We start from the raw sequence: 72,089 nt of genomic DNA on the forward strand, positions 1-72,089 counted from the left end.
CGGCAACTGGTGTTGGTAATACGCAGCACTATTACTGTCGGCAAATGGTGTGGGCATTATGTATAAACAGCGCTCCTACTGTCGGGAACTGGTGTGGGCTTTATGTATAAGCAGCACTTCTATTGTTGGGACCTGGTGTAGGCATTATGTATAAGCAGCGCTACTACTGATGGCAACAGTGGGCATTATGTACAAGCAACGCTACTACTGTGGCCGACAGTGGGCATTATGCGTAAGCGTTGCCACTACTGTGGACATTATGTGTAAGGGTTCTAATACTGTGGGCATTATATATATATATATATATATATATATATATATATATATATATATGACGTCCATACGGCGGCACTCACCCAAAAGAATCAAACACAGGCAGTGTTTTTCAACGTTTCGAACCTTTTAATGGCGGTTCTTCATCAGGATGTACAATTTACAACAGCAATAAAACAGTATTTATACATACCCTAGTGATCTCCACACCAATAGGGTCAGGCTCGAGTTTGGCGCCACTGAACCAGCTCCCCGCCTATGCATGACGCACACAACGTGCGCATCACTGCGTCAGCACTGGAAGCCCGACAGTGCGCCCAACCCCGCCCCTGTTTCTATGGTGATCAACCAAACATCAGTCCTCGGCACCAATATCGAGTAAGTAGGGAGACCAATGGCGGTTAGCAGCGTCAGCGTACTCCATAATGTCATCCCGCCGAACACTGCTGCCGTCCCTGGTCCATCCCCACCGCATCAGGTTACCAAGGAAACTGCTGTAAACAAATAACAGACATAGAAAAAAATCGTCAGCACGCAGGCTGACACAATCAAACAACATGTAATATAATGCAGATCAATCAGTGTCCCATACACCTAAGCCCAAGAGCAAGTAATATACCAAGAAAAATAGACAAAAAGAAAACAAGTGATATATTGTCGACATAAAAAAGTGTCGACACATACAAAAAAACATATATAGAAAACATGAAAAAATGGCAGCAAAAAACTAATAAAAAATGTATAATAAATATAAACAGGTATAGAGCATGGAAATGCAATCATGAACCTTACACATAAGATGGCATGATAATCTACATCAGCAATCCCACAATTTATATTAAAATTGTACTAAGTATACAAACAATAAGTAATGGAAGTGCAAGTTACAAAAAACAGTGCAAGCCTCTGAATTCGTTAAGGCCTCTCGGGGCCAATGTACCCAGTCGTTGAATCCATTGGGCTTCACACTGTAATAACTTTAATGATCGATTACCTCTACGTATCGATTCGGGGATATGATCAATGATCATAAACCGCAACATTGGAATAGTGTGGTGCGCCTCAAGAAAGTGACGCGCCACCGGCTGGTCACTTACACCCTTTTCAAGGGCCGTCTTGATAGAGTGTCTGTGACCAGCCATGCGTTCCCTCAATGTACGTTCGGTTTTCACAATGTAACTGAGGGAACATGGACAGGTGATCATGTACACAATGTACCGAGTAGTACATGTCACTCTGTGCCTAATTCCATACCTCCTGCCACTGGAAGGATGACAAAATGAGTCCCCAGTTATAAGAGATCTGCAAGTAATGCAATTCAGGCATTTGAAACAGCCTGGTCTGGCTCTCAAAAACGATTCACTGCTGCCCTGTTGTAATTTGCCGATATCAGTTTTGACGACTATGTCCCTCATACTCCTGCCACGAGTGTAGCTGGGCATAATCGTCGTATCAGCTAGGTTGAGAGTCTGATCCATTTGGACCAAAGGCCATAACCTCTTAGCACATTTTTTTACATAACCACTGTTAGTATTAAAATGGTTAACCCAAGGGAATCGTTTTCCATTATCTGTTTTATCCCTATAGGTCAATAGTGATTCCCTGGTCTTAGAGAGGGCCTTGATCTTGGCATCTTGCAGTAGAGCATCATTATAGCCCCTTTCCTTAAACTTCAAAACCATGCTATCAATTTGATTTTCAGCTGTTGCATCGGTACTACAAATACGCCTAGCACGTAGAAATTGGGAATAGGGGAGACTATATTTGGTAGAATTCGGGTGACAACTAGTGGCATGGAGAAGTGTGTTGCGGTCGGTGGGTTTGGTGAAGAGTGAAGTCTCCACCAAACCACCGATGGCAATCAGGGAAACATCCAAAAAATTATTTTTTTCAGTATCGATGGAATATGTTAATTTCACAGGACTAGAAGACCTATTATGACCATCGATAAGACAAACAAAATCCTCCCGTGTCCCTGTCCAAATCATAAACAAATCATCGATGTGTAGCGTATAGTAGAAAACATTACGCGATACATCGGATGTAGAAAAAAACATGTCCCTTTCAACTACCATCATGAACGCGTTGGCGTACGATGGGGCAAAATTACTCCCCATCGCACAACCAACGCGCTGCAGGTAGAAAGTCTTGTCGTAGAGGAAATAATTATGGGTGAGCACCATTTCCAATAAGGCAATCACAAAATCAATATCAGGTCCCTGATAATTGATATTGTTAGACAACAACATATGCACCGCCTCCAACCCAGCTTGGTTGGGAATAATGGTGTAAAGGCTTGTCACGTCGATGCTGCAAAGCAGACTGTCGTGTGGAATGGGACCAAGCCTATTTTACCATTAAGGAAGGCAGTGGTATCCAAAAGATGCCCCTCTGATGCCCTGATACAGGGCTGCAAGAGGGCATCAATATAAGTAGAGATGTTCTGAAAGAGTGATCCCCGCGCAGCTATGATAGGCCTGCCAGGGGGGGCCTGAAGGCCCTTATGGATTTTTGGCAAGGTATATAACAGCGGAACCACGGGGTCAACAACTTTCAGTGCAGTAGATAGTTCAATGGAAATGGTGCCTTCTCGCACAGCTGTATCAAGCACACAGTTAAGTAGATTGCTGAATTCAACGGTAGGATCTTTGTTTAGTGGCTCATAAACTCAACTGGCGTGAGATCTCAAGTTTATAGTCCACTAAATCCTGAACCACCATGGCACCGCCTTTGTCGGCGGGCCGTATAATTACTGTACATGAGAGTAGGAACCAAGGTCATGCAGTGCGTCAAACTCCTCCCTCGTGAGATTAGACTTAGAAACATTACATTTAGATTTAGGCATAACATGATGAGAAACATTATATTCAAGTGCCTGCATAAATGTTTTAATATTCACATTCATAGAAAGGGGTTCAAACACAGAACGTGGTTGCAATTTGGCAAGTTGTCTAGGAATATCGACATAAGACGTATCAACAGTATGACTAATATCACGATTGTCTTTTTTACTGAAGTGTTCTTTCAGTTTCAAGGATCTATTCAGCTTGTACTTTTCAATCTCCCACTGCATCGTATCAAAACGGGCAGTGGGGACGAAAGACAGACCCATACTTAACACACTGTGTTCTGCGTCAGTCAATATATGGGAGGAGAGGTTAAACACTAAGCTCTCAGAGGCGGTCTGCCCCGTCTTCCTCGTCCTTTTGTGTTGACCACCTCTCCTCGTCCTGTACCGCCTGCGTGCTGTGTTAGCTGGCGGGTGCGTACCCCTAAAGGGGGAATTGGCTGTTTGCCCCTTCGACGTGGCTTGGGTGCCCCATAAGAGTCGCTGGTAGTCTGTACCTCATAGGATGACTCAGAGGTTTCATTGTTAGGGCGACCCTGCTTATTGTGAAAGCGGCCACGGTAGCGGGACCCTGCTTGGTTACCTCCGCCCTGTATCCAGGCGTAGACTCGGTTCTGCTCGTAATTAGCATTCACTTTATCGAGCATATGCTTTTTGAATTGCACCAAGTCCCAAGTTTATCAAGCCAATCAACGGATGTATCAGTAATAAAGTCAGCCTTATGAGTGTCCTCAAATTTCTTAATGCGTTCTTTAACAAGATCCAACTCTCGCCCAGACTCTTCAATCACGAGCAAGATAAGATCGAGGCTACACTTGTTTAATACTGCAATCCATCTCTTGCAAAATGCCACGTTGAACCTCCCAATAGTGGGGACATTCCGAACCCGGAATCCCCTGGGTATGCGCTTATTCTTAAAATAGTCACTGAGAGTGAGTCCATGATACAAATAATCAATCTCCTTTTGTTTCATTTTGAGCCAATCTTTATATAGGGCATCAAGGGGTTTACTCACATCAGTGTCCTCATCCTGTGCTTGTCTGGAGAGGATCCCCTCGGCCTCAGACTCCGAGAATGACAAGATGTTCCCTTGCGTCAGCAGGGCCAGATTAATGCTGTCCACGTTTTCAATGTTCACATTACCGCCCTCAGCCATAGTGAACAGAACACCGACAGTGACAAAGATATGGAAATCCTGTGATAGATAAATACTTCAAGTATCCGGGGTGCTATTGCTCCTAACCCAGTCCAGTCTGCTTACTGTATAGGGTATAACATAGTCCAGAATGGAGCAGCACTTCTTCAACGGTAGTCAATCAATGGGGTGCCATCCAAAACCCAGCTGGGTTACCATAGACGTCCATACGGCGGCACTCACCCAAAAGAATCAAACACAGGCAGTGTTTTTCAACGTTTCGAACCTTTTAATGGCGGTTCTTCATCAGGATGTACAATTTACAACAGCAATAAAACAGTATTTATACATACCCTAGTGATCTCCACACCAATAGCGTCAGGCTCGAGTTTGGCGCCACTGAACCAGCTCCCCGCCTCTGCATGACGCACACAACGTGCGCATCACCGCGTCAGCATTGGAAGCCCGACAGTGCGCCCAACCCCGCCCCTGTTTCTATAGTGATCAACCAAACATCAGTCCTCGGCACCAATATCGAGTAAGTAGGGAGACCAATGGCGGTTAGCAGTGTCAGCGTACTCCATAACGTCATCCCGCCGAACACTGCTGCCGTCCCTGGTCCATCCCCACCGCATCAGGTTACCAGTGTTACTAATGTGAACATTTTGTGTAAGGGGCATTGTGTAAGAGGTACTGCCGGTGGCATATGTGTATAAGCAGGAGTACTTGTGGCATTACGCATAGCATAGTGTGTGGCATAAAGTGTGCTGCATATTCTGTAAGGGGAAATACGGTGTGTGGTATAATGTGTAACAGGCATTACTAGTAGGCATAATGTTTAAGTGGCATTACGGCGTGTGGCATAATGTGTAATGGGCATTATGGTGTTATTGGTACTGTTATGTGGCCACGCCCCTTCCCCATGAAGCCACACCCCTACCTTTTTTGCGAGCATTCTCCCTGTTTTCACTATGGTGGTGGTGGTTCACCAACTCCCTTTCTGGCACTGTGACACCAAAATGACTAGTTACAGCACTCGTGCTGTGTAATGTGAATATGTAATGTCCCCAACAACCCTGTGTATCAACAGCAGCGCCACACAGTGCCCCACTGCTGGATGCACCCACTCCTCCTCATGCCCGCTGCCCTCCTCTCTCCCCACTGCCCCGCCTCCTGCCCATACACTAACTATAAGTCCCCGGCCATCTCCGTATATCATCAGCAGTGCCACACATAGTGCCCTTCTCCAAGTCTCCATACAGTAAATACAGTGACTCCCCCAGTCAGTCCACAGCCATCCCTGTGTATTAGTGGCAGCCGCACAGTGCCTCGCTGCTGGATGTGGACCCTGCTCTCTCCCCACTGCTGGCCACTGCCCCGCCTCCACCTTCCCACAGAGTAAATATAAGTCCCCGGCACTCCCCGTAGGGGCGTCAGTCAGGCCACACCCCTACGCATTTCGTCAGAGACTTCGTCAGTCTCTGACAAAACGCGTAGGGGGTGGCCTAACTGACGCAAATGTTCGTGGAAGCGGAGGAGAGAGCTACAATCCCAGGAGCCGTGACGCGTGGTGAATCTGTCCCTGCACACATCCAGTGTGTAGCCGGGGAACCGTGAGTGCACCGAAAGGGTCTCTCTCCAGCCGCAGTGTGGATTATATTTTATGCCAGGTGGTTTTGAAATACACCGCTGATGAATGCTGTGGTACGCTTGATGTACTTTAAAGCCTTTTAAAATAAATTTAAATAAACCAGTTGATATTGCACTATATACTATATATATTTGTCTTTTACAGATATACAGTGCCAGATTAAAGGTTCCAGAGTGCCCATGTGCATGTAACAAAGGGTATACAACAGGCATGTAGTATCTAAGACTTGGCATGTGAAGGAGACTTTGGCTTTAGGCTGCCCAGCTGGCGCTGTGGCACAATGTACAGTACATAAAGTTAAGTGTTAAATAGGTGGAAAGCTCTGCATTTTTGTTTTCTGAAAGTCTATGTGTGATTATTAATCAGCTGCATTCCATTGAAATTACATTTTTAATAATATGGTGTGTGCATGGAACAATCATGGTTAAATATATATACACAAAAATAATTTTACTGACTTGTCACACCTATAATTTCTGAAAAAATAATTGTTCTCAAAATAAGAAGTCAGGAACAAACTTTAAATATGCAAATAACAGGTAAATGACACTGACACATTTAATTAAACAATATCAGAGGAAAATTATATTGATTAGTGTAGGATTTGGAATGCTGTTACGCAATAAGTGAAGGGTATACACTGTATATAAAAAAGCATCTTCTTTCAGTGCTTAGTATCTTGGAAGTCTTTACACTTGTATATTACAGAATCTTAAGAGAGGACATCATGTCAGCAAAGGGAGGACAGCAATGCAAGGACCGTGAGTATGCCTGAATATTTATATGAATAAATCTGCATAAAATAATTTTTTATATCCGCACAAAAAGCATAATGCAAACAAAAAAGAAATGAAATAATATTAAAACACTTTTAGGGCTTACACAATTTTAAAACACTACTCTAGGGCAGGGATGGGGAACCTTCGGCCCTCCAGCTGTTGTTGAACTACACATCCCAGCATGCCCTGCAACAGTTTTAGCATGACCAAATATCAAAGCTGTAGCGGGGCATGCTGGGATGTGTAGTTCAACAACACCTGGAGGGCCGAAGGTTCCCCATCCCTACTCTAGGGAGTAAATTTACTACAGCTTCTGAAAATGAAAAGAGGTGATGTTGCCCATAGCAACCAATCAACTTCTGTCTATAATTTTCTTGGATGCAATAATGAAATAATAGACAGAATCTGATTGGCTTCTATGGACATCATCACTTCTTTTCATTTTTAGAAGCTTTAGTAAATGTACTAGCTGACCAATTTATAGTAAACCTATTGCACGTAGAAGCCCAATATTACCAGGTTATTTAGGTAGAATATTGGAAAATATAATTCTTAATGTAATTAAACTCTCATGAAAGTCTGGGCATTATGGGTGTCATGGTTAGCATTACTGCTTCACAGCACTGAGGTCATGGGTTCGATTTAACTGTGTGGAGTTTGTATATTCTTGCGTGGGTTTCCTCCGGGTACTCCAGCTTCCTCCAACAATTCAAAAATATACTGGTAGGCTAAATTGGCTCATAACAAATTAACCCTAGCATTAATGTGGTAGGGAATATAGATTTTAAGCTCCACTGGGGCAGGTACTGATGTGAATGTTCAAATATTCTCGGTAAATCGTTGCGGAATGTGTATATGCTATATAAGCAACTGTTCATAATAATAATAATTAATATTATTATTATTATTATTATTATTATTATTATTGCAATGCACCTTCTATTTTAAAAATATCTTTAGTGATCACAGAGAAGTATGCATGGTGAGGTAGCAGAAAACAGATATGACGTTGAATTAAAAATAGGAAATTTTATTTTATGACAAATTATAGCAAGAAATTAAATATATTAGAATTTGAATACCATATTGTTAAATTATGCTCTGTTATAGTGTATTTTTGTTGTTTAATTATATGTCTAAATTGCTACTGGGCAAAGATTTAATTATTCTTTACCAGGCTGCTTTTAATGTTTGTACAGTTAACAATAACCCAAGTGTGTAGTCTTTGGCCATGATAATAAATATGACGGAAGAGAAGAATGAAGCAAGGAACGTATATTCTAAATTATTAAAACATATTAGGCATCATTTACTATGTATTCTGCAAAACATCTTTTTTATGGCAGTGTTTTGTGTTATCTATGCTCAATGGTAGCCTAATACAGTCCCCATGTATGAAAATTTTATTTCCTGTTTGCACTATTTCAAAACAAACAAATAAATAGGCAACTTATTTTAATAATTGTCCCTAGCATAAACCTTCTGAAGTGGCGGACAGTACTCCCCTGAAATTCTGTATGTGCAATTTATTGTGTATCTGACGGTCTTATGGTTAATATTATGGGTGCAATGAAATATTTAGCCAGTGACAACTATCAAATAAACTACTATCTTTAAAGAACTTCTACCAATCCATCTTTTGTTGAATCCTGCACCTGAATCACAATCAATCTGTAGCTCTGATGCAGGATTCATTACCTTTTCAAAGGTGAAATAGCTGCACATGGCAAACAGTATCCCTGTTCCCTTTTATCTTATTACAAGCTACCTGCCTATCAAAATGATGGAACATCATAATATCAGCACAGATGGCTTTGTGCGCCCAAATGGACTTGAATTGTTCCATCTGGTGTCATCTAGTGGCTGCCGGTGCACACAGCACTTGAATACCCCACACAGAGACGAGGAGCAATATTAGCCTTTTATTACAGTATATAGGATTATAATAAAGCTCCACAAAATTGTCCTGTGTTGCCTCTATGGTACATTGTTGTCACCCATTTAGCACCCGGAGCTCACAAGTGTAGGTCATACTCGTACATAAGACATGTGTTGCTAAAAAGTGGTTGTGATTTAAAGGAATGGGGCACGGTTTTGTGATATGGAACATGGTTAAGCTCCACCTCTATCGAGAACAATGTTCTCGATAGAGGTGGAAACACCAAAATGTTGAACGGAGGACTAAGTAGTATTTTTTCTTGGATGTATGACGTTCTATGAATGCCATCTTTTTCACACTGCGGCATGTTGGGTTTTCTGTACCCATGAGGGCACCAGTGCTTAATCACTTGTACTGGATTGGAGTGCCGACTCTTGTACTATATATATATATATATATATATATATATAGTACATACACCCATATACATTATTGTGTCTGACAATTTTGTCATGTACTGTCTAGATTTTAGAGTTGTGTCCCAGTTCTCATTCCACAGTGGATGTTATAATGTTTCCATTTTTTTTCAGCATGTGCTCCAGTGCAGCAATGCCCACCAAACCCATGCCAAGGTAAGAAGAAGGGACATCTCCGATACCAGGGGAACTTTTTCCTCCCATTTAATGTATAAAGTACACATAGGGTTTGTTGCAGATTTGTTCACAATCACAGATGCAAATTGGCTACAAAAAAAATTACACAATTGTTAGCTTATGTAAATTGACAACTAACTTAAGATATGATCCCATTGGGACGTTTGCCCAGGATCTTTGTCAGCACATGACACTGGCATTTTTGTCCTACTTATGTCTATGTTTTAAACCATTGTTGTGCCAGAAACATATTCATGGTTATGCATTAATTAAGTTTATCAATTGTAGTACACCAGAAATAATTCTGCTTGTCATGTATGGAAAAAAGGTTTGGCTTAAACACATACAAGCATATATTGCCCAGTACTAAAATGATCAACAATCAGTGTCAGCAGCATTCGCAAATGACGAATCAATTTGCAACTGTCTCTAATCCAACAACATTGCAGCTAAACACATGTATTGTATTTCCTTATTAGATCCCTGCCAAAGTCAAGGTGGATCTGGTTCACAAGGAGGATATAACGTGCAGGGTGGATATGGTGGACAAGGTGGATTTGTTTCGCAAGGCGGATACAACGTGCAAGGTGGACAAGGTGGATTTGTTTCACAAGGAGGATATGCCGGGCCAGGAGCAAACAGTGGAAAAGGAGGATTTGGTGGCCAAGGAGGATATGGTGGCCAAGGAGGATATGGTGGCCAAGGAGGTTATGGTGGCCAAGGAGGTTATGGTGGTGGTGGAAAATGAAGCCTGTAAAAAGTCACTCCAATTTAGTAAACAGGCACCAAAGCATTGTTATTTGAAAAAAAAAAAAGGTTAACTTTTAAACAATAAACTTCAAATTTGTCCTTGAGCGCTTTTGGACATATTTTTATCCAAATTATTATTATTATTATTATATTGGTTGTTCAGTGTACACAGTTTATACATGGTAATACAAAAAAGGAACCAGTTTGTTAAAGTTATAAATTTCATTCAAGTGATGACTGCATACCCCCAATTATCTTCAAAATCTCTAACTAGATGAATGTTTAAGCAAAATGTAATTTGTAATGATCACTCATGCTGCTGATACACGGTGCAATGCGCACCGTGAATTTTGGACTAGATCGCATTGCATCTAGTTCCAAATGGATGTGGTACTGTATGCTAAAGCTGCGTGAGTTTTGAACTATATATGATCTAGTTCAAAATGTACGTTTTTTACTTTGTGATGTAATGTGCATGGAAGTGCGCTTGACATCCATGGGAGCGTGCTTCACATCTCAAGCCCACAACGTATGGGCACCTTAACAGAGTGAAGATATTAGATAGTTTAGTCATTATTCATTCGGATCAGGACTAATCAAAATTATACTATTTCAGTGAATTTACAAAGTCTGGTATGCCAGATGATCACACTAATCACACGTTCACATTAATTTATTATGATCATTTGACCCTATCACTTATGATCTTTCTATATTCAAAGGAGGGAACAGTACTAATGCCATTCTCATCTTTAATTACTACAAAAGTGCATAAACCCCAGGATTTAGTCCTACGACAATTTTCATGTTTTAGTTTTGGTAAAATCCCACTGATATGGTTTAGTTATGCAATTCATTAAAATAGTCAAAATAAGAAAAAAATATTTAATCTGGTCACACATTTGTTCCCATATTAGTTTTTACACCATTAAAACGAATTAACAGTAATCTATTTCTTCCTCAGACTATAATTGGACAAAGGTTGCAGTGAGTAGTATGGTTAAAATTACAGACAAAACAGCACAAATATATGGCAGTTTAATACAGACAATCTAATGCTTACATACTGTAGCTGCTATGGGGTTTATGATGTGCTTTGCCAAAGAATGCTTACTCCTTATCAAAGTGACTATTAATAAGTTTTTTTTTTTCTGGTACTAGCATGAGTATCAGAAGCTAAAACAAGGGAGCTGTTTGAATCTCTAGAATCAGTTTAATTTTGAAAGAAAGACATTACATATGACTTAAACATAGGATCAAGTATTGTTGGTGAAATGTTGTAATTCAATTTAAAGATGTTACAAACCCTTGGGTCCTACTGAGATGATCAATTAACTCAATCTACAGTGCCAACATATTTAGCCAAATTTCTCACTTCCAAAAGAGTTCTGTAACTCCATGCATAGGCAAACAACATACCATGTACACTAAAGACAGATACAAACAATAAAGGAAATTACATAGACACGTAATAAGAAAATGCATAATTACATAACAAAATGCATAATTACATAACAAGACATGAGCAGAGAGAGTCCTGCAAATAACAGCTTATTTTCCGAACGGATAATAGGGATACACTAAGCAAGTGTGGGGAGTAGAGAAGTGGGGTGCAACATTTGGAGAGTTATGAGAAAGCATGGTAAACTTCAATGGAAACGAAAGTTTTTGGGGCATACTCTTCTTAAATGATTAAAATATTTGGTACTTGTGTAGTTTCACGGCGCCGTGCTACTTCCGGGTTCTACGCTCGCCACAAACTATGTTAAAAAAAAGTAACTTAACTCCATAGTTCATATCCCCACTATCCATGTTGGCATGGAGTTGATTTTAAATAGTGTGGGGAGCGTAGCGAGCCACCGAGCCCCGCAAGGGGACTCAGACGCACGGCGCCATACTGGCGCCGTGAAACTACACAAGTGCCAAATATTTGTACACGTGGATTTTCTTTTCTTTTTGTTTGTCAAGCATGACAATGCAATACCAATGGTTATGAGATGGTACTTTTGGTGGCTTCCTTAACAGGTACAATCAACAACATAGATTGTAAACTAAATACATTCACAATCATTATATTTTTTGTCAGATCTACAGTTTTCCTCCCATTTGCAACTTCCAAAGTAGCATTCTCAATATACACTTCCCAACATAGGTGCCGATTTATGTTTTTGCTGGTGGGTGTCCAAGCCAAAAATATAGGGGAGTGGCTTCATGGGAAATGGGCGTGGCCACAAAATAATACTGATTTATATTACGCAGTACAGTTGTCTCCAATATTCAAATTATGGCAACAGTGCCAAATACATAAATGCCCCCACAGTGCCAAATACATAAATGCCCCCACAGTGCCAAATACATAAATGCTCACACAGTACCTGTGCCAGCGACGAGGGAAGGGGAGTGCAGTGGGACACGGGCATGTGGGCCGCTGTTGAGCGGGTGGGTGCTCATCAATTTCCGTGGGTGCTTGGGCCCTCAAGCACCCACAGAATCGGCACCTATGCTTCCCAAAAAACAAAAAGGGAACACTTAAACAACACAATGTAACTCCAAGTCAATCACACTTCTTTGAAATCAAACTGTCAACTTAGGAAACAACACTGATTGTCAATCAATTTTGCATGCTGTTGTGCAAATTGAATAGACAATAGGTGGAAATTATAGGCAATTAGCAAGACACCCACAATAGAGGAGTTGTTCTGCAGGTGGTGACCAGAGGCCACTTCCCAGCTCCTATGCTTTCTGGCTGATGTTTGAATCACTTTTGAAAGCTTGCAGTGCTTTCTCTCTAGTGGTAGCATGAGACAGAGTCTACAACCCACACAAGTGGCTCAGGTAGTGCAGCTCATCCAGGATGGCACCTTAATGCGCATTGTGGCAAGAAGGTTTGTTGTGTCTGTCAGCATAGTGTCCAGAGCATGGAGGCGCTACCAGGAGACAGGCCAGTACATCAGGAGGGGGCCGTAGGAGGGCAACAACCCATCAGCAGGACCGCTACCTCTGCCTTTGTGCAAGGAGGAAAAGGAGGAGCACTGCCAGAGCCCTGCAAAATGACCTCCAGTAGGCTAAAAATTTGCATTTGTCTACTAAAACGGTCAGAAACAAACTCCATGAGGGTGTTATGAGGGCCTGACGTCCACAGGTGGGGGTTGTGCTTACAGCCCAACACCGTGCAGGACGTTTGGCATTTTCCAGAGAACACCAAGATTGGCAAATTCACCCCTGGCAGGGCGTGCTCTTCGCAGATGAAAGCAGGTTCACACTGCGTAATGGTGGGGGGTGGCATTTCTTTGGGGGCCACACAGCCCTCCATGTGCTCACCAGAGGTAGCCTGACTGCCATTAGGTACTGAGATGAGATCCTCAGATCCATATGCTGGTGCGGTTGGCCCTGGGTTCCTCCTAATGCAAGAAAATGCTAAACCTCATGTGGCTGGAGTGTGTCAGCAGTTCCTGCAAGAAAAAGGCATTGATGCTTCCCCAGACCCATTCCCCAGACCTGAATCCAGTTGAGCACATCTGGGACATAATTTCTCTCTCCATCCATTAACGCTGCGTTGCACAACAGACTGTCCAGGAGTTGGCAGATGCTTTAGTCCAGGTCTGGGAGGAGATCCCTCAGTAGACCATCTGCCACCTCATCAGGAGCATGCCCAGCCGTTGTAGGAAGGTCATAGAGGCACATGGAGGCCACACACACTACTGAGCCTCATTTTGACTTGTTTTAAGGACATTACATCAAAGTTGGATCAGCCTGTAGTGTGTTTTTCCACAAGGAGGCACTCTGAGTCGTTGCAAAAGTGAAAAAACAACCTCTAGTGTTTAATAGGTGGACAACGTTTCGGGGCTGCGCCCCTTTCTCAAGCCTAAACAAGTGAACATACATGTGTAAAAACAGTGTTTAAATAGATTTACTTACTAACTACGCCTCTTCCTCTCCCCCTCCATGGCGCGCTCGGCGTGCTGTCAGCGTCTCCCTGCTACATCTCCGCCCGTGTTCCCGGCGTGTGTGACGCCACAGGTCTGCGCAGCACTGTCACGTCGTGTTCAGCCATGTCCGGCGGTCAGGGCGTCTGGTTGCCAAGACAACCAGTGCTCTGCAACAAAAACGGAAACAAACACACAGAATCATTGGCACATCTAGCTAAACATTTCTATTAAAACATGCGCATATATATATAAAAATACAATATGTGTTCTATAAGTGCAGTCTTCAGACCCCGTTTAATCTTCGGGATTATAGTGATTAATCAATTACTTCGGGTGGTGAATAGTTAAAAAATGTGCCTTTTGTTTATATTGGCCGTGTCATATTAAAAATCTTGTGGGTTTCCATCCCGTGATCCTGGTGCCTATTGTGCTGGGATGGGTTCTGTGTATTAACCCTTATTATAAAATTCCCCATCTCTGGGTGCTGGCAATCCTACTCTATTTATTTCACAAAAAGAAATTATTATTTACGTGGCTCACGTTAACGTTAACCCACCCGTTATAACTTCCCCATGACTTTTTAATTACAAGGATGACCCATCTAGGGTCTATACGGGTATGTTTCTAATTACCCCCACTGTCATACCTGCCATAACAACTTCCATACTGATACTGTCCCCTTGCTACTTGCACTGTGGTTGGGCCTACTCCGTGGTGGGTCTGGCATACCGCAATTTTACAGGAAACAGCCTAGCCAGAGGGATTCATTCAATCCCCTCGGCTGTACCGTGTCCATCTTGTGGATCCACCTGGCATCCAACTGCAACAGGGCTTTACCCCTGTTGCCCCCTCGTGGTGTAACGGGCACTTGGTCTATGATTTTATGGCGCATAGACGTGCAGGACGTTTGGCATTTTCCAGAGAACACCAAGATTGGCAAATTCGCCCCTGGCAGGGCGTGCTCTTCACAGATGAAAGCAGGTTCACACTGAGTAATGGTGGGGGGTGGCATTTCTTTGGGGGCCACACAGCCCTCCATGTGCTCACCAGAGGTAGCCTGACTGCCATTAGGTACTGAGATGAGATCCTCAGATCCATATGCTGGTGCGGTTGGCCCTGGGTTCCTCCTAATGCAAGAAAATGCTAAACCTCATGTGGCTGGAGTGTGTCAGCAGTTCCTGCAAGACAAAGGCATTGATACTTCCCCAGACCCGTTCCCCAGACCTGAATCCAGTTGAGCACATCTGGGAAATAATGTCTCTCTCCATCCATTAACGCTGCGTTGCACAACAGACTGTCCAGGAGTTGGCAGATGCTTTAGTCCAGGTCTGGGAGGAGATCCCTCAGGAGACCATCTGCCACCTCATCAGGAGCATGCCCAGCCGTTGTAGGAAGGTCATAGAGGCACATGGAGGACACACACACACTACTGAGCCTCATTTTGACTTGTTTTAAGGACATTACATCAAAGTTGGATCAGCCTGTAGTGTGTTTTTCCACTTTAATTTTGAGTGTGACTCCAAATCCAGACCGCCTTGGTTTATATATATATATATATATATATATAGTACATCATAACTTACTCTCATTGTCACATCTACAAATGGCTGAACTTGTGGAAGGTCGTAAATTGCACTCATGGACATTATACTCTTCTGAGGGTTCTGTGAATGCCCAGTTCCTTTAGTAGCCTCAGTAAGGGGCAATTGAGTTTCTGTTGTGGCTATTTTAGAGGTGACAGCTCAAACAGAGCTAGAAGGTCATTCATGGGAAGGTTCACAATGCTGTTGGATACTTGATTTTGAATTCTGTGTAATTGAAGTAGCAGCATGTCTACTAGTAAAGGTGTTGGGACAAAAAAGGTGTGGGGAAGAGCGCATCTCTATGTCATAAATATGTGAGAGCAGCCCAACAATGTTCTCGGTCAAGGAACACCATCTAAGGTTACCACGTTCACTGTGGATGCTCGATTATTTCGGCACGTGGATTGATTTATCAACCTATTTCTGTGTTTTTAGACGGGTATCTATAACCGGTCATACAATCTCAGCCAACCTTCCTTAAAGACACAACAACATTATTACAGACATTGAGATCTAGAAGTGACCTACCTGCAGATTGTTTACTGTGTACAATTGACATACTGTATGTGGTCTTTATACCAGCATCCCCTACACAATGGGGCTGCAGGTAATTAGAAGACTACTTGATAATAAACCTCTTTATACATTTTTTCATCACATTATTGGAATTGGTTTTAACCAAAAATAATTTTATTATGATAGTAATTTTTATTTACAGGTTGCTGGAGTAGCGATGGGGTCGAACATGGCCACGTCGTTCGCCTATGGATTTATGTTCATGATTAAAAACTATATTTTCTTTTCAGAAAGATATACACCTATTTTTGTTATATTGATGATCTATTTTGGACAGGTAAGGAGGAGGAGTTGATTTCATTGATTGATAAACATAATGCCTCACCTATCCTGGTCAAACTAACTTTTCAAATTAGTGCTAGTACAGTTAATTATCTTGATGTAACAATAATTAAGAATGGGCAAAAGTTGGATACTACTCTCTTTTCCAAAACAACGGATAGGAATAATTTACTTTTATCCTCTAGTGCACATCCAAAAGTACTCAAGGATTCATTACCATACAGTCAATTTCTTTGTGTTCTTTGGATCACGAGTGAGAAAGAAGAAACTGATAGGCAACTACAGTAAACATAATGTACAATAAGTATATTGAACGGTGCTACTGTCATATCAATTTAGACAGAATGAAACAGAAGGCACTATCAATATCTAGGGACAAACTCCTGGCCACTAAGTCGACAGAGAACTCTGTTGAAGGTAATAAGAACACATTTACTTGGGTTAGTACTTATAATCATTTATCCCCCGCATTGGACAAAAAAGCAAAGCAATTGTGGCCCCTAAGCAATACAGATCATGAATTACATCTTGTGAAACACAAATTAAGACCTTGTTATCATAGAAATATGAATTTGAGGAATATATTGGTCAAGACCGATGTGACCAATTTGGGTAAACATTGTGACACCACATTTTTGGGGACTCCTAATTTGTTTCAAATGCTCTAATTGTGTAACTTGTGGGTTTTAACAGGTGGGTTCATCCTTCCATCATCCCTTTACGGGAATAGTCTACAATATCAGGTGTCATCTGACATGTACCACAAAATGTGTGGTTTATATCATCACGTGTCCCTGTTCCCTTCAATATGTCTTCAAAACCGAGCGGCAGTTTAAGAAACGAATGGTGCTTCATCGCTCTGCCATTCGGGCAGCATTACTGAAGGCAAACAGTGACCAGCCAGTTGCTAGGCATTTTTATCAATTTATCAGCAATCAAATACAGTATCTTTAGAATAAGATTTACATATATAGTATATGAAAGAAATATTTTTCTTTCATATACTATATATGTAAATCTTATTCTAAAGATAATTTCATTAAAAGTTACGTTTTAAACATAATTCATATTACTATGCAAGATATATTTCCTGTTAATCCCCCCGATAACCACTACAAGTGTCCCAAAAAAGAGCTTTCTGTTTCTCCTTTTAAATTGATGTATTCTTCTAGCTCAGGGAGCACCACCAAGCACCACTCAAATGACATTAGGTGTATTCACACCAACCTGTGAAATAAAAAAGGTACAGTAGTTTGGCTTTAGAAAAACACACCCCAATTTCTAGCTATACCCAGGAGGGACACATCCTGTGCGGCTCCAGCAACCAATATTCTCTCTGTATTAAAACCTGCAAGCTGATTTGAGATTTTTGGCACCCAGTACACAGATTACAGCCCCATGAGTAGGGACACTTCTATAGAGGAGATGTGTGCAGACTCCATCTGGGCCCCCTCCTCTCCCGACAGCAGTGCTGTAGATTATGGGCACTAGGTCACCAGGGGACCATAACTAAGTCCAAGAGGATATTGTGCATGTGCAAAAGGGCAAGCGGACCAATTTTCTGGTGTTTTCTGCAGTGCTGCTGTTGCCGACACGCAGTGGTGTAGCTAGGTGCAATGGTGCCCGGAGCTAAGGCATGTTTCACTAACATTATAGCACACACCGTAATGCCCATTGCACATTTTAGCGAACTCTGTAATACCCATTACACATAAAACCACATGCCGTAATGCCAATTACACATAAGGCAACACACGATACTCATTACATACTAAATAACAAACCGTAATGCCCATTACATACAATATGACAAACTGTAATGCCCATTACACATATAACACATAAGTGCCACTTACCTACATGCTCATTGCCATGGGCTTCATGCTCGATGCCAAGAGGCTAATTGCTCAATGCCAAGGGAGACTGAAATTGCTCTTGCCAAGGGGGGCTAAAATTCCTTGTTGCCAACGGGGATTAAATAGCTCATTGCCAAGGGGACTCTAGCTCCCCCCCCCCCACTCTCTGCTGTGATCAGCTGAGCCTGTCAGTCGCTATTTTCAATTTAGTCTCCCGCTGGACCGCTAGCCAATAGGTGCTCGCAGTCCAGCAGCCACCAATGCTGCTTTTGATTGGCTGCTGCACCGCAAGCGCCTATTGGCTAGCAGTCCAGCGGGAGGCTTGAATTGAAAATAGCGACGGACAGTGGACACTCAGCCGGGCACAGCGGGGAGCGGGTGGGGGAGCGAGCAAGGGAGCAGGCGAGCAGGCCGGGGGGGCCAGTGGCACAGTTTGCGGTGCTCGGCTCTGGCGCTCTGTGATATTTCGGCGCCCGGAGCTCATGCTCCACCAGCTATGCCCCTGCTAACATGGGACTTCAGGAAGAAAGTGTAGACAAAATGGGCACAGGGCATGTGGTTTGGGTCCCCATTGATCTCACGGGTTGTGTGCACCGTAGACTCTGCAACAATTATAAATAAGCCAGTGCCCATGAGTTGGTTCCAAGCACTGGCATAGTAATAACCACTGCTGCCCCTGCAGGGACTTGGGGGCACAAGAGGTGCCAAAACCAGTGCTGGTGGACATATCAAATATGATGCCGGTTGTCAGCCAATTACACCATGTGGACTGGCAGCCACAGTTAGCAGTTGTTTGCTGGACTGCAAGCTCTGATTGAATCATGAGCCAGCACCATATTGAAGTATCTGCCAGACTCAGGGCCTTATTTTGGTTCATTCTTTCTGACAAAATCCTTCTTAGATGGGCAAAACCATGTGCACTGCAAGTGGGGCATGTGTTACTTGTGCAGAGAGAATTAGATTTGGGTGGGGTTTTACTTCAAAGTGAGATCTATATTGCAGTGTAAAAATAAAGCAGTCAGTATTTTCCCTGCACAGAAACAAAATTACTCACCCAAATCTAATTCTCTCTGCACATGTTACATCTGCCCCCCCTGCAGTGCACATGATTTTGTCCATCTAAGAAGGATTTTGTCAGAAAGAATGAACCAAAATAAGGCCCTCAGTGAGAGGGTAGCGGGAGCAAGATCTCCATTCTTCTCCCCTTAGACAGTTGTAGCAGAGGTGGTAGCAGCCACGGCCGTGGAGGCAGTGCTTGAGGGTGAGAAGCACTGGGGGCATTGTGTGTGGCACTTTGGGGGGAATTATGTGTAAGTGGCACTACTAGGGGCACCATGTGTAAGTGACACATTTGGGGCATTATGTGTAAGTGACACTTCACCAGGCATTTCATAAGTGGCACTACTGTTGGCTTTATGTATAATTTGCTGTTTTTTGGGGCATTGTGTATAATGGGTACTTTTCGGGCATTTGCAAGGTGCATTTTTGTGGACATTGTGTAAGTGGCACTTTTGGGGCATTATGTGTAACTGGAACTACACTACACTATAGTACAATTGTTAAGCGCAATGGAATCTGCTGCGCTATATAAGAAACTAAATAAATAATACTGGAGCCATTAAGTACTGTATATAAGCATAAGTACTGGGGGCATTACAGTGTGTGGCATTACATGTAAGTGTTATTACAGTGTGTGGTGTAATGGGCATAATGTGTATGTGCATTATTATAAGGAGGGAAAAGGATAAATAATGTAAGGGGCATGGGTGTGCCATTTGCAGAACTGGGGTATGAGATCTTTTCTCGCAGGTTGCAGTGAAGCCACACTTTTTTGGAATGCGTTCCTACTGCATGAGCACAGTTTTTATAATATCAATTGGGTGTGAGGGCACATTTTTAATGTTCACACTGGTAGTTAAATTGTCTAGGAACTTACCGATTTGTTTTAACAAAATGGCAAATGGAGATGTGGTAAGGGGCTGGCATAAGAAATATTTTTTTGCGGGGGGGGGGGGGGAAGCAAAATCTTTAGTTACACCATAGTTCCAAGCATGCCAGGCTGGATTTGTTAATAGAGCACACAAACCATAGGGAAGAGACAGAGACTAATCAGGTCACAATCCAAGCATACTGTATGCCCTTATTCAGATCTGATCGCAGTACAAATACAGGTGGGGCAGAAGTCACATGTACAGAGACAGTTAGATTTGTGTGACTTTATTTTGTTTCTATACAGGGTAAATTATTTTTTAAACTGCATTTTATATTTCAGGTTCAATACATCCCACCCAAATGTAACTCTCTCTATACATGGTTTGCTAATGTATTCATAGTCCCTCTCTTAGATCTTAAGCAGAGGGTTGTCTGGAGGAGAACACCTAGGAGGATGACAGTTATTGTTCCGGTCAACAACATAAACGATTAATGTCAGGACATCATGACTGACCTGCCTTGTCAACATGTGTTTTGAATAGGGCTTTAAAGGAGGCTGCTTTAAACTGTGGTGATGTGTGTGGTTTTTTTTGGGGGGGGACGGGACGACTAGGACATTATGCTTTGTCAGGTCTTGAGCGATGGATGCTTTTTGTTCAAAAGTAATACTAATTATAAAAGTGAATTCTCAATTGGATTATGCTACTGTATATTTATTATCTAGATTACCTCTGCTTCATTTATACATCTTTGTGTTCATGTTTATATAAAATGTACCTATAACTGGGAATTACATTCTTTTTTATATATTGACTATCATCATGAGTGTGCATTCTCCAGGACAATATTGTTAATCATCACATTTTTGCCATGGGAGGTATATTTGAGTCCAGTGCAAACAAGCCTTTGTGATTTATGATCTATGTAATAACATACGGTTTTACAGCATATGAGAAGTTCTCGCAAGGGTAAGTAATGATGTTCTATACACCACAAATTTTCTATCACGTGTGATGCCCTGTAAAATCTTTATTACAGTTGTAGTGACGAGGTGCATGAACTTCTAACCAATAATCAAATAAAAGACAATTCATGCAACCAGAAAAAGATACCAACCTGTAAGTACATCTACAGTATCAAGACTTCAGACGTTACCAAAGGGTCCTTAATGTTTAATGTTTTGTCTAAAACTGGATCAGAGCTCAAACTATGCCATTATTTCAATATGGAGTTGTGGATGATCTAATTCACACCCGATTGCATGGCTGTTGATTTTAAGAGCCCAGCAACCAGGTATACGCCGCTCTGCCAGAGTGAAATCCTGCCCTTTGGATGGCTTGCGAAAAACTGGATCGGGTATTAGTCTGAAAATTCATTCACAAGACGCCCACCATCAAATGATTTCCCCATGTGTGCAGAGTGTAAGTTCCCATGGACTTACTTGGTGGCTGCAATAGAATAAGTCAGATCAGGGGCTGGAGCGGACGTCACACACCCTCCCTTCAAATGCCTGGCCACGCCTGCGTTTTTTGTTCTGACACTCCCAGAATACCTTGGGTTACCTCCCCCAAATGCCGGCTTCATGTCAATCACCTTGCGAATGGCCGACGATTAAAAAAAAGTAGCAGGCTTTCATCACAGGATTGCCTATGAATTTGTACGATCTGGTCTGAATTAGGCCCTGTGATAAGAAATGTGAAAAAAATATTTCTCCATTTCACTTCATATTTCTATGATGGAAATGTTTACCCTTCATTACTGTCAGTGCCCTCAGTGGCGTAACTAGGCATAGGCAGCCCCAGCGGTCGCGGGGGGGGGAGCCGGCGCCACTGGGGCGCAGGAGGGTCACGGCTCTCTCGGAGCCGAAGGCTGTCCTGTGCAAGCTGCTGGGAGAAAGCTAAGGATGTACTGCTGAGCTGCCTGTAGGTGGCGCTGCAGCGCAGAGATCCTCGGCACTCAGGAAGCTCTTCTCTTTGGCCCTTATTCTGGTTGGTGCGGCCGGAGCCGCACACGGTGCTCCGGCCGCACAAACCAATCCCCGCCCACGAGACGGATCGCCACGGCCGTCCGTACACGGACGGCTGGCGATCCGCATAAAAATGGTGGGGCGTACGCCTCCACCATGGTGGGAGCTGCCCCCTGCATTCGATGGTCGTCGACCATCGAAGGCAGGGCCGCACGCCACAGCAGCTCCCGCAAGCTGAGACCACACGGACAATCGTCCGTGTGATAGCTTGTATGGGGGCTGAGAGCTGACATCCGGCGACGTCAGCTTTCCGCCCCCATCAGTGGCGTCATACCCTGATTAGCATGCATACGCCCCGCGTTTGCATGGGAACGCCCATGAAACGCGGGGCGTATACATAGGGAAATGAGGGTATGAAGCCCCTCACGCCCCTATACGCCCCCTTTGCGGCGGACGAAATACGTCTGCGGCGAATGGGGCTGCACATGCGCAGATTGACCTCTGCGCATGTGCAGACTAAAAACATCGGCGGTACGGCCGCACGCGGGCCGTACCGTCCGATTCAGAATAAGGGCCTATGTGTCTACAACGCATGGGGCTGCCTGAGACACGAAGATTAACCTGCCTGGAATGGACAACTGACAGGTCTGTGTCCCTTGTTGTGGGTGCCAGCTGGAGGGGCATGGGCAGGGGGTGAAGAATGTGGGCACCATTAATGTATGCTGGTGGCCCAGTGAGCACTATGTTTTCCTGGTAGCTGCAGTGGGAAGGGGGAGGGCTGGGTATGTGGAAACTGGGTGCCCTCCATTGCTTGTGGGGGTTATTTGTTTTAGTATTGGTGTTTGTAAGTATGCTGTTTGTATGTATAATGTATGTATACTTTGTTTAAATGCTATGTGTGAGTGTGTGTGTGTTTTTGTCCTTTGTGTATACTATGTGTGTCTATAGCTTGTGTATATTTATAAATATGCTTTGTGTGTGTGTATGTATGGTATCTGTGCCTGTATGCCATGTGTGTGTATGTCCTTTGTGTCTATGGTATGTGTGCGTGTATGTCCTGTGTGTGTGTTTATGTGTATGGTATGTGCGCGTGTATGTCTTGTGTGTCTGTATGGTATGTGTGCTTGTATGTCTTGTGTGTGTATATGGTATGTGTGCGTGTATATCCTGTGTGTCTGCATGGTATGTGTGCGTGTATGTCCTGTGTGTGTATATGGTATGTGTGCGTGTATATCCTGTGTGTCTGTATGGTATGTGTGCGTGTATGTCCTGTGTGTCTGTATGGTATGTGTGCTTGTATGTCTTGTGTGTGTATATGGTATGTGTGCGTGTATATCCTGTGTGTCTGCATGGTATGTGTGCGTGTATGTCCTGTGTGTGTATATGGTATGTGTGCGTGTATATCCTGTGTGTCTGTATGGTATGTGTGCGTGTATGTCCTGTGTGTCTGTATGGTATGTGTGCTTGAATGTCCTGTGTGTGTCTATGGTATGTGTGCGTGTATGTCTTGTGTGTCTGTATGGTATGTGTGCGTGTATATCCTGTGTGTCTGCATGGTATGTGTGCGTGTATGTCCTGTGTGTGTATATGGTATGTGTGCGTGTATATCCTGTGTGTCTGTATGGTATGTGTGCGTGTATGTCCTGTGTGTCTGTATGGTATGTGTGCTTGAATGTCCTGTGTGTGTCTATGGTATGTGTGCGTGTATGTCCTGTGTGTCTGTACGGTATGTGTGCGATTACTGTATGTGTGCATGCATGTCCTGTCTGTATGTATGTATGTATGTGCGTGTATGTGATGCATGTCTGTATGGTATATGTGCATGTAAGTCCTGTGTGTCTGTATGGTATGTGTGCGTGTATATCCTGTATGTATTAGAAACATTTCTGGGTAACGCAGGATCTCTCGACAATAAAATATGTGTATATACACACACACACACACACACACACACACATATATATACCTCAAGGCCCACCTGTCAGCTCTGAAGGGGGTATCTTATTTGTGGATTGGCACTCACCCTAAATGTCCATACACACTGGGCATTTTTGCCCAGTGTGTATGGATAGCGATGTGTTAAGGTGTCCATACACTGTCTGCAATGTCTCGCAGCAGTGTACGGATACCCGATAGCCTGCGAGGACCTTCCCGGCGGCAGGGACGCATGCGATTCGTTGTGATGGATTGCATGCGTCCCTGTTTCCCACCCGCCTCACCACCAGGAGAAACGGGTGGTCGGACGGCCTACCGGTCCGACCACCTGGTCGGGTCAGTTGCGCATGGGAGCGCGCATCGGACCCGACGGCATGTCAGGGAGGGACGACTTGGGCCGATTGGTCGCAATCGCCTTAAGGGTCATTATGGTGTGTGGTATAATATGTAATAGACATTACAGTGTTTTGCATATTGTCTAATAAGCACTGCCACACACCTTTTTGGAATGGGCACACTATAGGTTCTTCATAAATTCTTTGTGTTTTTCTTTAATTTGGGGGGGGGGGGGGTGTTTTAATTGAGAGCCGAATTGCTGAGAAACTGTCCTGTTTCTTTTACCAAAAAATGGAAGGAAGGAGGGGGGGCGCCAGAATTTTTTTGGCAGGGGGGAGCAAAATTTCTAGTTACGCCACTGAGTGCCCTGATTACTATGGGGCCTCACTCAGCTGTCACTCATGGTAATGAGGACAGCCGCTAGCCGGGCAGAATTGAAAGCGGTTACAGCAGAAGCTGTAGACCACTGGAGGAGATTCAGGAGCAGGGTATCTGTGTTCCTATCCTGCTCCTGAATCTCCTCCAGTGGCCTACTTTCCCTCTACAGCCACCCCTAGAGAGGACGCCTGATTTCAGGGCCACACCATTGTATATCCCTCCAGCGGTTTGCTCTCGGATACCATTAATATTGGTGAGGATGCAAACAGCAGCCAGTGGGACACTGCACCTAACTCTCCTCCAGCGGTGAATCAATTCATGTTAAAGTGCACTGTTCATCTGACTTCCATCTTTTCCAAAAGCCAATGGTTGCTTCATTATTCCAAATACCTGCGGGTGTGCCATTTTATTGAGTATATTATTAATATTTTATCTCTATTTTTTTTATTTTTCTTGTGTGGTGTGTATTGTAATTTTTATGTCTTGCATTACAATTAAGTAAATCGGTACTTGTTTCCTAGCATGGCGCCCCCGTTTTTGATCGAAATGCATCGCAGCGAGCCCCGCGAGGGGACGTGGATTACTTTGCATGTATTCCGCATCCCCTCGCGGGGATCGCTGCGCTCGCCACGCTTCGGGCTCGGTGGCTCGCTGCACTCGCCACACTATCTAAAATCAACTCCAAGCCGACGTGGATAGTGGGGGTATGAAAAGGTTGAAGGACGCGTATCGCCGCCCCTCGCGGGCTTGCTGCACTCGCCACGCTTCGGGTTGGCGTTGATAGTGGAGGTGGTGTTGACAATGGGGGTGCATTTAACATTGTAAGCACCCATCAGGGTGCTTGTACAATTAAAAATCACATTGCATCGCATGCCATTTGTTGGCATGCGATGCTATGCGATATTTAATTGTACATTCATGTTAATTTACGCAAGCAATGCATCGCATACCATCGCATACCACTATATAGGGTATGCGATGGTATGCGATGGGCGCCGTACTAGGAAACAAGTACAATTTAATCAATGACTTTTAAATCACTTGCTTATTATTGGATCATCAGCACTGCTATATTCTTTGTGTTTTTTCTGGTTTATTCCTTGTAGGGACTGACTATCCCTACCCTTAGCAGCTGCTTATTTTGGAACCCAGTCCATATCTCAGGCACCTGAGTTTATTCTTAATAGAATTATTTTTCTCCAGCAATCTCTACTAGCTTCACAAGAAAATCCAGAGGCACCAGCAAATCCCCTTGAAGGCCCTTAAGCTGTGTACACACAGGGGCGATTTCAGCACCTATCACTGGCAATATGGTCGCTGAGCGACCATATTGCCAGTGATTTGTTGGTGCTGTTGGTGATAAATCACCAGGTGCGCGCTCCCGTGTGCAGCCCCTGATGGTAGCTGGTTGCAGGAGCTTGCTGTTTCCCTGCCTCTTCCCCCGGCAGAGTCTCCTGTTCATCAGTGACCATCTCTGGTCGCTGATGAACTGGAGACACTGAGCAATATATCTCCCCCGTGTGTACACAGCTTTAGAATTGTTGGACCCTAGGGCAGCTGCCCAGTAAGCCCATATGTTTTGCAGTAGTTACACAAAGCAGTCATACAACAGATATAAAGCAGGTAGAAAAAAGGAAAAATATTTGCTCAGCACACCCCAAACAAACAGCAATGAGATTTGAATGCTACATGATAACAGAAATTCAGGAGGTAATAACACCAGGTACTGTATGCAGTACGTGCAGCCGATCTGGCCAGGAGCATATAGGGTTAATACAGGTGATGTGCATGTGGTGTAGCCCACCCCTGTATAAATATCTAGCGGTGGTGATACAGGAAATATTGGCAGAGTGTCACGGGAATGTACAATCTATGCTGTAGACCAGGGGAGGGGAACCTCAGGCCCTGGGGCCGTATGCGGCCCCCGTAGCCGTCTGAGTGGCCCTCCCACCCACCAGGCGGCTTTGCCGGGAGCCAAGTATAGGGGAATTCTCACGAGAGGTCGGTAGTTCTCGCAAGATTCCTCTTAATCAACAGCAGCCGGAGACTGTCAGTTCTGTTCTGCAACAGCCACCGGAGTGTGTGACGGCTGCAGCAGGACAATTTGTAAGAGACATTTTTACATATGGCCCCGAAGGATTTTTTCCCCATACAAACGGCCCTTGGCACAAAAAAGGTTCCCCACCTCTGCTGTAGACACACTCAGGTGCACATCCTCAGTGAATGAGGAAGAAGAAGAGTTGCTGTGCGCAGAATCCAGGTCTGTGACACACTTCTGTCTTCATAAATAACATAACAAAAGTATTTCTATGTAACAAAGCATCATTAGGCAACATCAATAATCATTGCAAGATGTGTGTACACAAATATGTGGTATATTAAATGTATACAAATACTTATGAAAACAAGGAGCGCTCATACATTGAGCATGTGTTGGGCAAGACTGGGAAAATAAACTGAAGCAATTATTAAGAACTGACTCAGTATTCTGCAACCAATTCATGAAATCAATAGGGGTTAATTTACTAAGATAGGAGGTCTATTGAAGATAGCAATAGCATAGCAATTAATCCAACTCAGAATCAGGCAAAATGAGGAGAGATCCTGCCCCTTCAATAGACCCTACCTCCATGAGGGCTGCTTTCAGAGACATCCCGATCCATTCCTGCATTAGGGTGGGGGACTCGGGGCAGATGGTTAGTTACTAAAGAAGCTTGTGTTCTCCTTTTCGGGATACTGGGTTCAATGTTTTGACCGCCGGCTTTCTCACCGCCGGGATATCATATGTAGCCCGCCATTACAGTCCCTGTTGGTGTAATGGTCTGGCATCTTAATAGTGTTATCCATATAGTGTATATAAAATACAGTGGCAACTTTATTCAAATCTAATAATAGAAATTCAGTAGTTACTTCTTGTGTGTATAAATATTAGTTTGCCCCAGTTGTGTAATTTGTTGTGTCAGATTATTTATTATATTGTTGCTTTAATATCTTTTAGCATTTTGTCATAGATAATTGTCATATAATGTGATTAGAATAATCAATACGACTGAGTAATACAATGCCTCCACCCTCGTCTGCAGGGCGGACAATGGCATGTTTATTCATGTGTAAAGCTAATAAATCCTTTTTGATACAATTTACTAATGAAGTTGTTTTAAATCATGAAGAGCCTACGGTTTCACTAATCTAGTAAATGAATCATATACTGTAGGGATTACATGACGAAGGAGAAAAATACTTTTACCCCAAACCAACCTTGTGCCTACTAAAATAAACCTTTTATCTACTAGACAATCTTTTAATATAATTATAATAATCTTTTAATATAATTATAATAGACACATCCCTATTGGTACACCTAGGAACAGTGGCGTAACTACAAATTTTGCTCCCACCTGCCGAAAAGTTTCTGGCACCCCTATGCTGCTTAAGTAGGCGGCAGCGTCCACCCGCATGCTTAAGCAGCACAGGGGTGCCAGATCCCTGTGCTCCCCTATGTATATATACATATATATGTACAGTACATATACATATACACACAACTTACATCATATTGTCTGCATCTGCCCTGGCAGGCAGGCACAACGAACCTAGGAGGTGATTCTAGAGAATCCTTGTCACGCCACCCCAGCGAATGCACGCCCCCCTGCCAGCATTTCCCCTCACAACCATGCGAGGGGATGTGTCACAAAGACACATTTCTCACTTGTGCCCGTAGCAGGAGAAATGATTTGATGGTAGCCGACCATCAAATGATTTCTCCAGCCTTCGCAAATATAAGTCAGTCAAGACTGACTTATATTTGCGGGCAGCGGGACGAAAACAGGGCGGGTGGCTGATGTCATGTGATGTCAGCGGCGCACCCCGGCACACCTCATCCTGCCCACAATCTCATGGGAACACCCTGCATTTTCATTTTCACGGTGGGCTTCCCATGGGCGCTATCCGAGCTCGCCGACCGAAGCAATTACAATCATCTACTTAATTTTCTTTTTCTTTACATGAAGTGTGTGTTCAGTTCTTGGTTCTGCTCTCCAACTCCATGGCTTCTTTCCGGCGTCTCTCCACGCGTTATTCAGGACCCAGAGTGAGGGAGGCAACCAGAATATGGCTCCAGCTGTCCCTGCCCACAACTCTTTTCACAGCAGCCAATAGGCGCTGTGTTTAGTCTTCTAACCAATAGGAGCCAGGGGCACTGAAGAGTTACATTACCAGGCATCGCCTTTCTGTTGCTGCATAAGCCTCTGCAGTCCGGTTTTTCAGTGCGCCCACCGCAGACCCTGTCTGTGCTGGCTCCTCCAAGCCACCTCAGGGTCTGCGGCACCATAAGTACGCCACTGTCTAGGAACCATAAGTTAAGATAAGCACTGAACTGATTAGATCTTTTTTAGCTATCACAAAAAGTGCTTAATCAATCTAGGTATTACAATTACAGTGTCATGTTGGAGCGCTTCTCCAGCACCTTACATCCAGGACACAGGAGTTTATAAAGAAGTAAAGAAAGTTGGTCCCTCTTTGCTATATTTTCAACTGTGTCTTCTTCTCTGGTATTTATAATTAGAAGTCATATTTTGCTATTTTGCCCCATTCCCATCATTGGCAGCACTGCTGTCTGCATTATCAGCCCCAAAGTTCAACTAAATAAATGAACGTTCAGTGACAGTGACTGTTCAGAGTCTTACTTTTCTGCCAGCTCAACCTGGCAGTGCTGTAGTCTCCTGTCTATAGGCTCCACTGGCGCATGCATAGAATAACAAAAGGGTAGCACGGATGGTGTAATGGTTAGCATTACTGCCTCACAGCACTGATGTCATGGGTTCAATACCCACCATGGCCCTAACTGTGCGGAGTTTGTATATTCTCCCCGTGGGTTTACTCCGGGTACTATACACTGTAAAGCGCTGCAGATTATGGGTGCACTATATAAGAAACTGTTAATAAATAAAATAAATACATATATTAAAGTCGGAATGGGAGAGAAATGGTATCACTGCAAGTTATATGTGCTGATACTGCTTCTCCCTCATTTATTAATGTACGTTATAATTCACTGTCATATTAGCACTGTTATCTTCAAGATGTATGCAGCAGGTGTTGTTTACCCATCAGGGACAGCTCTGTCCATGGCTGCGGTGGTTGCCAGCTCTGAGCTTCACCGGAGATCTCTCAATAAGATCTCTCAATAATAGCGAGATCTCACATATGCCCAATATGCTATGTGCCCTGGTGGGGTTCACCGGGGTCGTGTTGGGGTTTGAGTGATTTTTTTTATTGCCCACTCCTGCAAACTACAGATGGGCTCCCTCCTCTCGTAAGATCTGTAGATTCTGGCATTGTGCACATGTTTCCGAAAAACATGACGTTCCTCATGTTCCGGAGACCAAAATAGCACCATGGTGCTATAGCAGCATGATCTGTGCCACTATAATACATCTCTCCAAAGAACACCAATCATGGGCAGATGACAGAGGAAGAGCACAGTTTATTGTAGAAGTAGATGAACTTGTTTCCTCTGTCGCTCTTAAACTCTTATAATCCCCCTTCACCACGAAAAATGGGCAAAGCAGGTTCTCACTTTGTGAAGGCAATTACAGTTGAATTAGGGCCAGTATTCAATGGCCGGGGGTCGTGGGCGGCAGCGAATCCCGTGTTGGATTCGCTGCGCTTTCGCCGTGATTCTCCCTGCTTGCAGATTCCCCGGCATCCGCCCGTCCACTGTATTCAATGTGTCAGGGGCTCTCCGCCCCTGACAGTGAAAATTACTCCCCATGGCGAATTGCTCTCCCCTGCTTCTGTGGCTACACTGCCACTACAGGGGATGGAGCGGAGTCACGGCGGGGGATCACACTAATGCCGCCGGGAGCCTGAGCACGGGTCCAGCAGCAGCATCAGTAGCAGACCTCCGGCTCCAGCGCTGACATCTGCTATCATCGCGCTGGGGCTGCTGGAGGTCTGCTACTGCTGCTGGAGCCGTCTCTCCCTACTGGTAGCTGCTGAGGCAGAGGCAGGTCAGTGTCCCGCCTGTTGCCCTTCTGGATCGGGGAGCAGAGCGGGCGCCGTGTCGGGGGTGTCCCAGGCTGCTGAGCGGCATCTTCCTCCAGGCCCCCCCCCCCTTACCCCTCCACAGAGCTCCGCACTTTAATGAACAGGCTGCCGGAGAACTATTGCAGGGGGGTGGTATTGTACCCCAGCTCCGCTGCATGGGCTCCCGATACCTGTGCGCACAGGACCAGGCAGACTCCAGTCATCCATCTGCGGTGTCAGTGCAGGTCCCCGGCTGCCCATTTGTCTATATTATTATTTTATCTCATTCCGCCCGGCTGCCTGGCTGTCTGTGTCCCGGCTCTCTCCCCTCCTGCTCTCGCTGCTGCTGCTGGGGCTGTACGAGGCAGGGGAGGGAGAGAGGCAGGGGAGGGAGGGAGAGCGGCGGCTGTTTCACGCTGGCAGGACAGAGGGGAGGATATCGGTGGATACAACATTACAGCAGCAGGACTTCCAGATGTCCCTGGTCTCTCATCTCAGGAGGCTCAGTATGGACCCGAGCTGACAGGGAACAAGGAATGGATGCGGGGTGTCTGTGGTACCTGGGAGAGTTAGCGGGCTATTTCTCTACAGCTGTGGTAGAACTAAAAGTAGCAGCATGCCTTTACCAGTGGGACGTCTGCTGGGGCTGCAGGAGCTAGGCTTTCTGCCTGCATTACACGGCCCCCTCACTGCAGTGTCAGGAGTGCATATGTTGCCTTCCATTGTCAGCTGATGGCACCCGCATCCCTACCCGAACTACCCCCCCCCCCCCCCCCCCCGCCAGCGCTGCTCAGCTGGCTGTCAGTTTGGTGAGGGGGGGAACAAAATAAAAATAAAGAGGTGCTTGTAATGTGGAAAAAAAGCAAGACCCTTCAAATAAAATGAAAACTTTTTTTTTTTACATTAAAAAAAGAAAAGATAACATTTATTTTACAAGTACACATAACAATTCTCCATAAAAAGATGACGAATGCAAAATGGAGAATCATGACGAAAATCAATGGAGAAAGCAGTTCTCCATTTCAGCATTGAATACACTCCCGGCGAATTCCACTAAAAACACCATTGAAAACCACTGGCGAATCGCGGAGAATCACAAACAGAGAATCGCCAGACATTCACTCTTCATTTGCAGAGAATTGTGTCCATTGAATAGGATAGAATTGTTTTTCCAGTGAGAAAATTCCCTGTAAACCCGGGGAATTGACTGATTCCCCAGAAAATATGGAGAATCAGAGGCATTGAATACTGGCCTAGATGTCAATCACATTAAGCCTGATACTAGTCACTGAATGTAACCTTGTAACTCCAGTTACAGTTTGCAGCACCTAATACAATTAGAAACAACTTTTTATACTTCCACCAAGGCACTCACTCAATAACACACATTATAAACTTAACTGTATTTTTATAAAATCTATTTCCATTAAATAACTGATACTATTGTTTTTTTTATATGTTTACTATTATGATACATTGTTAATGCTTGTTTTTGCACTGTCAGTTTTGTCTATCATAAAACTGAAATCTACCTCTCCCTTCCTGATCTCTCTCCCTCTATCCTCACTCATATCTCCAACTGTCTCTCTGCTATCTACTCTTGGATGACCCAGCGCTTTTTTAGACTTAAAATATCAAAGACTGAGCTGATCATCTTCCCACCCTCCTGCATAAAAGTCATCCATCTCTCATCCTAACCTTTTGCTCACTTCTTCCCCTTCTGTGTCACCCCTGTCTGTCTAACCCTCCCCTGTAAGCTCTCACGAGCAGGGCCCTCTCTCCTCATGTGCCTTTCTTAGACTATATAAACCTCTGCCACCCTGATGATTGCTTCAGTGTCCAGTCCCCTGATGCAACTATACTTATTCACCATGTACTTGTCCTAAATTGTCTTTTACTTTAATTTGTTATCTGTTTTGCTCATTTATGTATTGTTAGGCACTGCGGAACCTTTGTGGCGCTATATAAATAAATGATAATAATAATAATAGGGTACTTGTGTAGTTTCACAGCACCACTGCCCGGCGTGTGGCGAGTGTAATGAGCCACCGAGCCTGAAGCGCGGCGAGCGGACAACGAGCCCGAAACATGGTGAGTGCATGCGGAATACACGTCAAGTAATCCGCGTCCCCTCACGGGGCTCGCTGCATTTCAGGCTCGTTTTCCGTGTCCCCTCACGGGGCACGCTGCCCTCGCCATGCTTTGGGATCGGTGGCTCCTTGCGCTCACTACACTTTATAAAATCAACTCCACATCGACGTGGATAGTGGGGGTATGAACCGGTCGGGAGGATGCGTACCGCGTCCCCGCATGGGACACACAGCGACCACCATGCTTCGGGGTGATGTGGATAGTGGGGATGTGCTAAATCGTATCACATGCAAATTGTATGCAAATCGCATGCAATTTGCATAAGATGCGATCCGGGGCCAGTGGCAACGTGAAACTACACAAGTACCAATAATAGTAAGGATGCAGGAAGCCAGGGGCATAACTGGAAAATTTGTGGGCCACCATAGCAAAATCTTGCAAGCCCCCTTCACCCCCCTCCCTTCCCCTGGCCTTTGTCACTACAATGCTCCTTAGGTGCAGGAGAGAGGGGGGTGAGTTAGAGAGGGAGAGAGAGGGTTCAGAACACCATAAACTGTATATGGTATTTTAGTAAGCGGCAGCATGTAGCTACATTACTTCATTTATTTTTTGGTACTTTTTAAACACCTTTACTTTGTACAAATATTAATCAACTGTCTATTAAATCTATTGCATGTCACTGTCTTTATAACTCCCCCATTGCCTATCTTTGTTGTGTGTACATTTTTAGCAGTTAAATTCCACTGTGAATCATTATATTATTTTAATATAACAAAGAAAGTCACCAAACCACTAAGACTTAGTTAAAAATACCATATCCAGGTTTAGTTAAATTGGTAATGATTAATAGATATATATTGAATGTTCATTTTATAAACATGTATAAACTTAAATCTATTTATTTGGCACACCCATAAAGATCAATCACAATTTCTGAAATAGAATGGCATATGCATTTTAAATGAAGTTAACTCCCTAAACTTTAAGCAAGCACATGTCTGTCAAGTGAACATTCAATTAAGGATAGTCTTGGAAGAGTTCCATTGATTGGTGAAGGGAATTTGAATGCTGTCCAACAATAAGGGATTAGCATATACTGTTTTGTATATAAAGAGCATCTTCTCTAAGAGTTAAAGTATCTTGGAAGTCTTTTCACTACCATTTTATCTCTCAAAAAGCCATCATGTCAGCAAAGGGAGGACAAAGCAAAAACCGTGAGTACAATAATCTATCAACAGAAAGTGTATAAATTTTGATGTACTGTATGCATAGAAAAGCATAGTAAAGATACAAAAATAATATAAAAATAGTTTAAGTACTTTTATTATCTAACAATTTTGAAACGAGAACTGTGGGTGCACTAGTAAGCTAATACCAATGTCAAAAACAGGGAAAAATTTAATTGCACATGGGAGCCCAACATAACCAGGTTATTTTAGTAGATTGTTTTATTGTTATGTTAATAACTCCCACCAATGCACTATGAATAAAATATGCATTGTGTAATGCACCCTTTGTTGTACATATTTAGGAAAGTTTAGGAGGTTGAGGAGGTTTGCAACTGTATGTCTGTTCAGAGGTTTTACATGTTATAGAACTCTTTCAGTGGCCACTATGTAGGAGGGGCTAGAGTACCGTTCAGCATTCAAATAGGGGAGCCACATCAACTGCCATTCCAAACTGACTCACTGGCAGTTGGTGTTTCTCCCCTATTTGAATATTTTACTGTGCTGCAGCCCCTCCTTTGAAACAGCCACTGGAACTCTTACAGTGTAAATTGTATTTATATATTTCAAAGTAGCAGGTAACACTTTCTAATTGTCCATTGAATGGACAACTAGAAAGTGTTAATAAATACATTAGTATTGTTGTTATTATTATTATTATTATTATTATTATTATCCTTTACTTATATAGTGCCACAAGAGATCAGCAGTGCTCAATTAAAGAGTACATAACTTAATAAGAAAACTATGACAATTGAGTACAATAGAGAACAGCTCTAGGGTACATAAACATAGCTGCATCAGCAGATGACACAATAAGTATCGAGGTGGCAGAAAATACAGTAGCAGAATTTTCTGTCATCGATGATGGTTTAAGTAGGAAAATGAAATGCATATGAGAGAAGAGAGAAGAACCCTGCTCTTGAGAACTTACATTCTATAACATTTTTACCATAAACTACTTCTTCATATAGACAGTAAATCATGCCATAATCAATGCTATAAAATTAATATTTCTTTTTTCAGCATGTGCTCCTGCTCCTGTAGAGCAATGCCAACCAGAACCAGTAGCATGCCAAGGTATGTGCATACATCAGCTAAAGCCCCACTGGTACCTTTTGAATGCATGTTGGTGGAAACCAGAGAGAATTTGGGCTTCCTATTTATTTTTCAGACATTTTTTATCATTATGGTTTGCACAGTTTCATTAACCATCCCTGATTGACCAGTTTTGTGTTTTCTTCAAATTAACCATATTTTACAAATTTTACAAATGTGGCTGAACCCCAATAGATGCAATTTGTTTCCACATAATGAAATATAATAAAAAAATATATGTATTGTATTTCCTTATTAGATCCTTGTGCTGTAGTTGACCCCTGTCAGGCTCAGGGCCAAGGTGGAATTGGTTCCCAAGGAGGATTTGGCGGGCAAGGTGGAGTCGGCATATCTGGTGGACAAGGTGTTGGTGTTGGTGTTGGTGTAAAAGGTGGAGTCGCTGGATCCGGTGGACAGGGTGGATTTGTTTCCCAAGGAGGATATGGTGGACAAGGAGGGGCTGGAGTAAAGAAATGAAACTACTTTTGCAAAAGCCCACTCCAAGCAATCAGATGGCACTGTTGTTTGTTGACACCGGAAAATATAATTAGTGTTTAAATCCCTATTATTGTATGAATTAACTGTACAGAGAAAAAATATATAAAAAAATTCTCTTTTACCAAGTAGATTAAATTGATTATCTCTCAATAATAACATATTGTTCAATAAATTATTCTTATTAAAAAATTTATTTTATTGGTTTTAGACTATAAAGAAAATGTAAAATAGACCTAAGCAGCAGTTATCAATCAGAGATACAAAAACTGAATTAGTAATGCTAAAATACAAGTTAATTTCAATGAACAAGGGATGATGTTGAGCACAAATTAATTTGAAGAAGTTCTTAGGGATAATCATTAGTTTATGTCTACATTTGGGATGCCTTTTCAACTTATTTCAGGTTTACAGAATATTTAGGCTTCCTATATAAATTATAGAGCTATTATATGCAGTGGCTCCTCTTACCTTTGCGGAGGAGGGGGCTGCCACGATGCACCCCCCTCCTCCGCTGCTGCTGCTGTGCTCCCCGCTGCTGCCCCTGCAACTGATTCCCGGTCCCAGCTGCCGGTCCCCTGCAGCTTCTTACATACTGCTCATGCGCTGGCCCCAGGCTACATGGGCTGCCTTTGCAGCAGCCCCCAGAGGCATATTCAGGGTCCCGGGTCTGGCGCATGCGCAGTATCATCCATGGGACTGCGCATGTGCAGAACCCATTTTGGGGGCTGCCCCACAGTTGCGCATTGAGAGGCATCCCAGAGGGAGGGAACACCTCCCAATGGGACTGCCTCGAGTGACTGGCAGATCGGACTTCCAATAGGAAGTCACTGCCAGTCAGATTGAAGCCAAAGCAGTCTCACAGACTGCATATGGCTTAACTTAGGCAAAGAACCGTGGCGGATTTTACCTGGGGGTGGGGCTGTAACCCTGCAGCGCATAGGTAAAAATTGCCAGTGCTTATATGCAAGTGACACTCCTCAGCAACCATGAGTCTGTGACATGTGATTCTCAACCATATTTCTCTCAAAATTTGAGAAATTGTAATCGTTATGTGAAATGGTTGCATCAATGTGGGCATAAAAAACTCCACCTCCTGCCTCCCTCTCAGTAAGTAAGCTGCCAGGCCCTGAATCTGTGGCACCTTGAGACTCATTCAGGTGTGTTTGCACCTGTGCTGTCATGCGGGACCTGATCTGTACATGCACAAACTGCGACGTAGGACTCTGGACAGCAGCCAGCTGACTGTGGTTGACAATCTGCTGCAGTTTGGTGGAATGAAAGGGCCAGCATATTGCTGCTGTTTAGTGGATGGAAAAGGGTTAGGAATCACCATTGTAGGGTTGACATTTTCTTGTCTCTACAATGAACAGCTTGTATGGCACTAATGGTGTTGTAAGCTTCCCAATGATGGGAGTGAGATCTAATGTGGTGTTCTAGGATGCATTTCAGATCACTACTGCAGCAGGAGACATCTGCATGTAATAGACGCCTTCTGCTGCATTACCATACAGCGATATCCCTACTGTTTCCTATAATTGTGGTAATTATCTGCACAAATGGGGCACAATGTACTATACAAGTTTATACTCAAGTCGAGTAGAACAATCCATAAGACAATCCCTAAACATACAGAAATATGAGTACAGACTCATTTTAATTCTTAACAATTTCAAAAACTTTTCTTTTGTTTTATTTCACTTAACACTTGACCCCCTTTGATGCGTTTACAATATACTAAAAGTTACGTTTTAACTATTTCTTTTGAAAGCTAGCAGTGTACTCCCCAATAGGGATCATTTATGTAATTCTTTGTGGACTAGATACATCTCTGTTGGTGTAGGACAGAAGACATCATTACTTTTTTCTCATGTTTTCAGATCACACCAATTGTTGTCTTTTGTTTCTGGCCTCCACTTTTGCATGCATTTTGACAGTATCTTTAGTGCAAATTACTTGTTTTGTTTCACAAACAGAGAAAAAAACTAAAGTCATAATGGCATGTCGCCTCAATAAACTAGGTGGACTGGGGCTGATTGCAGCCATGGAGCCTGTGCTCTCGGCATGACCCCTTCTATCTTTACAGTATGTCCGGCAGACAACAGAGCACCAGGAAGCTGCTGTGCTCAGCTGCCCCCACTCTCTGTGTGTGGCCAGAGTGGCCCATTAGACCATTGTTCCTTCTGCTAGTAAATCACAAACACTGGTAGCATGAAAATGACATAGAAGAAATGGATTTGTGCAGCCATAGAGAATTCTACAACTGGAAAGCTGAGGAAACTGTGGGATGATATGTCTATGACAAGGGGTATAAGCCCAGGAAGTATAGTTACTGAGTGGTGGCACATCTGTTCCTCAATAGAGATCAATTGCTTGGCTGGGGTACTGGTCCATTATAATACCCAGTTGAGGAGGATGGCTTGAGGTAGCAGCCATAGATATTAAGAAACTGAATACCTCCATATTGTTAACATCTGTAAAGGACATGGGTGGCAGCTGTATGAAATCCTGTATTAGCTTAGGATCCACTTGGGAGGTTATTCACCAGGAGACAAAGCTAGAAGGAGGGGTCAGGGGGTTTCTCCAACCAGCATCTGCTGACACAAGCAGTTCTCTAAACCCCAGCAGCAGGTTGCGGCCATGAGTCAGTTGGAGAGTGGATATACCCTTGGACAACGTATTGTTTAACCATACATCTGCCACAGCCAAGGAAGTGATAGCCATAGGAACGAAGGAGGCAGGACTAGACAGAACAGTGACATGTCACTGGCCTGTACAGCTGCCACAATTAGGACAGCAGAGAAAAAAGTTACAGCTAGAAGAAGTGAGGTGGTGGGACAAAATGAGAGCAGGATTCCCCATGGCTGATGCACGGGAAAGAGATGAGAGACTCTGAATGAATACAATGTCAGCCTGGACTCTGTGCCCGTGAAAGGAGAGAGGTGAGCACAAATTCATAGACACACCAGGCCATGCTACATGATACCAACTACCCTGATTCTTGTTACAATACATGAACAGATCTGTGGATACAAAGGGGACACACACACACAGGAGGATAGGCCTGAGAGACACTAGGGAAACACTGCTTAAAGAGCCTGCATGGATAAAGTTGAGAGATACAGGGAGATGAGACTGTGACACAGGGGAGTGTTTGAGGCTGAGAGTCAATGTAGAGGGGATGAGGCTGAGAGACACAGTGGGTGTAAGGATGAGGAGAAACACATGGAGAATTTGTCTGAAACAACGGAGGATTAGGTTTAGAAACATACTGTAGTCTAAGAACTAGGTCAGGGAGAGACAGTGGAGATAAACCACTGGCTCCCTCTAGTACCCAGCCCCTTATGGCTGTTGACAGCACTGAATTCAGGTAGGACCTGTGCTTCTGCTGCTGCATCATGAAGGTATGGGTAATATTCACAAACAGCCAGGGGCTTGGTCCTGGCAAGAGGTGAGGTTTTATTCACTGTTTTTTGAGCCGACATGTGCCGACAGGCGGTATTTCATGCCCTACTATCCACTAGGGCGTGGTGGGAGAATAAAATAGTGTGCCGAGCGCAGCGAGGCACCGTGCCCAAAGCATAGCGAGCGATGCGAGGGGCTGCGGTTCACTCCAAACTGTGTCCATGTCGACTGTGTCGACATTTCGGCCAAAAAACAGTGAAATAAACCATGTCGACCTTTTGACTGTCGACATAGACACTGTCGACCTAATGGCAGTGTCGACCTAAAAACATGTCGACCTAATGAGCTGTCGACCTAATGAGCTTTCGACCTAATGACATGTCGACCTAATGGTATGTCAACCTAAAACCATGTCGACCTATTGAGCTGTCGAACTAATGGTGTTGATGTAATGGCTGTCTATGTAAGTGCTGTCTAATATCCGTCCCACATCCGATTACCTTGAGGTTTTGGATTCTAATGGATTTTGGCAAAACACCTCCTAAGTGTTTTGTGTTTGGATTTTTTTGGTTTTGGGTTCTGATTTTTTTGTTAAAAAAGCATAAAAACTGCTAAAATCGCAGAATTTCATTTTTTATTTTTGCTCATATGCTATATTAACCTCAATAACATTAATTTCCACTCATTTCCAGTCTATTATGAACATCTCACACCTCACAATATTGATTTTAGGGCAAAAGGTACACTGAGGTAGCTGGATAACTATGCTACGCCACACAAGTGTGTGGCACAAACACGTGGCTCATGTAAGAGTGGAACTGCAGCAGTATATACGGCAGTACTAGGCACAAGACAGGTAGATACGTCAGCAATACTAGTATATGTGCACCAGCAGAATTTATAATAATTGATTTTAGGGCAAAAGGTACACCGAGGTAGCTGGATAACTATGCTACGCCACACAAGTGTGTGGCACAAACACGTGGAACTGCAGCAGTAGATACGTCAGTACTAGGCACAAGACAGGTAGATACGTCAGCAATACTAGTATATGTGCACCATCAGAATTTATAATAATTAATTTTATTATTAGGTACTGCTTGGCACTCAGTGGCACATGTCAGTGCACCAGCAGCATGGAATTATTTTTTTACAGTCCCACACAGCACAAGTATTATTTTTTAATTAAATTAGATATAGCAGCCTAGTATGTAGTTGTACTACTAGGTAGGTACACTTAGGCAGTAACACTGCCAGTGGCAACAGTAGACTGAGTAAATAATACTGGCAATCTCTATTCACAGTATTCAGTGCAGGCAGCACCAGTGGACTACAGTATATATAATTAAATTAATTAAGTATTAATAATATAGCAGCCTAGTAGGTAGAGAAAATAAACTACTAGGTAGGTAGGCAGTAGCACTGCCAGTGGACAACACAAAAGGTAATTACACACCACCAGTAGCTTTATGCAGTGCACCAGCAGAATTTATAATAATTAATTTTATTATTAGGTACTGCTTGGCAGTGGCACTCAGTGGCACACGTCAGTGCACCAGCAGCATAGAATTATTTTTTACAATCCCACGCAGCACAAGTATTATTTTTTAATTAAATTATATATAGCAGCCTAGTATGTACTAGGTAGGTACACTTAGGTAGTAGCACTACCAGTGGCAAGAGGTGGACTGAGTAACTAAATAATACTGGCAGATTCAGTGCAGGCAGCACCAGTGGACTATATATATAATATAATTAATTATTAATATAATATATAATATTACAGCACAGCACCAGAGGTAGGCCCCAGCACAGAGGAGACAGTAGTACTACAGGTACACAGTTAGACTGTCCTCCTTGCTAGGTAGAGCCCACCCTAAGCAGAGAGGAGAACAGAGTACAGTGCAGCATTGAGGGAGACAGCCCCAGCAAATAAAATAATTACAGCAAAGCACACCAGAGGTAGACCGCACAGAGGAGACAGTAGTACTACAAGTACACAGTTAGACTACACAGCAGCACTGAGAGACAGCCCCAGCAAATAAAAAATATTGCGTTCAAGGTCAAGCTCACGTTTAAGCCCCAGCAGCAGCACCAACACACCTTCTCCCAACCCACTACTAGACTGGAGTGAAGATGGCGGGCGCAGCAGCCGCTTTTAAAGCCTCGCGAAATCCGGTGCCAGGAGATGACGTTCTGACCACACAGATGGACCCGAGTCAGGCGGGAATCTCTGAGCGCTGCTCGGAACCGGGCTCGGAATGATGACGTTCGTGGGGGCTCGGATCTCTGGATTCTGAGTCTGCACATCTCTACTTATCATGGCGGCTTCTTCAAGGATCAAGTGTATCCACTTATACACTTGATCCTTGAAGAAGCCATGATAAGTAGGCAGGGAAAGGCGTCGATCTGCAAATCTCTTCTCTGCCCTAAGGATTAGCAGGCTGGCCTCCGTTTTGATCCCTGAACGTCACTTCCAAGTGGAGTTTGACTGACGCTGCAGCAATCTGGATAACAGGTTTTGGGGACTAGTCTGTGGGTGCACCCCTTCTCCCTACACCTGTATACTATTAAGCCATTAAGGAATTGGTAATTATCGGTTAAGTCTACTATTGACTATACCAAAACAAACTAAAAACACCTAAATTGCTGGACTGTACTTACTAATTCTAACTAACAGATTGGCTGCACTTATACTAACTAATAACCTATCCGGATACACTCCTTACAGTTGGTACTAACCCTAGAACAAACCGGATGTCCTGACCACTTTTAAACTGATTTTTTTTTTTCTTTTTACTAAAATAATTTTATTTATTTATTTTTTATTTTATTTTCTTATCTATCCATCTTGGATATACTCTATAAAAAATTTTTTTTAAGAGCTACTGATTTTACTTTTTGGTGGTAGCAACTGGTACCTTTGAGAATTATTATTGAAGCAAATGTAAAAGTTGGAGTTCACAGGAGAGGACAATAATGACAGAGGTCAGGAAACCCAAGTAACTAATACTATTTTTACACCAAAATTCAAGATCCAACCCAGTGTTTAGAACACACTTCCAGTCCACGTAATCCAAGGATTTACCCCTTTTACAATGCTGTGCCAACATGGATGCAGCATCTGGAAGACCAACGCTTGGAGATGATATCAACTCTATGTGCTGCTAAATCCAAAGATCAGGACCACTGTGTGTATATATCATGCTAGGGGTGAGCATAGCACTTGGGAAAGCAGCAGCTGGGCTGCACTCAGTCTCTGCCTCTCGGAGGTGAATTTATGCTGCACTCATGCGTGCAGCATCCATTTACCTTCACTCTGGCACCGCTGCTGTCTGCATAGTAGGGCACTGCAGACTGCATGCGTCGTGTTCCTCCAACCTCTGGACTGATCACAAGACATTGCGGTTGGGAGGTATGTGCTCCCCCATTGTTGTGAATGGGTTCCTGGGTGTATTGCCTGGGTTACCCATTTGCACTGCACCCGAACATGGGTATTACCCTTGTTCACCTCTATTCAGTTTTTAGGGGTCATTTACATTGACACCCAACCCAGGTTGACCCGGCAATTACCCAGTAAATTTGTTTTATGTAAAAGTTTATAAGAAACACACACAAATTAGCAGAGGTGCCACATACACCACTACCACAAAAAGATAACCTTAATCTGACAATAATCATTTGAAACAGTCCATTTATTATAACTCAGCATGTCTTTCACTTATTAGCCATGTATTACATGTAAGTGTCCTGTAAAAAAAAAAAAAGGAAATATAATAAGGAAAACTACAGTACATGTCTATAGTACATTCTAAAACTCCTTTACATAAGACTTTCTACAAACAATTAAATCAATTGCATGTCATTGGATTTACAACTCCCCCATTGTCTTTGTAGTTTGTATTTATTTAGCAGTTGAATTCCACTGGGAATCATTTAATTATTTTAATCTAGCAAAGATACCACTAAACCTCTAAGACTGAGTTAACAATGTCATATCCACATTTAGTTGATTAATATATATGTGTGTGTGTATATAAAACGTTAATTTAATAAATATGCACACACTATTTGTTTGGCACACCCATAGAGATCAATCACAATTTCTGAAATAGAATGGCATATACATTGTAAATTAAGTTAACTCCCTAGCCTTTAAGCATGCACATGTCTGTCAAATGATACTTCAACATTCAATTAAGGATTGTCATGGAAGAATGTCATTGATTGGTGAAGGAAATTTGAATGTTATCCAACAATAAGGTATTAGCATATACTGTTTTGTATATAAAGAGCATCTTCTCTAAGAGCTAAAGTATCTTGGAAGTTTTTTCACTACCATTTTATCTCTCAAATAGCCATCATGTCAGCAAAGGGAGGAAACAAAAACCGTAAGTACAATAATCTATCAACTAAAAGTATATAAATACAATTTTGATGTACTGTATGCTTAGAAAGGCATAGTAAAGATACAAAAAGAATAGAAAAATAGTTAAAGTACTTTGTACTCTAATCATTTTGAAGCGAAAACTGTGGATGCACCAGTAATCTAATACCAATGTCAAAAACAGGGACTAATTTAGGAAAAACCATTGCACATTTGAGCACAACATAACCAGGTTATTTTAGTCTATTTGAATAGATTATTCTATTTGTATTTTACTAACTCCCACCAATGCACTATGAATATAATATACATTGTACAAAGCACCCTTTGTTGTAAAATGTTAGGGAATTAAAAATCTTTGATGAGGTTTGCAACTGTATGTATGTATACTGGATGGTTTTACATGTTATAGAACTCTTTCAGTGGCCACTCTGTAGGAGGGGCCGCAATACATTTACAAATTCAAATAGGGGAGCCACACCAACTGCCATTCCAAACTGACTCACTGGCAGCTGGTGTTTCTCCCCTACCTGTATTTGAATTTTTTACTGTGCTGCAGCCCTTCCCCTGGAGCTTTTAAGGTGCCCATACACGGTGCAATAGCACCGTGCGATGCAATGCCGGCTCCCGCGGGCATCGCATCGCACAGTACAAATATTATGTATTGCACATACTTTTTGGATCACATCGCACGCAAATTGCATGCAAAATGCATGCAACGCGATCTAGCCCATAACGGGTGCGATCATCACACCGTGTATGGGCACCTTAACATTGTAAATTGTATTCATATATTTCAAAGTACCGGTAGTGGGTATTTTACCATGAAATGGATGATTACAAAGTGTTGATAAAGAAATTTAATATTTCAGTAAAATGTATTCTGTTTGATTCTATTTGTCCTTTTTTATTAACAATAATAAGCAATGTAGCAATGGACATTAGTTTTATCAGAAGTTCTGTCACAGGAACTTTTTCATGATCTATTCTAGGTTAAATTTAGAGATGTGCAGGCTCTGATTTACTCTGATTTCAAAGCAGGATCTTATTGGCTATCGCAAATCACATGACAGTTGTTGACTGTTGATAGCCAATAAGATCCTGCTTTGAAATCAGAGTAAATCAGAGCCTGCACATTTCTAGTTAAAATACAGGGCCAGTTGATAAAGGGAGGTTGGAATCACTAGAATTACCTCTGAGCATATTGGTGGTAGTGTAACCTCTGACTGAGGTAATTAATATGTAAGAATAGCGGTATGAAGCAGACAGGCTGTAGCAAATCAGACCATAAAAAACACCTTGGTTTTAAATGAAAGAGTCTTGATGATAATCTCTATGCTCTTGAATGCACATGTCTTCCACTCTGCACTTTGCAGTTTATGTAAACTTAAATTATATCTTTATGTCTAAAGTAGCAGAGATATTTTAAAGGTAACCCTCACATTATAATACAATTTACTGAAACTGTAGTTCCACCCCTTTCTATTATTATTATTATTATTATTATTATTATTATTATTATCCTTTACTTATATGGTGCCGCAAGGGATCAGCAGACCTCAATTGAAGTGTACATAAATGAATAAGCAAAACAATGACTTACCGTTGAGTACAATAGAGCACAGCTAAAGGTTACATAGACATAGCTGCATCAGCAGACGACACTTAAATCAGTATCAAGGTGGCAGAACAAAGCAAAATTTGGTAAATAGGAAATTGAAAAGCATATGAAGAGGGCCCTGCTTTTGAGAACTTACATTCTATAAACATTTTTATCCTTAACTACTGCTTCTTATAGACATGAATGTTATAAGTAAATCATGCCATAATCAATGCTATAAAATTTACATTTCTCTTTTCAGCATGTGCACCTGCTCCTGTAGCGCAATGCCAACCAGAACCAGTAGCATGCCAAGGTATGTACATACATCAGCTAAGGCATCATTGGCACCATTTGAATGCATGTTGGTGGAAACCAGAGACAATTTGTGATTCCTATTTATTTTTCAACATTTTGTATGCCTATGGTTTGCCCAATTTCACAAAACCATGCCTAATCTTAAAATATGTGAGCTTAGACCATTTTTGCATTTTCGTTAAATGAATCAACCTTTTACTGTATACAAATATCGGTTAACCCCAATAGATGCAACTTGTTTCTATGTTACTGAAACATAATTAAAAATATATGTATTGTATTTCCTTTTAATCCTTGTGCTGTAGTTGACCCCTGCCAGGCTCAGGGCCAAGGTGGCATTGTTTCCCAAGGAGGATATGGCGGGCAAGGTGGAGTCGGCATTTCTGGTGGAGAAGGTGGATTTGTTTCCCAAGGAGGTTATGATGTACAAGGTGGTGGAAAAGGTGGAGTTGCTGGATCCGGTGGACAAGGTGGATTTGTTTCCCAAGGAGGATATGGCGGGCAAGGTGGAGTCGGCATATCTGGTGGACAAGGTGTTGGTGTAAAAGGTGGAGTCGCTGGATCCGGTGGACAAGGTGGATTTGTTTCCCAAGGAGGATATGGTGGACAAGCAGGGGCTGGAGTAAAGAAATGAAACTACTGTTGCAAAAGCCCACTCCAAGCAATCAGATGGCACTGTTGTTTGTTGATACAGAAAATATAATGTGTTATATAGTGTTCAATCACTATTATAGTATGAATTAATTGAACAGAGAAAATACTATTAAATATTCTCTTTTACCAAATAAATTAATTTGATAATCTCTCAATAATGACACATTGTTCATGAAATTATTCTTATTAAAATATTTATTACAGTATATTGGTTTTAGACTATAAAGACAAGATAAAAAAGACCTAAGCAGCAGTCATCAATCAGAGATACAAAAACGGAATTATTAATACTAAAATAGTTGATTTCTATGGACAAGGAATTTCTGTTGGGTGCACATTTAATTGAAGAAGTTTAGGCAGAGTACAATATAAGGCCTATATTTGGGATGCCTTTTTAACTTTTAACAGGTTTCCTACATTAGGCTTCCTACATAAATAATAGTGCTAAAAAAACACAGGTGATATGCAAGTGACACTTCTCAGCCACCATGAGACTGTGACGTGATTTTCAGCCATATTTCTCTCAAAATTGAGGAGTTTCTAATCAGTATGTGAAATGGTTGCATCATAGTGGACATGAATATACTCATTAGGAATTACAAGCTTACTCCGAATAATGAAGACATCGAGGAGCATCTTGATAGACAGAAGATGGCTAATAAGGTTATCAGATGTGCAAAGGCTCAAGCTACAGTAAAGAACATTTCCTCTAGTCGGCAGGTAAAGGGAACAAAAATATTTTTAGGTATAAAGATATGATATGAGAGATTAAAAAGTTGGTTGGAAAAGTATTATTTTTATTATTATTATTACATTATTTTATTATTATTACAATTTATTTATAAGGTGTGACAAGTGGTTCACAGCACAATATGGCACACATTAGAACAATACAGGGTGCACAGTGTGAGGGAATCCCACTGTAGAGTCCTTTAAAAATAGACTTAAGACTTTCCTGTTCTCTCAAACTTTTGATTTATATCCACTGTTAACAGTGTTTTGTTTTGAGTGCTGTAAAGTTAAATGTAAAGCACTTTGAGTCCTTTTGGGAGAAAAGTGCTATATAAATAAAAATGTTGTTATTAAGGGGGGGTATTCAATCTCCCGCAGCCCTCTCCCGATGGGGGAGACGGCTGCGGGGCCCTATTCAATGCTGTCTTCCCCGACAGAATTGAACAGGGGATCTCAGCAGATCGAGCCTGACTACACAAGCAGTCACGCTCGTTCTACTGAGAATAGCCAGGAACTGACGAGCTCCCGACCGCAGCTCGCCTCTTCCCGACCGCAGCTCGTGGCCATGCCCTCCTCTCATCCCACTGCAGGCAGGACATTGAATCCTGCCTGCAAATTCTCAGTAGAGCAGACCGAGTACAGGACAGGGTCAAGGCTTTCGGGCCAGCTCAACAGCCGTGACTCAAGATTAAATACCCCCCCTAAAACTTGGAACTAAACATTACAGAAATGGAAAAACTAAAAAAAGCCCAAGTAACAATAAGTGCTACAATTCTCAGTACACAATACAGCTGAGATGTAGAGAATGTATTTATTTATTTATTATTTATTAACAGTTATTTATATAGCACACACATATTCCGCAGAGCTTTACAGAGAATATTTGAACATTCACATCAGTCCCTGCCCCAGTGGAGCTTACAATCTATATTACCTGCCACATGTACACACAGACATTCAAGGGTTAATTTTGTTGGGAGCCAAATAACCTACCTGTATATTTTGGAGAAGCAAAGGAGTTGTGCTTGTACTACCAGGGGTAGGTTGCAGTTGGAAGAGATTAATATTTTTCCGAATGAGAAGAGATGCATTTATAGACAGTGCTGAGTAAGAGAGAGCTGTAATTAAAGGGCAAGAGAAGAGGACTTTGGAGCTCTGCTCAAAGGAGCATACAATCTACAGGGCTAGATGTAATGAGGTAGTTACAAGTATATTTACAGAAGAGAATGTCCTAACAAAACTCTCAAAACCTTAAATGGATAAAACAATGGGGCCAAATAGGATACATCCAAGAATATTAAACTATTTTAAAGGGGAGCTGGTAAAACCATTAACAGTAGAATTGCACCAGTCACAAACTTCAAGCAAAGGACTGAAAAATAGCAAATGTTGTCCCAATGCACAAAAGTGGAAGCAGGGAAATGGCAAGCAACTACCAACCATCAGTAGTTGGGAAATTGATGGAATCTAGCAATTTATGGGATCTCAAAGAGCATGGATTTACTGCTTGGAGATCATGTAATCCAAATCTTAATGACTTTTTGAATGGGTGACTAAAGTAATAGATCAAGGGGGGCAAGGGTGTAGATGCATCATACCTAGATGTTAGTAAGACTTTTGGCATTGTCACACATCACAGATTGTTAAATAACTAAAAAGCTTGGGTTTGGACTCTAAGATTGTTGAACGGATAATATCATTAGAAAACAAGGAGTTGTAGTAAACGGAGTGCATTCACAGGAGGCAAAGGTTGCTCCAGTACTAGGGATCTGTACTTGCTCTGGTACTTTAATACATATTTCCAAAATCATCTCAAGCCCAATTCATGACAAATGCAAATCTTTTGCCATGAATGGTGTGCCAGTGACTAATTGTGTGCACGTTACACACACGTTTTCATAAGAATGCATGGTGCATACACATTGCTCTCATTATGCGTATGCCTGAGGCATGATTTTATCATAATAATGTAAAACTTTAGATCAAACACTACTTGAAAGATTTATTACTAGTAGAAACCAAGGATTGTAAAGTATTTAGTTGTAGATATTTATAATGCAGATTTTTGATAGGTCAAAGGGTGATTTTGGAAATATGTGACTATCTCTCCTCATGGAACATGGGGCAGAAAAAGTTTTTTTTTCCAATTATTGGATGCATTCGCAATCTGTAAACAGTGGTGTATACCAGGATATCACATCACTTAGGCTATGAGTTTGATGTCCACCATGGCCCTAACTGTATGAAGTTTGTATATCCTCTGCTCGTGTGGGTTTCCTCCTGTTATTCCAGTTTCCTCCTACAATCCAATAATGTACAGGTAGGTTAATTGGCTTCCAACAATAATTAACCTCAGTGTGTAAGTGTGTGCGTGTACATGGGTAGACTAGAAGAATTCGGTGTGAAATCCCGACAGTGTCAAAATCCCCAATGGGTCATAATACTGACAAGGACAAAATCCCGACATTTAAATTCCCGACAAGGACAAAATCCCGACAGGGTCAAAATACCGACATATAGAATGTACAGGTGAAACAGTCAACATGACTTTCCGTCGACAGGTCACGAGGTCGACATGGGTTTTCTCACTGTTTTTTTAACTGAATGTCGACACAGTCGACATGGACACAGTTGGAAGTGAATCGCAGCCCCTGGGCAAGGGTGGGCAACCCTCCCGGAATCAGGGGGACACCCAATGAGCCACGATCCGTGGGTCTCAGAGGAGGGGGCGGAGCTAAAATGACACACTCGTGTCTTCACAGTCAAGCCCCGCCCCCCAAACGGGTAATGAAAGTCTCCTCTCCGGGCTTCTCCCGGAGAGGAGCATTTGAAAGTCGGCAACCCTGATATACACACACATTTGTCAGGGTACATATGCACACAGGCAGGGCTCATATATGAACAGGGTAGGCACATTTAGACCCAGGCTGATCACATACACACATATATATATATATATATATATATATATATATATATATATATATATATACTCCAATCCGTATGGACAGCACTCTCCAAAAATTGGGCCAACAACCAGGGTGCCAAACCAAAAAGAGTCCCAGAAATCCAGGCGTCTTCAGATATTCAAAAATAAAGAAAACGATGGGGCACTCACCGGATTTTGCTTGCAGAAGCAAATTTTTATTCACATATCGACAATAACACCATTGTGTGACAGTGGGTATAGGTCAACGTTTCGGTCCTTCCCTGGACCTTCTTCAAGACCCCCTTTGCTGCCTCCTCTGCATGCAACTACCCATTTGCTCCAATGGCCCTTAAATGCCCCAGTCCAGTGTCACATAGCCACTCCCCTTCTCATATGTAGGAAGTAAGTGAATCGCATTAAAAATTAGGCTTACCCTCGCCCTAAGTATCTATACAATTATAGCATGCTAACAGCCATCAAGACATCAATCATTACACAAAGATCATGCACAAAAAATCGCAAATATCGCTAATGTACCTGAGTGATTGCTGTAAGGCTGCGTTTCATAGACGCTGGCGTGCGCTCCAAGCCTCATTATGAATCACCGCCAGGAAGTTCTCAATAATGACGGTGCATACTAGTCTAGCAGATTGCCGCTTCCGCATTGCGGTTCATCTGCGTTCCAGCTGGTCTTACTATGAGTCACCGCCAGGAAGTCCTCATTAATGGCATCACACATCGCTCAGGCAGATTTCCGCTTCCGCATTGCGGTTCATCTGCGTTCCAACTACCGGATGTATCGCCTCAATAGGCGGACCTGAACTGGTGATCATCAGTCGGGGAAGAAAATAATGTGTGCGCAATGCTCTAATCCTCTATTGCGCTCCACCACCCGGAAGGGGGGATATTTACTGAGCGCTTATATGCGTTCCAACCACGCTCTTGATAAACATAGTATTACTAGGCGCATCCCTGAAGGTACATATTAATGCAGCAACATCAAAAACGTCACCCCATGTCACTACAGTATACATATTTAGCATAATAATATTAAAATGAAAACAAAAAACTTTCGCATGATAATGTGCAAGTGATGATGTCATCTATGGCAAAGCACTGTTAATTTAAACTTGCATTTGACACTGGATCTGGACTATTCAACTGACCATAGATGGAACAATTACTATACAAGTGCCCCCATAATAAGAAAAAAGCTAAATAAAACAAACAAACACAAAAAACAAATCTATAAATGCATGGATAACGTGGTGTGCCAGAGTATTGCCAGGCGCAGTAGACCTTCACAAAAAAAAATTTCTTAAAGAGAAAATTTCCTTCTTTCCTTTTAGAAAAAATTCACAAAAAGACACTCAAGGTGTTCGACTCATTCAAGCCCTTTGGGGCGATAGTGTCCAACCGCATAATCCATTTTGCTTCTTTCCTTAGAAGCAGGAGGCCACGGTCCCCTCCTCGTTCAAGAGGTGGTACCCAGTCTATTATCATATAGGACATGGCTGATATTTGGTGCTTGAGTTTGAGGAAATGGGCTGCGACCGGTTTGTCTGTCCCAGATGTCGCATATGCCAGTCGAATTGACGACCGGTGTTGTTTCATCCTCTCCCTAAACGTCCGTATGGTCTTGCCCACATATATGAGCCCACACGGGCATTTGAGGATGTAGACCACATGGTCCATTGTACATACAAGATGATGTTTAATTTGTATTTTTAGACCAGAATGCGGATGGCAGAAAGAGCTACCAGTGATGAGTGCCCTACATGTGGTGCACTTCAGGCACTTAAAGCAGCCGTTCTTGTGCTGAAGCCAACTGCCCATATCCCTTGTGTGGCGCATGTTTGGGCGCATCAGGATGTCCTTGAGGTTTTGACCCCTCTTGGCTCCTATCAGTGGTGGAGTGTGACTCACTGATTTGAAGGCAGGATCAGTCGCTAGTAACGGCCAATGTTTGCGTACCGCTTTAGTGACACTGTTATACCCACTGTCGCATTTCATTACAATGGTCATCCGGTTCGAATTGTCGCGTTTATGCCCATCACTGCTGGAATCCTCTTTTATTTTTCTTGCTTTCCTCAAGCAACGTTCAATATCGCTTGTCCTGTAGCCTCTTGCTTTGAAGCGCTCAGCACATTCTCTCAGCTGTAACTCTGCTTGAGCTGGCTCTGAGTTATTTCGCATGACCCGCAAAAACTGTGAGACGGGTAGGTTGGACTTAAGCTTCTCAGGATGGTGGCTTGTAGCCCATAGCAGGGCATTTCTATCAGTTTTCTTTCGATATAGAGTATGTTGTAAGTGGCAGTCCTTTTTAATCACTGTGACGTCCAAAAAATCAATTTTAACTGCGTCCACTTTAGCAGTGAATTTAATGGGACTGTCCAACTTATTTAAATCGTCCACCATAGCCAAGAAGGACTCCTCTGTCCCCTTCCAGACCATGAACAAGTCATCAATAAATCTCCTGTAATGTAGTATATTTGCAGCATACTTGTACAGGATGTGGACCTCTTCAAATTCCGCCATGAAAAGGTTGGCGAACCCTGGCGCAAGGTTAGAACCCATTGCCGTCCCAGACGTCTGCATAAAATGCTCGCCCTGGTACTGGAAAAGGTTCAACGTAAGCACCTTCATAATCAGATCACAAATAAATTCAATCGGGGGCCCACTGTATGGACCACGTTGTAATGCCTGCCGTACTGTATGGACCCCGGCCTCGTGAGGTATCACTGTGTATAACGAGGCCACGTCCAATGTGGCTAATATACAATCATCATTTAGCTCCACAAGACCACTCAGGCCCCTCAGGAAGTCCCCGGTGTCTTTGATATAGCTGGATACCACCTGGACACATGGCTGCAGATAAAAATCAACCAGCTGTGCCAGGGGTTGTAGAATAGACCCACACGCTGAAATAATGGGCCTTCCTGGGGGGTCCTGGAGAGTCTTGTGGAATCTTTGGTAGGGAATACAGCAGTGGACATTTTGGATGATCAACCACCAAAAACCTATGGAGATGCTCATCAATCCAACCCATGCTTAACGCACTGTTTAGCAGGTTATCAACCTCTCTTTTAACACGTGGCATGGGATTGAAGTCAATCTTTACATCAGAATCAGAATCAGAATCAGAATCAACTTTATTGGCCATGTGTGCTTGCGCACACCTAGGAATTTTTTGCGGATTTTACAGTGCATCATCAAGCAGGGATGGGGGGGGGGGGGGGAGAGAGAGGACATTGCATACATTACATGAGGACATTACACATTACTTGTAGGGGGACACATGCCCGCCGAGCTGTGCAGCGCCTAGGCAGCCATCAGCGGCGCCACTGGTCGTTGCAGCAGTCGGTAGGTGACAGTATGAGCAGGGACAGTACAATTTATCAACAGGGAACACATACCCGCCAAGCAGCACATCGCCTAGGCAGCCATCAGCGGCGCCACTGGTCGATGCAGCAGTCGGTGGGTGTGACAATATAAGCACGGACAGAACAGTTTGTCATACAGGGAACACATGGAAAAACCTACCCGCCGAGCAGCACAGCGCCTAGGCAGCCATCCGCGGCGCCACTGGTCGCTGCACCAGCCAGGCAGGTAACACAGAGGGGGTTACATAGCTGAGATGCACAGTTCCTTGGCAGCCATTTGCGGCGCCATCTTCCTGAAGGAGAAGCCAGCGTGGGGGATGGAGTGGTGTGGGGGAGTTTGGGGGGGGGGGGGGGGGGGGGGGGGGCAGAGAGAGTCACTGGGCCTGGGGAGAGATAGTGAGGCCTGGGGCTGGAGTTGAGCCCTCCCTGGGCTGAGTTTCGTGCCGCTGCCTCCGATGGTATGGTCTCACCTCCACTTCAGCGTAACATAGGTGGGTGCGGTGCCGCAGCATTTGGTGGGTAACGCCGCCCGATGCCGATGGTGCCGATGGGGGGGGGGCGAGCTGTGTCCGGGTCCTGTGCCGCATTCTGGACGCTGGGGGCTGAGCTGGCACGTGCAGCCGTCCAGAGCCGGGCCGGGTCCCCCTCCTTCTCCCGCTTCCGTCTCCACAGTGCGGTGTCCTTGTGGCCGACTGTGATGGCTGATGGTGCCGATGGGGGGAGGGGGGGGGGAGCGAGCTGTGCTCCTGCGGCCGGGTCTTGTGCTGCGTTCTGGGCGCCGGGGGACTGAGCTGACACGTGCAGCCGTCCAGTGCCGGGCCGGGTCCCCCTCCTCCTCGCCGCTTCCGTCTCCTCAATTGCGGGGGCCGTGGCGGTGATCTCGTGGCCGACTGCTGTGCGCCGGGGGCTGGGCTGACTCACGTCCCGTTCGTCAGCGTCTCTGCGGTGCGGGTGCTGCGGCGGTGCCCTCTCCCGGGCGGGGGGGGGCTTCTTCCCTGCCCTCTCCCCATCGTCCACCCATCGTCCACCCGCCGTCCACGGGGCTCTTTCTCCGGGGGCCGAGGATGGAGGCTCCGGTGGACAGGAGCTCGCAAGCATGCGACCATCCCCGGCCCCCACCGGAGGGGATACTAACATAGGTGTTAGTATCCCCTAGCTGCCTCCTGATTTCCTTGTCATATGCAGTAAAATTCTGAAGCACAATGGCACCCCCTTTGTCAGCACTTCTAATCACTATAGAAGTGTTTTTCTTCAAGCTCTCCAATGCCCGTCTCTCTAAGGGTGTGAAATTATCAAATGTGCGCTTTTTGCTCATATCAGTTCTCACATCCCGATCTACCATGCGCAAGTATGTTTTAAGACTGGCATTGGAGGACTGGGGGTCAAAAGTGCTAGGTTTCTTAAAACAAGACAACGTGTTCATATCTTGGGCCCTTTCTGTAGCCGAAAAAAATTCTTTAAGTCTCAGTTTACGTCCCATCTTAAAATGATTAATTGCCCATTCGGTTTTATCAAAACCACATGTGGGCACAAACTTTAAACCCTTCATCAGTAGGCTTTCTTCAGCAACAGATAACCTATGATCAGATAAGTTAAAGATCAGTTGCTCTACCTTCCTCTTCTGTTTGCAGCACCTCCCCCTCCTCGGGTGCGGTCTCTGCCGCCTGACCGGCCACCACCTCTGGGTCTGGTACCTTGGTCTAAAAAAGACGTGGAGGCCTGGTCACGCCCCGAGGGAGGACGGCTACCAGAAGTATCGGAATCAGCTGATGAATCTGAGTGGTGGTATTGTGAACCGGATCCCTGGCCCCTTCTAAAGTTTCTAGTCTTAGATCTAAATCTATTGGCCTGAGTGTCTCCACTTAGCCAACGATAAACTGTGTGGTGCTGGTAATCTGATTCCACAGTATCCCACTTCTTGCGTTTAAATGCAATTAAGTCGGTCCTGTATTTTTCTACTGATGTTTGTATCTTTACCAGCCACTCCTCAGATTTATCCTTGGCTAGAGTGGTTTTATGCTTTTTCTCAAAATCCTTGATCTCAGTTTTCACTTTTTTTAGTTCACTTCCCACTTCATCTATCACCAGAATCAATAAGTCAGCAGAGCACTTGTTTAAAATGCCACACCATTTGATACAAAATGCAGAATTTTTCCGCCCAATGGTGGGAGCGTTGCTGACCCGGAACCCCCGTGGAATGCGCTTCTTTCTATAATATTCTGAGAGGAACTGTCCATGAAGGATCAGATCCACCTCCCGCTTTTTTAGCCTTGTTAATTTGTAGTGCAAATCCAGAGGGGTCTCGGCTGGCAACCTATCGAAATCTACCTGATCAAACAAAACACGATCAGCCTCATCATCGGTGAGGCTAACAAAAATACTTTCAGCCTCATTTAGGGCATTCTGATCAAGAAAACCTGGTAGTTGTGACATAACTTTTAGGGCTCACTATCCACCAACAGTATGCTGCAAATATAGTTGCTCCTGGCAATGCACACACGTATCACAATAAGGATCGCATTGTGCTTTTCTGGACTGGCACCCCATGGATAAATGCAGGAAATTTGGATGTCATATTTTTTATGAGTTAAAATCTTTTTTCTATTTTTTGGTTTCTGTTACCTCTCTATTTTTGTAACTACTTTTGTGGTTATTGTGATACGTGTGTGCATTGCCAGGCGCAACTATATTTGCAGCATACTGTTGGTGGATAGTGAGCCCTAAAAGTTATGTCACAACTACCAGGTTTTCTTGATGAGAATGCCCTAAATGAGGCTGAAAGTATTTTTGTTAGCCTCACCGATGATGAGGCTGATCGTGTTTTGTTTGATCAGGTAGATTTCGATAGGTTGCCAGCCGAGACCCCTCTGGATTTGCACTACAAATTAACAAGGCTAAAAAAGCGGGAGGTGGATCTGATCCTTCATGGACAGTTCCTCTCAGAATATTATAGAAAGAAGCGCATTCCACGGGGGTTCCGGGTCAGCAACGCTCCCACCATTGGGCGGAAAAATTCTGCATTTTGTATCAAATGGTGTGGCATTTTAAACAAGTGCTCTGCTGACTTATTGATTCTGGTGATAGATGAAGTGGGAAGTGAACAAAAAAAAGTGAAAACTGAGATCAAGGATTTTGAGAAAAAGCATAAAACCACTCTAGCCAAGGATAAATCTGAGGAGTGGCTGGTAAAGATACAAACATCAGTAGAAAAATACAGGACCGACTTAATTGCATTTAAACGCAAGAAGTGGGATACTGTGGAATCAGATTACCAGCACCACTCAGTTTATCGTTGGCTAAGTGGAGACACTCAGGCCAATAGATTTAGATCTAAGACTAGAAACTTTAGAAGGGGCCAGGGATCCGGTTCACAATACCACCACTCAGATTCATCAGCTGATTCCGATACTTCTGGTAGCCGTCCTCCCTCGGGGCGTGACCAGGCCTCCACGTCTTTTTTAGACCAAGGTACCAGACCCAGAGGTGGTGGCCGGTCAGGCGGCAGAGACCGCACCCGAGGAGGGGGAGGTGCTGCAAACAGAAGAGGAAGGTAGAGCAACTTATCTTTAACTTATCTGATCATAGGTTATCTGTTGCTGAAGAAAGCCTACTGATGAAGGGTTTAAAGTTTGTGCCCACATGTGGTTTTGATAAAACCGAATGGGCAATTAATCATTTTAAGATGGGACGTAAACTGAGACTTAAAGAATTTTTTTCGGCTACAGAAAGTGCCCAAGATATGAACACGTTGTCTTGTTTTAAGAAACCTAGCACTTTTGACCCCCAGTCCTCCAATGCCAGTCTTAAAACATACTTGCGCATGGTAGATCGGGATGTGAGAACTGATATGAGCAAAAAGCGCACATTTGATAATCTCACACCCTTAGAGAGACGGGCATTGGAGAGCTTGAAGAAAAACACTTCTATAGTGATTAGAAGTGCTGACAAAGGGGGTGCCATTGTGCTTCAGAATTTTACTGCATATGACAAGGAAATCAGGAGGCAGCTAGGGGATACTAACACCTATGTAAAGATTGACTTCAATCCCATGCCACGTGTTAAAAGAGAGGTTGATAACCTGCTAAACAGTGCGTTAAGCATGGGTTGGATTGATGAGCATCTCCATAGGTTTTTGGTGGTTGATCATCCAAAATGTCCACTGCTGTATTCCCTACCAAAGATCCACAAGACTCTCCAGGACCCCCCAGGAAGGCCCATTATTTCAGCGTGTGGGTCTATTCTACAACCCCTGGCACAGCTGGTTGATTTTTATCTGCAGCCATGTGTCCAGGTGGTATCCAGCTATATCAAAGACACCGGGGACTTCCTGAGGGGCCTGAGTGGTCTTGTGGAGCTAAATGATGATTGTATATTAGCCACATTGGACGTGGCCTCGTTATACACAGTGATACCTCACGAGGCCGGGGTCCATGCAGTACGGCAGGCATTACAACGTGGTCCATACAGTGGGCCCCCGATTGAATTTATTTTTGATCTGATTATGAAGGTGCTTACGTTGAACCATTTCCAGTACCAGGGCGAGCATTTTATGCAGACGTCTGGGACGGCAATGGGTTCTAACCTTGCGCCAGGGTTCGCCAACCTTTTCATGGCGGAATTTGAAGAGGTCCACATCCTGTACAAGTATGCTGCAAATATACTACATTACAGGAGATTTATTGATGACTTGTTCATGGTCTGGAAGGGGACAGAGGAGTCCTTCTTGGCTATGGTGGACAATTTAAATAAGTTGGACAGTCCCATTAAATTCACTGCTAAAGTGGACGCAGTTAAAATTGATTTTTTGGACGTCACAGTGATTAAAAAGGACTGCCACTTACAACATACTCTATATCGAAAGAAAACTGATAGAAATGCCCTGCTATGGGCTACAAGCCACCATCCTGAGAAGCTTAAGTCCAACCTACCCGTCTCACAGTTTTTGCGGGTCATGCGAAATAACTCCGAGCCAGCTCAAGCAGAGTTACAGCTGAGAGAATGTGCTGAGCGCTTCAAAGCAAGAGGCTACAGGACAAGCGATATTGAACGTTGCTTGAGGAAAGCAAGAAAAATAAAAGAGGATTCCAGCAGTGATGGGCATAAACGTGACAATTCGAACCGGATGACCATTGTAATGAAATGCGACAGTGGGTATAACAGTGTCACTAAAGCGGTACGCAAACATTGGCCGTTACTAGCGACTGATCCTGCCTTCAAATCAGTGAGTCACACTCCACCACTGATAGGAGCCAAGAGGGGTCAAAACCTCAAGGACATCCTGATGCGCCCAAACATGCGCCACACAAGGGATATGGGCAGTTGGCTTCAGCACAAGAACGGCTGCTTTAAGTGCCTGAAGTGCACCACATGTAGGGCACTCATCACTGGTAGCTCTTTCTGCCATCCGCATTCTGGTCTTAAAATACAAATTAAACATCATCTTGTATGTACAATGGACCATGTGGTCTACATCCTCAAATGCCCGTGTGGGCTCATATATGTGGGCAAGACCATACGGACGTTTAGGGAGAGGATGAACCAACACCGGTCGTCAATTCGACTGGCATATGCGACATCTGGGACAGACAAACCGGTCGCAGCCCATTTCCTCAAACTCAAGCACCAAATATCAGCCATGTCCTATATGATAATAGACTGGGTACCACCTCTTGAACGAGGAGGGGACCGTGGCCTCCTGCTTCTAAGGAAAGAAGCAAAATGGATTATGCGGTTGGACACTATCGCCCCAAAGGGCTTGAATGAGTCGAACACCTTGAGTGTCTTTTTGTGAATTTTTTCTAAAAGGAAAGAAGGAAATTTTCTCTTTAAGAAAATTTTTTTTTTGTGAAGGTCTACTGCGCCTGGCAATACTCTGGCACACCACGTTATCCATGCATTTATAGATTTGTTTTTTGTGTTTGTTTTATTTAGCTTTTTTCTTATTATGGGGGCACTTGTATAGTAATTGTTCCATCTATGGTCAGTTGAATAGTCCAGATCCAGTGTCAAATGCAAGTTTAAATTAACAGTGCTTTGCCATAGATGACATCATCACTTGCACATTATCATGCGAAAGTTTTTTGTTTTCATTTTAATATTATTATGCTAAATATGTATACTGTAGTGACATGGGGTGACGTTTTTGATGTTGCTGCATTAATATGCACCTTCAGGGATGCGCCTAGTAATACTATGTTTATCAACAGCGTGGTTGGAACGCATATAAGCGCTCAGTAAATATCCCCCCTTCCGGGTGGTGGAGCGCAATAGAGGATTAGAGCATTGCGCACACATTATTTTCTTCCCCGACTGATGATCACCAGTTCAGGTCCGCCTATTGAGGCGATACATCCGGTAGTTGGAACGCAGATGAACCGCAATGCGGAAGCGGAAATCTGCCTGAGCGATGTGTGATGCCATTAATGAGGACTTCCTGGCGGTGACTCATAGTAAGACCAGCTGGAACGCAGATGAACCGCAATGCGGAAGCGGCAATCTGCTAGACTAGTATGCACCGTCATTATTGAGAACTTCCTGGCGGTGATTCATAATGAGGCTTGGAGCGCACGCCAGCGTCTATGAAACGCAGCCTTACAGCAATCACTCAGGTACATTAGCGATATTTGCGATTTTTTGTGCATGATCTTTGTGTAATGATTGATGTCTTGATGGCTGTTAGCACGCTATAATTGTATAGATACTTAGGACGAGGGTAAGCCTAATTTTTAATGCGATTCACTTACTTCCTACATATGAGAAGGGGAGTGGCTATGTGACACTGGACTGGGACATTTAAGGGCCATTGGAGCAAATGGGTAGTTGCATGCAGAGGAGGCAGCAAAGGGGGTCTTGAAGAAGGTCCAGGGAAGGACCGAAACGTTGACCTATACCCACTGTCACACAATGGTGTTATTGTCGATATGTGAATAAAAATTTGCTTCTGCAAGCAAAATCCGGTGAGTGCCCCATCGTTTTCTTTATTTTTATATATATATATATATATATATATATATATATATATATATATATATATATATATGTGTATATATATATATATATATATATATATATATATATATATATATATATATATATATATATATATACAGTACACCCAGGCTGATCACATACCGAGGGAAGGCTGGACTTTGCTGCCCCGCCTGGGTGTATATATATATATATATATATATATATATATATATACATACAGTATATACACCCAGGCTGATCACACATACTGTGTGTATATATATATATATATATATATATATATATATATATATATATATATATATATATGAAAACAAACAGGCTGCGCTAGTCCTTAATATAGCACTTCTTATAAATCAAGTACGGGGCAGCTCTCCTCCGAAGTGACCGATTCCACGGTCCCAAGGTACATGTGAAGAAACAGGTGACAGGCGCACAATGAGCGATAAAATTTAGTTCACTTTTATAAAATATAGCAGCTCACGTACATATAGGTTTACAGGTAACAGCTTGCCAGCATATCATAGCAAAGAGCGGGTGGTCATCTCTCACAAAAACACCGTAACCGCAGAGCTCCCAGCGTCCCGTCGGTCAGATTTCCCGGCTCCACCAATGCGTCACAGCAGAAACACGCCCTATGGCGGCCCGGCACTCACTCAGCTAGATGCAGCGCACCCTGGTGCCATCTGGGAACAATAGTCGGGAAATGACCAGGCAGCGGCACTCAGAGGAAGTTTTTCCAAAGTATAATTCAAAACCAAAATCCAATGTTTCGGGATGTGTAAGTCCCTTTGTCAAGGTGTAGGTGAACAGTATATATACATACACACACAAACACATACCCAGGTAGAGCAGCAAAGTCCAGCCATCCCCCTGCAGTGAGGTGACATCTGCTCTACCAAGACAGCAGATTCTGGGCTAAGGTCTCTCACCTGAGGGGTTCTCAAAGGGTTACTGCTGCTCAGGAAAATCAATTCTGCTTGGCTCCTGGGGATGTGGCTGCGCTGTGCCAGTCTGTAGTTCCAACTCCAAGTCATTGCAGGGAGAGCGGAGGGGGGGTGGGGCTGTACTTAGAGGAGGGGGATGGATGTGAATTTCACCTGAGATAGGGACTTGTTGCAGGAGTGGTGGTCGCAGGGGGTGGATGCTGGCAGATCCGGCAGGCTCTTTGCATGCAGTGTGTGGATGCGCGGGTGACATCATTACGTCAGCCGCACACTGTCACACACTGCATTGTTTGAGAGGCCTCAGAGTCCGGAGCTGGCAGCGTCATCGCGTCAATATGCAAATGATGTGTGGGGGGAGGAGGGCGGGCTGGCAGCGGCTCAGCGATACTGCAGAAAGTTCTCAGAACTGAGAACTTTCTGCACAAAATCGGCCCACTTGGCCATCGGCCCTTCTAGCATTTGCCAGAAGTGCCAGATGGCCAGTCCGGCCCTGGTTCTAGGTCAACATGGGTCAAGGTCGACATGGGTCTAGGGCGACATGGGTTTAGGTCGACACAAGCATTAGGTTGACAGTGTCTAGGTCAACAGTCAAAACGTCAACATGGGTGTTTTTCACTGTTTTTTGAGCCGACATGTGAGAACAGGTGGTATTTCATGCCCTACCATCCACTAGGGCATGGTGGGAGAATAAAATAGTGAGTAGAATGCAGCGAGGCACCATTCCCAAAGCATTGTGAGTCTACCTATTGACCTGTCGACCTAAACTCATGTTGACCCAGACCCATGTCGACCTAGAACCATTATTATTATTATTATTATTATTATTATTTTATTTATAAGGTGCCACAAGTGTTGCGCAGCGCCGTACAAAGGAACAATACAGGGAGACAAAACTTGGCATAACATTGAATAAATAACGAAAGTAGAGTACAAATAAAGAGCGCCACAGTTCAATACACATTACAGCTTAACTATAAGTAGTGAGGACTCAATCAACATGCAACTAGAGGCTTGAGGCCAATGATGGAGATGGGTATGCAGATGAAGATGGTCACTGAGTGTTTGAGTATAGTAGAGCTGTGAGTGAAATGTGAAGAGAAGTGGGCTTTGACAACAGGAGGGAAGAGGGCCCTGCTCGGAGGAGCTTACAATCTAGTAGGAAGGGGAGACAGACAGATTACAAGAGGTGCAAGCAAGTGGGTGGTGGCTAGATAGTAGGATGTAAACAGGCAAGGGGTCGGAGAACTAGCTAGTTTATGCAGTAGAAGGCTACGCTTTGATGAATAGGTGAGTTTTCAGTGCCCGTTTGAAGGTTTGCAAGGTCGGAGAGAGTCTAATGGAGCGAGGGATTGCGTTCCACTGAAGTGGTGCAGCACGGGCAAAGTCCTGTACTCTAGCATGGGAAGCAGTGATCAGGGTGGAGGAGAGACGACAGTCGTCAGCCGACCGTAGAGGGCAGGAGGGTGTATGAATGGAGATGAGGTTAGATATATATGGAGCAATGGATTTAGAGATGGCCTTGTATGTGAGTGTGAGGTGTTTGAAGAGGATTCTGTAGGGGAGTGGGAGCCAGTGCAGATTTTGTTGAAGGGGAGTGGCAGAATTAGAGCAGTGGGAGAGGAAGATAAGCCTGGCTGCCGAGTTGAGGACAGATTGGAGAGGAGCCAGTTGGGATCGAGTGAGGCCGGTGAGGAGAGCATTACAGTAGTCAAGCCATGAGATGACCAGTGAATGGATGATCAGCTTAGTTGCACTCTATGAGAGAAAGAGCCTGTTACGAGCAATGTTGCGTAACTGGAACCAGCAAGAATGGGCCAGGGCTTGGATGTGGGGTGCAAAGGAGAGGGAGGAGTTGAGAGTGACACCCAGGCAGCGGAGTTGGGGAACGGGGGAGATTATGGTGTTTTTGACAGTGATAGAGATATTAGTAGGGGGCATAGCTCTGCGTGGGGGAAAGATAATGAGTTCGGTTTTGTCCATATTCAGCTTCAGAAATCGCTCAGACATCCAGGAGGAGATGGCAGAGAGGCAGTTGGAAACCTGAGCGAAAACAGTGGGGGAGAGATCAGGAGAGGAGAGGTAGATTTGCGTGTCATCAGCATAGAGGTGATATTGGAAGCCAAAGGAGTTAATGAGTGCACCCAGAGAGGAGGTGTACAGGGAGAACAGTAGGGGGCCAAGGACGGAACCCTGATGGACCCCGACAGGAAGGATGGAAGGTGGTGAGGAGGAGCCAGAGGCAGAGACTGAGAAGGAACGGTTGGAGAGGTAAGAGGAAAACCAGTTGAAGACCGTGCCAGAGAGGCCAATGTTTTGGAGTGTGTGGAGGAGAAGAGGGTGATCCACAGTGTCAAAGGCAGCAGATAGGTCCAAAAGAATAAGCAGGGAGAAGTGACCCTTGGATTTTGCTGACAGCAGGTCATTGGTGAATTTCACTAGGGCAGTCTCAGTGCGACCTTTCCCCATGTCAACCTAACAGTGTCGACCTAATGCTTTTCGACCAACATGCTGTAGACCAAACGATCCCAACCCATTCTAAGAGCTTTGATCGGAGATCCCTAGATAGGATAGTCCAGACCGCAGAAAAAGTAATTGGCCAACCCTTGCCCAAGATGGCAGATATTTTTGTAAATAGGGGAAAAGTTAAGGCTAATAAAACTATTTTAGATCCTAGTCATCCTTGTTATTCTCCCAGCTGTTATTTTAAGTTTGAATTTGTAATGTGTGAATTGTGAGTAGTACTTTCACTTTTTTCTTCTTCCTTGGAATTTCACTATTCTTCATGCATGATGTCCTCGACCTGATACACCTTAACCGTTTTTTTGATGGTAACAAAGTGAAGATGAAATTATAAGGATGGTGGAAATCCTGCATATTACTATTCCTTTTGCGCCGACAATTTCGAATAAAAATATCTTCAATAGAGGATGTCACAGCCAATAATGGCCGCCACAGTGTGTATCACCAGCTCTAATCTCTTAAAATCTTTTTTAGTGCTGTTCCCAAACCATACCACAATACAATATGACAGGATGCTTTCAATAACACACTTATAAAACCTAATCAAATTATCTTGGGAAAATTTTGCTGCTCTAAGTTTCCTTTAAAAAAATAGACATTGCTGAGCCTTCTTAGCCATTGCCATAATATTTGACAACCAAGTTAAATCATTTGAGATAATAACTCCCAATAAGTTAAACTCAATCAGGCTCTCTACCTCCAGATTTTCAATAAATAGGGGCTCTAGCTCTGATTTTCTACGACGTCTAAAATCAATTATAATTTCCGTCGTTTTGGTCAGATTTAACAGTAGATTATTATCTCTACCCCAATTCACTAAGGTGCTCACCTCGTCTCTATAAGCCTTCTCCTCACCGTAATAAGTCCCACAACCGTAGTATCATCAGCGAACTTTATGATCAGATTTGTATCCACCTGCGGATGACAATCATACGTAAATAAAGAAAATAAAAGCGGGCTCAAGACACAGCCTTGAGGAGTGCCTCTACTAATCCTTATGACTGACCATTTTTATTTGTTTGGGCCTATTCACCAGAAAATCTAAAATCCAATTACATAACATTGCTAAGAAACCTAAAATATGCAGTTTAATTACCAGTATATTGGGAAGGATCATATAGAACGTGGAGCTATAATCAATAAACAACAGTCTAACGTATGTATTTGGCTTTTCTAAATGAAAAAGGGAAGAGTGGACAACAGACAATAGCGCATCCTCAGTTGATCTTTTAGGCTTATAAGCGTATTGACTATTGTCAATACCAGCGGGCAATTGACTTTTAAGGTGAGATTTAATAGGATGAGAGATACAGAAAGTGAGAGATTTGGTAAGAAATCTCCAGATTTTTTAAAGCGGCAATCATTTACACTGCTAAACCAGTTTGATTTTGCAGTGTAAATGATTGCCGCTTTAAAAAAAAACCTGGAGATTTCTCACCAAATCTCTCACTTTCTGAAACTCTCATCCTATTAAATCTCACCCATAATGTTTACCAAGACTAGCCTCTCAAAACATTTCATGATGAGGGGAGTCAAAGCAATAGGTCGAAAGTCATTCAGACTTTCTATTTTGGTTTTCTTTGGGATATCGACAACTAAGGTCGATTTAAACTTTTCGGGGACAATACCAAGTTGCAGGGATATGTTAAAAATGTAAGTTAAGATCATAGCCAGTTCACCAGCACATCCCTTCAGGACCCTATCAGAGATTCCATCTGGGCCGGCTGCTTTCCTGGCGTTGACCCCTAATAGACCCTTCTTCGCCTCATGTTCAAAAAGAACAAGCATTGGTTTGTCATCTGACAGGGGGAGTTTACATATATTCGACCTATTGTCTCTGTCAAATGTAGCATAAAATTGGCTCAGGTCATTTACCAAAGATTCCTCAGCCATTTATGACAAAGGGGCTACTTCCCTTGTAATTGGTCAGATTATGAATACCCCTCCACATGCTCCTAGAATCTTGATCATTCATAAACTGAGATACAATTTTTTCTGAATACTCCTTTTTTGCTTTGCATATCCCCTTCTTTAACCCCTTCCTGCCCGCGGACGTACCTGTACGTCACGGCAGCGGGGTAGTTCGCGCACCTTGCCGTACAGGTACGTCCCCGCTGTGTCATGTCACCTTGTCAAGTGACAAGGCGACATAGTATAGATGGCTGCTGTCATCAACAGCAGCCGATCGTGTCAGTGCGCCCGCGGACCAATCAGAGTGGTCCTGCCCCGCCGATCGCTGTGATTGGTCAGTCAGTCCTGACTACACCAATCACAGCCTTTCTATTGTAAAAGGGGTGTTTTGCTTCTCTTCCCGGGCTCTAACCCTCTCACTGTGTTAGAGCCTTGGAAGGAGAAGCTGTGTCAGAGCTGTGGCAGAGTTTAGGCTGTGTTTAGGCTGTGTAAAATTGCGCTGATCACCACAATACCCCTGCCTATATCACCCTCCCTGTGGTCATCTGTGCAGGGATCACCCTCCCTGTGGTCACCCCTGCCTATATCACCCTCCCTGTGGTCATCTGTGCAGGGATCACCCTCCCTGTGGTAACCCCTGCCTATATCACCCTCCCTGTGGTCATCTGTGCAGGGATCACCCTCCCTGTGGTAACCCCTGCCTATATCACCCTCCCTGTGGTCATCTGTGCAGGGATCACCCTCCCTGTGGTCACCCCTGCCTATATCACCCTCCCTGTGGTCATCTGTGCTGGGATCACCCTCCCTGTGGTCACCCCTGCCTATATCACCCTCCCTGTGGTCATCTGTGCAGGGATCACCCTCCCTGTGGTCACCCCTGCCTATATCACCCTCCCTGTGGTCATCTGTGCAGGGATCACCCTCCCTGTGGTCACCCCTGCCTATATCACCCTCCCTGTGGTCATCTGTGCAGGGATCACCCTCCCTGTGGTCATCTGTGCTGTGATCACCCTCCCTGTGGTCATCTGTGCTGGGATCACCCTCCCTGTGGTCATCTGTGCTGTGATCACCCTCCCTGTAGTCACCACCTAATTTTGTGTGTTGTGATCCGTATAATTTTTCTGTACCTTATCCGTACACCATAATTTTTCTGTGCGTTATTCGTACCCCATAATTTTTCGGTGCATTTGTACCCCATAATTTTTTATGTGCGTTACTCGTACCCCATAATTTTTCTGTGCATTTGTACCCCATAATTTTTTCTGTGCGTTATTCGTACCCCATAATTTTTCGGTGCATTTGTACCCCATAATTTTTTCTGTGCGTTACTCGTACCCCATAATTTTTCGGTGCATTTGTACCCCATAATTTTTTCTGTGCGTTATTCGTACCCCATAATTTTTCGGTGCATTTGTACCCCATAATTTTTTCTGTGCGTTACTTGTACACCATAATTTTTCAGTGCATTTGTACCCCATAATTTTTCAGTGCATTCGCACACCATAATTTTTGCAGTGCATTTGCACATTGTCAGTGCTACAAAACCCCACACGTGTTGAAGCACCTCATAAATACATACACCAATAAAACTATGGCCCAACGAACATATACTGCCGAGGAGGCATACGCGTTTCTGGCCTCTGAAACTGAGTCTGCTAGCGAGGATGAGACAAATTTCCGTTTGTCATCCTCTTCATCATCTAGTGACTCTGATGAACCCCCGAGGAGGCAACGCAGGACTCCCACTGCAGTAGTCGAGTCCTCTGACCCCACATGGACAACCCCTGAAAACTACGTACCCCAGGTCCCTGAGTTCACAGGGAATCCAGGAATACAATTTAATTCAGCAGGGTTCAGAGAGCTGGACTTTTTTAAAAAAAAATTTAGTGATGATTTAGTTGATCTAATGGTCACCCAGACTAATGTTTATGCCCAACAATTTATTGAGCAAAACCCCACCTCTAATTATGCCCAGCCCCGCAAGTGGACCCCTGTACATAAAAATGAAATGGTTATATTTTGGGGCCTTGTACTGTGCATGGGGCTAGTGAAGAAGCCCACGATTAGGTCCTACTGGAGCACAGACATCTTATACAATACACCAATGTTCCGTGTGGCTATGTCAAGGACCCGCTTCGAAGCGATCCTTAGGTTTCTCCATTATAGGGATAATGCACAGTGCCCACCCCGGGATGACCCCAATTATGACCGGTTATATAAACTTAGACCCCTAATAGACCATTTTAGTACCAAGTTTGCCCAGGCATACATCCCCGAGAAGCACATTTCAATAGATGAGTCCCTGGTACATTTCAAAGGGAGGCTCCAATTCCGCCAGTACCTGCCAAGTAAGAGGGCAAGGTATGGCGTGAAGATGTACAAGCTGTGTGAGAGTACATCAGGGTACACACACAAATTTAGGATATATGAAGGTAGAGACACAAAAATAGACCCCCCACAATGCCCCCCCTTACTCGGAATTAGTGGGAAGATAGTGTGGGATTTGGTGCACCCACTGCTGGACCAGGGATACCACCTGTACCTGGATAATTTCTATACCAGCGTCCCACTATTCAAAAGCCTCGCTTCCAGAAGTACTGTGGCATGCGGCACTGCACGTAAAAATAATAGAAGCCTCCCTAGGTCGCTGCTTGGGCAAACACTTAGAAGGGGCGAGAGCAGGGCATTATGCAGTGACAATGTACTGTGTGTCAAGTATAGGGACAAGAGAGATGTCCTTATCTTGACAACAGTGCATGGCCATAGCAGCACCCCTGTCCCAGTGCGGGGCACAAGTACCGAAACTACAAAACCCAACTGCATTTTGGATTATAATAGGTACATGGGGGGGGGTCGACCTGTCAGATCAAGTGCTGAAGCCTTACAGTGCTATGAGAAAAACAAGGTTCTGGTATAAAAAATTAGCTGTACACATAGTACAAATGGCACTGTACAACGCATTTGTACTACATCGATGTGCAGGCCAAAGGGGGACATTCCTGGAGTACCAAGAGGCAGTAATAAAGGCCCTTATTTTTGGCAACCAGGAACAGGGGGGCCCTAGTACTTCTGGAAGCGAGGCCTCGCGAATTGTACCAGGGCAACATTTTCCGAGTGAAGTCCCCCACACTGGAAAGAAAGGAAGGTCCCAGAAACGATGTAGAGTATGCTACAAAAAGGGGATAAGAAAGGACACAACTTACCATTGTGAAACCTGCCCCACATAACCAGGCTTGTGTATCAAAGATTGTTTTAAGATATATCACACTTCCCTTGAATTTTAATGTACTCCACACAGCTTGTACAAAGAGCCGCATGCCATTACCTTCCCTTCTGAGTCTTGCCATGTGTCCAAACAGAAATTTACAAACACATATATGCTATTGCCATACTCAGGAGAAAAAGCACCCCATAATATGTTACACAATTTCTCCTATTAACCCTTGTGAAAATGGCACATTTTGATCTAAAGTTACATATTAATGTAAAAAAATAGTTTTTTTTTTTATTTTCACAGCCCATAACAATTTGACAAAACACCAGTGGGGTCAAAATGCTCACTACGGCCGTAAGTGAGTTCCATGAGGGGGGCTAGTAACAAAAAGGTATCACTTGCTTGGGATTTCCACTGCACAGGTACAATATGGGCTCTGCAAATGCAAGATGGCGCCCGAAAACCATTCCAGCAAACTCTGTGATAAAATGGCACTCCTTCCCTTCTGAAGCCTGCTGTCTGCCCAAATAGCGTTTTACAACCATATATGGGGTATTGCCATACTCAGGAGAAATTGTGTAACAAATTTTGGGGTGTTTTTTCTACTATTGCCCTTTGTGGAAGTATAAAATTATGGGGTGAATCTACAAATTAATGGAAAAAATGACATTTTTCATTTTCAAGTATCGATGCCTAACAATTTGACAAAACACCAGTGGGGTCAAAGTACTCACTATACCCATAGATGAGTTCCTTGAGGGGTGTAGTTTACAAAATGGTATCACTTGTTGGGGTTTTTGACTGCTCTGATACAACAGGGGTTCTGCAAATGCAACATGGCGCATGAAAACCATTCCAGCAAAATCTGCGCCAAAAACGCCAAATGGTGCACCTTCCCTTCTGAAGCCTGCTGTCTGCCCAAATAGCGTTTTACAACCATATATGGGGTATTGCCATACTCAGGAGAAATTGTGTAACAAATTTTGGGGTGCTTTTTCTACTATTGCCCTTTGTGGAAGTATAAAATTATGGGGTGAATCTACAAATTAATGGAAAAAATGACATTTTTCATTTTCACGTATCGATGCCTAACAATTTGACAAAACACCAGTGGGGTCAAAGTACTCACTATACCCATAGATGAATTCCCTGAGGGGTGTAGTTTGCAAAATGGGGTCACTTGTGGGGGGTTCCACTGTATTGGTGCTTCGGGGGTCTTGCTAATGCGACATAGCACCCACCAACATTCCACCAGAATCTGAGCTGCAAAATCCAAAAATCACTCCTTCCCTTCTGAGTCCTGCCATGCACCCAACTGGTATTTTTTGGTCACATGTGAGGCATTGCCGTACTCGGGAGAAATTGGGGCACATATTTTGGGGTGCTTTGTCTCCTTCATTCCTTGTGAAAATGAAAAATTTTGAGCCAGAACTCCATTTTTGTGTACAAAAATGTAATTTTTCATTTTCACTGCCCAGTTGTATCAAAATTGGTGAAACCCCTGGGGGTTTGAAATGTACACTATACCCCTAGATGAATTCCCTGAGGGGTGTACTTTGCAAAATGGGGTGACTTGTGGGGGGGTTCCACTGTATTGGTGCTTTGGGAGTCTTGCTAATGCAACATGGCACCCACCATTCATTCCACCAAAATCTGTGCTGCCAAATCCAAAAATCACTCCTTCCCTTCTGAGTCCTGCCATGCACCCAACTGGTATTTTTTGGTCACATGTGAGGCATTGCCGTACTCGGGAGAAATTGGGGCACATATTTTGGGGTGCTTTGTCTCCTTCATTCCTTGTGAAAATGAAAAATTTTGAGCCAGAACTGCATTTTTGTGTAAAAAAATTTAATTTTTCATTTTCACTGCCCAGTTGTATCAAAATTGGTGAAACCCCTGGGGGTTTGAAATGTACACTATACCCCTAGATGAATTCCCTGAGGGGTGTACTTTGCAAAATGGGGTGACTTGTGGGGGGGTTCCACTGTATTGGTGCAACATAGCACCCACCATTCATTCCACCAAAATCTGTGCTGCAAAATCCAAAAATCACTCCTTCCCTTCTGAGTCCTGCCATGCACCCAACTGGTATTTTCTGGTCACATGTGAGGCATTGCCGTACTCGGGAGAAATTGGGGCACAGATTTTGGGGTGCTTTTTCTCCTTCATACCTTCTGAAAATGAAAAATTTTGAGCCAGAACTGCATTTTTGTGTAAAAAAATGTAATTTTTCATTTTCACTGCCCAGTTGTATCAAAATTGGTGAAACCCCTGGGGGTTTGAAATGTACACTATACCCCTAGATGAATTCCCTGAGGGGTGTACTTTGCAAAATGGGGTGACTTGTGGGGGGGTTCCACTGTATTGGTGCAACATAGCACCCACCATTCATTCCACCAAAATCTGTGCTGCAAAATCCAAAAATCACTCCTTCCCTTCTGAGTCCTGCCATGCACCCAACTGGTATTTTTTGGTCACATGTGAGGCATTGCCGTACTCGGGAGAAATTGGGGCACATATTTTGGGGTGCTTTGTCTCCTTCATTCCTTGTGAAAATGAAAAATTTTGAGCCAGAACTCCATTTTTGTGTAAAAAAATGTAATTTTTCATTTTCACTGCCCAGTTGTATCAAAATTGGTGAAACCCCTGGGGGTTTGAAATGTACACTATACCCCTAGATGAATTCCCTGAGGGGTGTACTTTGCAAAATGGGGTGACTTGTGGGGGGGTTCCACTGTATTGGTGCAACATAGCACCCACCATTCATTCCACCAAAATCTGTGCTGCAAAATCCAAAAATCACTCCTTCCCTTCTGAGTCCTGCCATGCACCCAACTGGTATTTTTTGGTCACATGTGAGGCATTGTCGTACTCGGGAGAAATTGGGGCACATATTTTGGGGTGCTTTGTCTCCTTCATTCCTTGTGAAAATGAAAAATTTTGAGCCAGAACTCCATTTTTGTGTAAAAAAATGTAATTTTTCATTTTCACTGCCCAGTTGTATCAAAATTGGTGAAACCCCTGGGGGTTTGAAATGTACACTATACCCCTAGATGAATTCCCTGAGGGGTGTACTTTGCAAAATGGGGTGACTTGTGGGGGGGTTCCACTGTATTGGTGCTTTGGGAGTCTTGCTAATGCAACATGGCACCCACCATTCATTCCACCAAAATCTGTGCTGCCAAATCCAAAAATCACTCCTTCCCTTCTGAGTCCTGCCATGCACCCAACTGGTATTTTTTGGTCACATGTGAGGCATTGCCGTACTCGGGAGAAATTGGGGCACAGATTTTGGGGTGCTTTGTCTCCTTCATTCCTTGTGAAAATGAAAAATTTTGAGCCAGAACTGCATTTTTGTGTAAAAAAATGTAATTTTTCATTTTCACTGCCCAGTTGTATCAAAATTGGTGAAACCCCTGGG

General features: G+C 43.6%; 1 protein-coding gene and 1 long non-coding RNA gene across 3 annotated transcripts; both read left to right on the forward strand.

The window, feature by feature from the left end:
• The first annotated feature begins 6,624 nt into the window (after positions 1–6,624).
• Positions 6,625–9,981, forward strand: LOC146007004 (uncharacterized). Its single transcript, XM_083145410.1, has 3 exons — positions 6,625–6,668; positions 9,156–9,197; positions 9,698–9,981. The coding sequence occupies exons 1-3, from the start codon at positions 6,635–6,637 to the stop codon at positions 9,964–9,966; spliced, it is 345 nt and encodes a 114-aa protein (XP_083001536.1). The 5' UTR covers positions 6,625–6,634; the 3' UTR covers positions 9,967–9,981.
• A 12,686-nt stretch (positions 9,982–22,667) lies between these two features.
• LOC146007005 (uncharacterized) lies at positions 22,668–46,090 on the forward strand. 2 transcript variants are annotated; one of them, XR_014444190.1, is made up of 5 exons: positions 22,668–22,737; positions 35,112–35,165; positions 35,443–35,520; positions 45,333–45,386; positions 45,694–46,090. It is a non-coding gene; the product is annotated as an uncharacterized LOC146007005 (long non-coding RNA). The 2 variants fall into 2 exon arrangements; XR_014444189.1 differs by lacking the exons at positions 45,333–45,386; positions 45,694–46,090 and having other exon boundaries at positions 35,443–35,715.
• Positions 46,091–72,089: the final 25,999 nt, after the last annotated feature.

The sequence above is a fragment of the Crinia signifera genome, chromosome 6, assembly GCF_055691185.1.
Source record: "Crinia signifera chromosome 6, ASM5569118v1, whole genome shotgun sequence".
In the NCBI taxonomy this organism is placed as follows: domain Eukaryota; kingdom Metazoa; phylum Chordata; class Amphibia; order Anura; family Myobatrachidae; genus Crinia; species Crinia signifera.

Bases quoted from the DNA above. Each gene is read 5' to 3' on its own strand.
- LOC146007004 (XM_083145410.1), top strand. From the start codon at position 6,635: ATGTCAGCAAAGGGAGGACAGCAATGCAAGGACC. The intron at 6,669-9,155 runs GTGAGTATGCCT...ATTTTTTTTCAG, and splicing joins AGGACAGCAATGCAAGGACC to CATGTGCTCCAGTGCAGCAA. The intron at 9,198-9,697 runs GTAAGAAGAAGG...TTTCCTTATTAG, and splicing joins CCCACCAAACCCATGCCAAG to ATCCCTGCCAAAGTCAAGGT.